Raw genomic sequence first — 72,089 nt, 5'->3', positions numbered from 1 at the left:
AAGACAGTTTCAACCTGGCTGGATGAAAGAATCACCTTTGGGGCTTTAAAAACATTCCCTGATATATTACCCAGCCCCGGCTAATTAAGCCAGAATCTCTGAGTGTGGAGCCTTGGCACTACTGTTTTTTAAAAGTTTCCAGATGATTCCATATGCAGCCTAAGTTGAAAACCACTGACCTGTGGTGTGGGTTACAGCACTGAATTCCACTCACATTGTAAAGCAAAACACCACTAACCATTTAGCCACAGAGCCAGATGGAGCTACAATAATGCTAATTAAGCATTTGTGCAGAAGCCGGCCAGGAAGCTCCTGACCAAGAGCAGATAGAACCACTGGGTCCACCCAGGCATGTCAAGATGGCAGTTTGTTAGACTTCCTGGTCTTGGGCATTTTATTCTGGCTTTGGAGGGAACCTCCACATAGAACCTGGAAGACAGCTGTCCTTGCCTGTAATCTTCCTTACATCTAAGGAGACAGTACCCAAGCCTGGCTGGCCCCTGGGAAGCTCTGTTCTGTATATATTGACAGTAGAAAAGAACTGAGGAATTGAGTATTGCTTTTCACATAAATGCTTCCTTTCAGGAAACACAAAGGAGTTAAAAACAGTTTTCCACTAATCCTCATGCCAGGGTATATGTTGAATTTCAATAACTACCATGATTATTTTCATACATTTCCTTTCCCACTGGGGCCTTTCAGTTACTTAATGCCAGCGTGCTGAGAACCTTCCTTGATGGCTCTCAGTGTATCCCAAGTCAGGTCCTGATTTCTCTCAGTACCTCCAGCTCTGCTATAATTTCAAGGACCTTCCACCTGACTTGGAGGGTGTTAGTGAGTCTGTTTCTTCTTCCTGCGTTAGGCCTGGGGTGGTTGTGGGCCTGGGCACAGCTCTATGAGCTGTGGTCTTTCTCATTATTATTTCTTGTCCTCTTAGAACTGGGTTTAAAGTGCAGTTTGCTTAGCTGGAGTCTACACATGTTCCTTAACCCTTCCTAGAGACCTTTTGCTAAGCTGGGATCCAGCTTTGGCCCAGGACCTCCTAGAATTCTGTTTGGGGTCCCCAGGTACTGTGTGCACTCTACAACTCAGACCACAAGACATACGGGTCTGCATTGAGCTTGAAGTCCCCTCCCTTTGCACATTACAGTTTAGACTTCTGGCTTCTCCCATTAGGGGCTCCCATCTTATGTGGCCATCTTGGTTCCTTGCTCTCTTGGTTTTCTCTCCTTTTCCTTTGGCTTGGCATTAAGGTATCAGTGTATCTCACTGCTTCCATCCCTACCCAAGATATCACAGTAGTAGCACATCCTCAAGTGTAACTATGGGGAAGATGCCATCATGACCATCATGTTCAATAACAATAGTACTATTATTTTTTGCTGATGAAGGAACAGATTTGGAGATGAACCAGACAGTGGCCCCAAGAAGGCCCCAATTTTCTCACTTTTGGATTAGAACCTAAGGCTTCTTCAGTTCTACATTGTAACATTGCAAGATGACCACAAAACAATCTGAAAAACCAAACTGAAATCCAGAAATGATGTTCAACTGAAGTGACATTTGCGTCTGGCATTGTGATTGTATATGTATGTATATGCACACATCCTGAAAATGTAACAGGGGTGTTAGTGAAGTGATCACAAAGACCAGAAATAAATAGCATTGCTTTCACTGAAGGTAAATGACTAACTACTAATTGTCCTATGAGGTTCTAGGGCTACCAGTCATGGTGGCTCCTTCAGGGATAACAGAACACTTACTACTCTCTGGAAGCAGATTCAGGAGGAAGATCAGAGGATTTTAGATGTTGTTGCTGTCTGTAAAAAAATTTATAATTTGCACCTTGCTATGCCCAACTTGCTCCTAGGCACCCTCACTCTGGTGATTGAAGTCAGTATGCCTTCTGTCCAGACAAGTAGCTTCTTGGGCTATTAATTATGTAATTAAAAGTCTAAACCTTCTCATTTTAAGTGATAATAAAATGTTTAAAGGTATGTTGCTTGTAAACCTATTTGTTTTTTTTGTCTCTCCATTTATTGCCATTCATTGCCTTTTATCATGAGCTGGCTGGCTGGCCAAGCCAAGCTAATTATTGCCCTTTTCTTTTTGGAATACTAGGTGACACCAAGACTATTAATGAGTCTATAAATTGGGGCTCCAGGAGATTCTGGCTGCTTTTCCTCTTGCCCCTTCTCTTGTTAGGCATGTTCTGCTTTGACCAACTTTGAGAGGATGAGACAGTGAAGTTGGCTGTTGGTATAGCTGAGAGCACTGCTTGATAAAGAAACTAGCCATGAGTGGGCAGGGGCCCCAGGGTCCAGGAGAGTGAGAGGGTCGGGGAGACCATCATGATGGGAAAAGGGAAAGAGCAGAAATCCAAACAGAATTGTCATCCTGTGTTCATTAGAAAAATGTCTACTATCTGGTCAAGACCCATGGCTTACCCTAGCATCGAATCAGTGTTGACTCTTACATGAGCACACTCACCTGAGTCAGAATGAAACCCAGCAGTTACCTGATGTCTGTGGATAGAGTAAATGCTAACGGGTTAGAGCAGATGGTTATGTATCTCTTCTTCCTATGTTACTGTTGAATTTGATCCACTCCTAAGGTGAAATAAAATATAGCAAAACTTTTTATCCTGGACTCTTACTGTTTTTAAACTTCATAAGATAAAGACTTACAGTCGTTTTGGAAGAATAACATATTGCCTATCACATAATGGCACTTAATAAACTATAGAACAAAAGAATTAATGCTTTCTTGATAAATTCTATGTGCCCTAAAAGTTACATAGGATATTTATTTATTTTGTTTTTAAATTTATTTTTAAAATAAAGTATATTTTTTCCATTGTAAAAGTAATACAATAAATAGAAAAGAGCAAAAAGAAAAAAATAATCATCCCTGGTTCCAAAGACCACTTCTGTTAATATATTGTGTATTTTTTGGCACACTTTTCTATCCAGAGTTTTAAGAGTTGTTGGTTTTTTTTTTTTCTCCCCCGGGGAGATGAGGTAAAATGTAAGATACAATACGCACAGTTATTTAAAAATTGTTATTCAATTAAAATCAATTTGGTTTGAAGGTTTCTGCCATCCTTTGGAGTCACTGGGGTTTCTTGGGCACATTATAAATATCTGCTCTAAGAACTTAGGACATCAGAGCAGGAACATTGCTGATGAAGAGGCTGAGGTATAGAAGGATGCAATAATTTCCTCCGAGTCACCCAGTTAGCTGGGTTTAGAACCACATCTAGGACTCGCAGCCCAGGTGTTTCTTCTGTGTCTTTCAAATAAGTATCCTCATAGCATAGTCATAGTGGAGGAGGTATGCAGAGAAAATTAGGGATGGCCTGGAATTTCTGCAAAATATCTTGATGTGAAATGAGCCAATCCCTTAGAAAGAGAAAAATAAATAGCCTAATGGATGTTTAGCCTAATGGACACTGTTTGTGTCCCCCTCCAAAATCATACGCTGAAATACCCTAACCCCTAAGGTGCTGGTATTAGAAAGTTGAACCTTTGGATTGTAGATGCACAGGTCATGAGGGCTCTGCCCTCTTGAATGGGACTAGTGCCCTTATAAAAGAGGTCCAGAAAGACTCCTCACCACTTCTACCACATGAGGACACAGTGAGAAGGCACCATCTATGAATCAGAAAGCGGGCTCTCACCATACACTGAATCTGCCTGCACCTTGATCTTGGACTTTCCAGCCTCCAGAACTGTGAGAAATAAACATCTGTTGTTTATAAGCCATCCAGTCTATGTTATTTTGTTACAGCAGCCCAAACGGACTAAGACACTAAGTGACCTCAAGTAACAACACAATGTGTGTTTGAGAGTTACAGTCTGGTTCTAAATCCTGGGTCCACCAATTACTGGCCCTGTGGCCTTGGGCAGATTCCTTTAATAATTTCTTTATTCATCAAATATTTATTGAGCACCAACTACATGCCAGGTACTCTCTGTACTGGGAAAATAGCAGTGAACAAAGCAAAGTCCATTCCCACAGGAAACGTGTGTGCTAAAAGGGTGAGATAGGCAATACAAGTAAATACATGTTGTGTCAAGTGGAAACATGTGGCAGGGAGAAAAATAAAGCAAGATGAGGGGGAAAGAGTGTGTTGGGGTGGGGTTGCCATTTTACAGCAGGAAAACCCCACAGATAAGGTGACATTTGAGTGGAGACCCAGAGAAAGTTCTTAATCTTTCCTAGCCTCTGTTTCCTCATCTCCAAACAAGATAATGATAGCACTTCCCTGACAAGTAGCACTGAGAATTCAATGAGACAATGTACTAAAGCAAAATTCTCCAGTGGTGCATTATCATTTGTTTCTTCTTCTGTCAAATGTAAGAATTAAATAGATTTGTAAGAACCTTTGCAGCAACAACACTCCTGTGATCTGGAGTCTTTGACTTATATAATGACACATGCTCTTAATGGAATCCTGGACCTAATTCTCAATCCCTGTTTATACTTAGTCCTATCTGCCAAAGCTGCCAACCCATCTGCCATCAGGTGGAGATTTTAATGCACACTGGGAACAACTAAGCCATAGTTGTTGGAAGGATGAGAACTTAAGGTTTAATTCCCTATGCAGCACAACTTTTCATTGCAACCTTTAAACCAAGATTCTATCTAGAGGGGGGAAGAAAACAAGATACTTTTTGCTCAGATTCATAAGGATGTTTCTGTGGATCCAAGACACTCCCTTGCTTGAAGGGATAATATTAAAACTCATTAAATGTTGAGTAGACAAAATGCACAATGAAGCTATTATGAGGAAACTCAAGAAACAGCTAAGGGCTCCGCCCAGATGACATTTCTAAAGTTAATGGATCTTAAAAAACAGAGCACCCACATTTCCACCATCCTGCAAGGTTCTGGTGTCTTTGTATTTTTCTCCAGAAATGACTTGTATTTGAAAATTGAATAAAGTGCTTAAATCTGCATGCAAATATTCATGTACCAGGAAATGTGTTTTCAAAAGAGTGGTAATGGGAAATTGATGTCTACAGTAAGCATTTGGAGAATTCCTCTCATGACTTCTGATCGTGTTTCTTTCTTTCGACTAAGATCTGTCTACTGTAACCCCTGTGTTTTGGAATCTCCCTCAGCAACATGGGTCTTGACTTCACTCACCAGGCAACGACAGCCGGGAGTGGTTTGACTTCCCCATTGACATACTGATACATCTGTTTTGTTTTGTGTTTTAGATGGTTTGATTCAAAACGAGAAGCAGCGCTCTCTGACGCCGTGTCAGACAGGCCGGACGCTCGCTCGCGCCAGGCCCTGACACTCTGAAGAGGACGCCAGCTTGAAGAACGTTCTCGAGAGCCAAGGTGTGTCTGGCTGCTTTGGCGGAACTCCTTTTATTTTCTAGCTGATTCCATATCTACAAATGGATTTGTATTTATGGAAGAAGGTGACCTCCCCATTTTAAAGACATTTCCCATTTTAAAGGTACATGTTGGCCAGTGTCCCTTTTTCGCTCCTGGAAAAGGCGCGTTCATGGCGGTCTGAAGAATTCGTTGGAGCGAAGGGGCGGAGCCCAGTGGGCAGTGTGCGCAGGCGCGCCGGGGCTCTCTTACCGCCCGCCTCGGATTGCTTCGAGCTGCTGGTTTTCCTTATCGTCTTTTCTTGGGCGTCTTTACCACGAGCCTCTCTAGAACACCACGGGGTCTTTAGTAGCTAAAAATGATTTGAGTCTAAAGGTTATTTAGGCTGTCTATGTAAAAATTCCTACCAGGAGACCATAAGACCCTTCCCTTCCTACTCAGTGCACACCTTGGCGTGACATTCTAGCCCTGGTCATGGACTTCGCAAACACATCCTGGATGTATGGATCACGATAATGCCAGGCTGCTTTTCCAGCTTCACCACCTTAGCCATTAATTACATAAAAAGGCATGTGGCTAAGGACTGAGGTCACCAGTAATGTGATTGTGAGGCCCACTGTGCCTGGAAAATTTTCATGAATTAACATATGACTTGTTAGTAACTATTGGTTGAGAAATTATATAATATAAAAAAAAAATGTTATTGTGAACTCAGTTACATGGTCTCTGTTTAAATGCAATTAAATGTAACTGTTTATTAATTTTTAGTTATATAATTAATATGTGTTTACACTTTCATTGAATAAACTACTTATAACCCATAATGCTGTAGCTCCCTTCTCATCTCTTGACCTGAGCCCCAATTCCAGGCCTTCCTTATAGTGTTAGTGCCATAGTATGCATCCATCCATACCTTTTCTCTGCTCTCATATGCATATAAATGCACCTATAAAAATATTTGGGACTACCTCTTATGTGTAGTCTGTTTTTAACATAAACTACATCATACATTATATATTATACTGTAACTCAACACTATGTTTTGGAGGTCATTTCATGTTAGTCCATGCAGAGCCTCACTTTCTCATTTTAACCCCTGTGTAATACACCATACTTTATCTAGCCATTCTCTTACTGCATTTACTTCCATAAATGAAAGGTGACTTTAAATACTACCCACTGGCCCAGGGAAGCTTTAAGGAACTGCATGAACACTCTGGATTCTGATGGAAAAAATACCTCTCCTGATAAACTGAAACTCTACAAGTAAGCCATGCATGGGTGTCAAATTCAAATTGACCCTACCTACATGTTGAGGAATCCCAGGCTGAGCAATTAGCATAGAAACTGACTGCGGACTGATGAAAACCCTGGGGCTTCCTTTACAAGCAAACTCAAAATCACTCTCTAAATACATCCTACAACTTACAATATACAAAATACACACTCATCTCATATGCCATAGAACAAAATGATAGAACAAGTTAGGAAAATTTATACTCCAGTAACTTAATGAAGCAATATGGAATTTAGGGTGCTATAAAATAGTATGTTTAAATAAGATAAATAAAACAAGGGGAAATCATAATGAGAAAGAATAGGCTCATTTGAAAAATAGCACATAAAATTTTAGAAAGGAAAACTACAGCTATTGAAAATAATTGTGCCTTTAAAATAAACACACATAATGAAAGGTAAGGGTTTATCATTTTAAGATCTAATTATTAGTGATTAAATAGTGAAAGTAAAGCAATGGTGCGTATTAGACCATAACAATATGCTATAAATGCATCGACATGTCATAATTTCCCATTCATCTAATTTTAAGAACAACCTCTCTTTACCCACAATAACCTAAGCTACATAAATAATAACCTCAAGGCATGCAAAATATAAATCAAATCCAAGATCTTCAGAAGTCTCTGGACTGAAGTCTTCAAGCTTTTCAGTCTTCTTTGACTTCTGTCTTAGGACATAAATTTGTGGGAATTAAACTACCATATCATGTAAGTATAAAATAGTTCTGAAGGTGAAAGGGAAGTGCCTATAAAAGCTGAGCTCTAAACCTGAGGAACATCTTGCATCCCATCAGAGCGATAAAGAAAATCTTGTTTTGCTTCTGGCATTTGGCATCACTAGCCTAAGGAGCTGGAGGCTGCTTCTCTTCAGCAATAAAGTTGTCCAATATGTTTAGACTGCAAAGAACTTCTAATTGATGGGGGTGCTAATGAAGCAGTTGTTTATATGCCACACTGTGGGGACACCTGGGCACAGGAGGAAGCCCAAAGAATTTGTGCTTTGTAAGTAGGTGAGGTGTCCCTTTTTTGTTGCCTTTGCTGCTGTTAGGAACTGCACCCTCTTCCTTCCTGATGCACTGCTGAGAGTTTGGATGTTTTGTGCACAATTGTCAAGTGTTTTCTTGTTCTTTTCAAGTGAGACTATCCCAAGAATACTCATATTTTTGTTTCTACAACATTTATAATGCTAAAGTCTGAACTGAACAATAAATTGTAATTTGTTAAGTATGAGAGAATATTTATTAAGATATCAATTCTTGTCTGAACTTCCCAATCTATCTTCTTCGCTTAGAAATTTTTTTTTGTTAATATTCTTCATCAATGAGAATAACAACAAATGCTAAGTGATTTATTAAAATAAAACAATAAAGGTCTAAATTCATGACCATAGGAAAGATAGCTTTCCTAGAGATCATGGGGAAAGAGTTTCCAACTTGATTTATTGGAAGGCTTTAGAATGAATCAACTTAAAACCATTTGAAAACCAGCTAAAGGCAAAAGAAGGAAGATATGAAATTTAGAATTGAGTAATCCTGAATAAAGAAAAAATATCCTCTTAAGTTCATAGAAGAACTGAAAGTAAGGCATGGCACCACCTCATCTGGGAATATTAGAAATCATGTTTAAATCGTGACCTGTTTCTAGACTATAAGCTTGAGCAGGATCCTGGAACTGAATTTGGAGCTTGCCAGTGAAGGCTGGGGACGGAGGAGTGGCTGCCTGGTTGGAAACACTTAATTATAAATAATTTCTTCTGAGCCTCTTTTGTTTTGGTGGAAAGTGAAACGTGCCCTGGTGATATGTACACGATGCCAAAACATCTGAATAACAATCAAAAGGCAGCCCCAGTCTGCACACACGTGACTTACAACCATCCCACGGGCAGGAGCGGTGTCTGCAATGGCAGCCTCTTTGCAGTCAGGGTCAGGGATGGCAGTCAGGGAGCCGAGGGCTGCTCTCCCTCCCATGGATGTTCCCTGGGACTTCCCTCTGTCCTCCAGTTTGCTGCTGTTGGCTTCGTTTCTGCTAAGAACTGCACCCTCTTTATGCTTTTCTCTTTTGTGCTCATTTCTCAACCTCCTCCAGTCTCATTTCCTCCTTTGTAAAAGCCCGATGCTTGGTCCGTGGTAAGAACTTGGGGAATGTTCGTTTCTTTCTTAATGTACCATAGTTCTCGTCCAGATAGTGGTGGAAATAATACCACAGGGGAGGAAAAGAGGACAAGAAGCTGATCTGCCCGTCGTTTTTCTCCCTTTCACTGCCCATGGGGTCCTCCAGGGAGGAGTCTCTCCTCTCCACCTTAGGGTCTCCCTCTTCCTTCTTCCTCTGCAGGAGCTGCAATGTTCATAGGAGAACATACCATTGGTGTGGAATGTTCCTGTGAGATGCAGACCTCTATGTGGTAAAGACTGGCCTCCCCGTCTCCTGCCTCCCTTGTCTTTTGCTATAGAATATTACAACTCTGGGAGGACTCTGGAGGGGGCTTAACTTTCTTTTCTCAGTTTCCTAGCAACACGAACTTTTAGAAAACCTCAGAAAGGATTTTGAACTTGCTTTAGGAAAATGAAAGGTTAAGAGAACTGGGGAGTGGGCCGGGGTAGGCGGCAAAGCTTGAGGGGTGTCAAAGGTGGTGGTGGCAGAAAGTTGAAGCAGGCGGACTCACCCTGAGGTGCTCAGAGAAGTGTCTGGAAGATGATTCCCACTAAGGAGGCCCTGAGCAGGAGGTGCCTTTTCTGACCCTGATTGTTTGAGTTTTCCAAGCTTGCCCTCTGAATCCTTACTCCTGCTGCTGGGTAGCTGGGGTGAAAGGTAAGAAAGGAAGTCACCGATGCCACCACAGTATTCTGAATTCATTTTCTCCCTGTGTCATTTTCATGCTGTTGCATGGCACTCCCAGCACGGTATAGGATGCTCCAGGCTCCTTGTTGGCTACCTACCACTTTGGGCTTGTTTCTTTGGAAGAATGTTTTCTGAGAGCTCAAAACAACCAGTATGAAAACAGACATTGGGAATACCACCTGGTCAGAAGTTAAGTCCTACTGATAATACAGTCCATTACTCAGATTTTTCTAAACGGCCAAATGATCTGATGTTAACAAATACTACCTATTGGGATAAAAGGTTTCTGATGTTTGGGAGGACACAGTGTCATCAGAGTTCACAACACAACTAAGCCAGACTATTTATTGTAACACCTAAAATCATAAGAAACAAGCAATCTCTTGTTCATAGGAGGTAAGACTTTATTTGATTGTAGATACACCTGGCTGTTTTGAGAAATAACAGCTGCCTTAGATTTCTTTAGTAGTTTATACCATTGGTAAGTCATTCTTGATGTTCTTAGTCTTAGTGTTTTTGATTTAATTGGCTGCACTTTAAGTGTCTCAGCTTAAAAAATAAAGAACTACATTAAATGAGTGCGATCAGACACAAATGGCTCAAGGTTGCATTAAAAATGGAAAATATCCATATATTATTCTATTTAATGTACTGCACTCAGACTGTCAAAGCCTGGAAAAGAATAGTAATTATGTAGTCATTTAAAAATGTGTTTTCAAAGAATATTTAATGCCTTGAGAATATGCTGCCATTATAATGAGTGGAAAAAAGCAGATCACAAAACTGTGTTTGGGAATGATCCCAATTTTGTAAGATCACTCACTCTCTCTATATAAAATTACATATCCACACACACACACAAACTTAATAACAATTAAAAGACCTGAAAATAATAAAGAAAAATAAAAAGATTAACAACTATCATTCCAGTGGTAGGATTTGGTGTGATTTTAATTTTCTTTTTTTCTTTTTCTATGTTTTCCATAATAAGCAATTGTTAATTTACCTTCATTGAATCTTTTTTTTAAGAAAAAATATCATAGAAGAAAAATGAAATGAATGTAACCTAACTTTAAGATCAAAATCCCACTGCAAAAGAAAAATTTCTTTCAAGTAAGGAAAGACATAGGCTCCTGAGCAGGCAGGAAAAAAGAAAAAGGGGAATTGTAACTGGGTCAAGTACATGTACAACATTCTCTCCAAAGCACGGGCATTTTTCTTTCTACAACTGCATCCAACCTCTCCAGAGCTGATTTCTTTGAATCTCTGGAAGGCAAGTTCCTGAACTAATCGCAAGAAGAATCACGTTTGCTCTTGGCGAGGCAGCCCAGCTGGCACTGTGTTTGTGAGGAGTGTTTGTCTCAGGGCTGCTGACTGTACCCGCTGCTTTCTGTGCCACATTTGGACAGCCCTCCTGGTCTGGGTTTGTGTGGCACTGCCGTGGGCTGGCTGGGTTTCCCCTGGTGCACCGGTAGGCTTGCTGGGAAACCCAAGCTTGACTCTGTCGTGATCCACAGCTGTCACATGATACAGCTCCTGCCTCTCTCCGGCCTGAACTGGCTTCTCCAGTTGACAATTGATCCACATGAACCAGTGGTCAGGTTCCCCCTTTTTTGTTCTCAGATACTCTCTCCTTCAACTTAATCAGAACCTCAGCTTTCATCCTGAGATCTGGGACACCGGCCGCACGGTGACACTGCTCTGAGGTTGCCCCAGATGCTAACTCCCTAAAAGAAATGTTCATGTCTTCTGTCTGGGCATGCCGGCCACACCCAGTGAGGTCGGCCTCTTATGCAAAGGCTGCGTTTGCAAACAAGAGTGTGAGATTGAGACAAGGACAACTGCAAGTTTGGGTTTACAGGACTGTGTTATGCTCTTTTGGCTTGTTGCGGAGCCAAAAATAAAAAAATCAGGGCTTGCGAAGCAGCTGGTGAGGTAGCTGTAATTATTTTGGTGAAATAATTTCTCTGAAAATAAGAATCTCTATCATACATTCTGTGCTCTAGGCATGAAAGTAACAAATCTTTGTTCCAAAAAGATTCTCAAAAGAGATAATGCATATAAGTGCTTAGCCCGCATACTAAGCACTTAGCAAATGTTAACTCCTTGTGGTTATCTAAGGGACTAGGGCTGGCAGCTGGCAGCACGGAGTTGGTTTCCTCTGCGGTAGGGAACAATTCTCACTATACTAGCTGTGCTTTGTTTCCAGACTAGAAATCTGTCTCAACTCCAGAGTTTTCCTGCCATTCACACTTTGAGCTCCTTACAAAGAACGTCTTCTCTTGGAGCAATTGGGCAGAGGGAAGGGTAGGTGGAGAGTAGTGGTATATAATGATCTTTCATCCTACTATTTCTGCCTTTTTAAAAAAAATTTCATGGAATGACTCAACCATACAACTACTTGGAGAAAATTTCTCTTAATTAAGAGATGGGCTTGACTCAGGTCTCTCTCCTGGATGGCCAATGACCTGGTGCGATGGGCTTTGTTCCAAAAACAATACTGTTTCCCACTCAGTTGGTTCCTTATTCAGTTTTTTTTTTTTAAATACTGAGACTTGGAGGCTATCCAGTGCAGGCAGGATCTGAGCACTGAAAGGATTGGAGGGTGCCTATCTCTCTTGGAAAGAAGAGAGTTCCATCCCGGGCTGGATAGGGAGGATTAGCATGATTATGTTGGTAAATTCCTCCATTCATGGGCTGTTATCTAGCAGTGGAAAAGCAAAATCAGAAAACCATACATCACTGGCCAAGCTGCTTCTCTGAGCCTCTCTCCCAAAGGTGGGATGAACCTGCTTGGGGAGGTTCTCCCAAGCCCAACAGATGTGGAAAAATGAGCAGACTGCTTCTCCTAGAGCTCTCTCACTATATCCTGTTCTTTCTTTCAATCCATCCCTTTTTCCTCATTTCCTCTCACAATGGCATCTTCCAACTAACAGAATTAGGGGTTCCTTCCTCCTGTCCTCTCCTCTTCCCTCTGTTCCACCGTCCTATACATTTTCTTGTTTTGTCTTTTGGTTTGAAGGAACACACTTTTCATTCATTCATTCATTCATTCATTCATTCATGCATTGCCTTATTTTTGCTTGTTTGAGCATTAAGTCTATGATACCACCTTTTTCTAATTACATAGAGCAAAAATATTCTATCCTTTAAACTCTTTTCGTTCCATATCTCAGATGCCCACTCACTGCTGGAAAAGGCAGGTACACAACAGCTACCATTCCACAATGGATGGTTTCTGTGGGGAAGGTCCTCCCAGCAGACTCTCCACAATTCTCTGAGATTGATTGTGGAGGCACCCTCCAGGAGGAGATTCCACTATTATTGTGATTGCCTATATATTGTTGTTTTCACCAAAAAGCTGACTTTTGTCAATAATTCAGTATTTATGTGGTCACTTAACAAATATTTAAAAACATTCATCCTTTCAGATCACACATGTCTTACAGTCAACAAATCTTAGATAGGTGCCCAAGAGTCTTATCCTAAATATTATTAAAATACAGTTGTGTTGTCTTAATATGGTTGGTTGACTGATTGCTGGGAATTTCTATCATAGAATCATGATGATTTTGAAAATTATTTTTTACAGCAATAACATTTGAAATTTGGGTTGGGTCTTTGAAATCTAACTATTCATTTCAAAGCCTTAATTCTGGCCCAGTGCTGGGTTAATAGCTGGCTTTACATTCATCTAGTGGTAGGAGACAGAAAAAAAACTTTCCCTGCTAATTACAGAACAATGTGGTATAATTAGTACCATAACAGACAGACCTACCTGTAAAGAGAATGGGAGCTGTTTTCTTGACCTAATGGTAACCTTAGAGACAATTCTCTAGTCTATCACAAATCTGTCTCACAAAGAGAAAGTTGGGGCTTCAGAATTAGGAAGCCCTAAATGTCTCCATTAGTGTGAAAGGCCCTAAAAATCTACCTCATGATTTTTGTCCCCCACACATGAACTTGGCAAATAATATTCTGGGTTTTTGGTTGGTTTGTTTTTGGTGTGTGTTTCTGTTTTGGTATCCAAATGAAAGAAAACTGTGAAAATTACTACATTGTTTTCTTTAATCATTCATTTTATATAGTTCTTTGGTCCATCTGAAATACCTTGGTCACTGGGCCTATCATTCCAGCTTGTTTTAACTTGGTGGGTTGTTCCCCGGTTTGTGCTGATGATCACACACGCTTTTCTAACACATCATTTCCCAGCCACTGGGACCAGCCCTGCAGAGCCATGGATTTAGCGTAAGAGGGCAGATATCTGATTTTACTTTCTGAAACCTCCCTCCTTGCAGGAAAAGTAGTGCATCTTAGGAAAGGATCTGGCCATATTTTGACCCATGGCATGTTTAAAATCTAGGTACCTAAAACAAAACAACAGCAACAAAAGAAAGAACAAAACAAAAAGAGAGAATGAACACAAGAAAGAAATATTCCTCCACACCTTCCACTTCTAAGTCTCTAGCAGTGCTGGAAACAGGCAAAGAAAGCTCCTTGGAGCTGCGTACCCCTGCCGAGAGGCTCCGGTCAGTTTCTGAGCAGGAGGCTATAGGAACAAGGGGACATGAGAAAGACAAGCAGGGACAGAGGCTTCCTTCAGGGGTAAAGTTTAAGCAGTTACCAATTATTAAACCTCTCTCCTGGCAAGCTCTAATCTGGGGCTTACAGGAAATAATTTAATGGTTTAGAGCAGAGCCCTTGGCCATACTATTTCTAAAACATAGATCAACAAAATGTAGCCTGGGCATAATGGGGAACTGCATGATTTTGTCTTGAACTCCTGGCCTCAAGCAATCCTCTCACCTCAGCCACCCAGAGTGCTAGGATTACAGGTGTGAGCCACTGCGCCTGGCCAAATTTTGTTAATCCCAGTGTTAATGTTTAATGTGTAGCTTGGGAAAGGAGCAAAAATGTCATAAATGTTGGTAATCTACTTCCCCAAGGAGCCCATTTCTTTAAGCTTGATAGAGATTAGTTATCTTTGCCTCCCTACTCTCAGAAGGAAGTAGGTGAGTGGCTACTTTGCTAAGTATTTTCTCATAAGCTCCCAGCTTTATTTTAGACAGCCAAGCCAATCACGAACTACTTGGAGATCACCTCACAGAGAAAGGGGAGAGAACGAAATTTCATAGTGTTTAACCCCTAAGGTAGGATTATGGAATGGGCGCAGGAGGTAGGGCTCCCTGGTGGGTGGGGCTTTAACACAAAGCTTTTGGAATTCGACAGACCCAGCTTTCAATACCTGCTGCTTTCTAGCTGGGCGAACTTAAAGTTACTTAGCTTTTGAAACCACTGATTTTTTTAAATCTATAGAATGGCAGGTAGAGGGTGCTTGGTAAGTGTTTGCTATGAGTGAATGCTTTCCTCATTGGGTGGTTAAGAGAATTAAAGGAATGAATTCACATGTAGCACTTAGGACAGTGCTTAGCTCACACAGTATGCTCGTGAAGGAGTAATTATTTTTCCTATTTATAGCTGATGGTTTTGCACAAATCACTTAATCTGCCTTAATCGCTCTTTCCTTTATCTGAATCCTGTATTTCATAGAATTTTCTTTTGGTGAGAATTAATGGAAATTTTGTGAAAGTGCCTGGCTCACAGTAGGCCCTTGACAGAAAACAAAAATGATAAATGAGATCTGCCCCTGGTTATCTGGGGTACTCAGAGATTCTAAACGTGGAGTTTTGGATCACTGGCTCTATGTGCAACCCTTAAGTTGTCACTATGTAAAAGTAGAGAGGCAATGTAGAGTATGAAACACTTTGAGATGCAATGCAAGGATGTGACCAAGAAAAGGAAGATGAAATGTGTTTGTGAGAATAAATGAGGACGCTCAGAGTGAGCAGATCGGGAAGGAGGCCTTGCAGGCTATGGTTTAGTGACTTGGCAGGGGCTGGCAGAAGCAGCCCTCGGTCTCAAGACAGCAAGGAAACAGGACCTCAAAGGCAAGGAATGTCACTTGTTCTTTTGGTAGTTTGTGCAGTTTTAGTAGGAACACAAGCTGTGCACATAGTAGGCAACAAATAAATGCTTGTGTAGGGTATTATTTGCATACGCAGTGGTTATTCGCTTGTTTTCCTTGGCAATAGAAACTTGGTTTCGATCAAGCAACAAAAGGCCCAGCCCCAGAAAAGCAAGCTTGTCAATCCCATTCTTCTCAGTGATTGGTCTAAAAGTGAGCATGTGACCCTGTTCTGACCAATGAGACAAAAGAAGACATTTGATAGCCAGTTTGGGGAAATACTTTTCTTCTGAAAAGATAAATATCTAGTAGGTGAAAGCTCCCCTTCCGCTCTCTTTTTAGTTTTGTCTCATTCCCTTACTTTACCATTTTGAATGCTGTTATCTGAAGAACGTGGAATTGAGGCAGCCCTTTCGTGACTGTGAGGCAGGATGTTGCCAACACTCTGAGAAATGCAAAGCAGAGGATGGGAGGGGCCCATGTCCTTGAGAGTACCTCTGAGCTATGAGCCAACCCTGGGCCGACAGACTTCTTGTTAAGTAAAGAGCATGTACAGTTTTTATGGTTTAAGTCATCATTAATCAAGTTTTCTGTTAATTACAAGTTAACCCTGGTGAAAGTAATAGTGGATAGCACTTAGAGTTCTTACTATGTGCTAGGAAGTTTCCAAGTGCTTCACGTGTATTGGTTCATTTAACTCTCAAAACAACACTAAGAGTAGCTGTTATTATTACCATCATCATCTCTATTTTACATGTGACTCTATTGCATGTAGACCGATTGCATATAGCAAATAAAGAACTTGAAACTCATGAACAATGTGTTTTGCACGTCCTTCTGTGGAATGGCTTACTTCTGGGAGTGTTTTCTGTACACAGTTAATCTATGATGCCTGAATTTTTGCTTACAGCTGACATAGAAAATGGTAGAGAAGGAGGCATGTCAGAGAAAAGACCAGGGACTCTGGATGAGGCTGCAACTCAGTGAAATATCCAGGAATTCATTAAAGGGTTTGCTTTTACTGTTAATGAATATGCAGTAGATATTCAAAATTTGTATTTTGCTAAATTGATAAGACCTTGTTAATGTAATTATTACTTATATTGTCATATTAAGAAGATTCATTGTAACCAATTAAACAATATTTTGTACTTATGAATGCTATTTTGAACAGAAAAATAGTTTGCAGGAACTTATTTTGTTATTAAAATGGGATTAAAATTGAATAGCTGACCATACCATATTCTGAATTCTCTACTTCTATAATTGCACAGGATTAAAGAACAGATGGATGTAATATGAAAGGTTTAAAGCAGAAAAATTTTCATATGTTTAATTTTAAGTGGAAAATTTGTGCAGGAGAGATGGTGCCTGACAAGGGGATGATTGGTGTGGAAACCACATTTGTAACAGTCACGGCAGAAAGGATTGGAGGGGCTTTGACTGTCTCTGCATATTTGGGCATAGAGGGAAGAGAAGAGGGCTGTTTGTTTCTCTAGGGGAATACCTGAGTTAGCATTACAGGGTAGTGGATAAGAGTCTGGGCTCTAGAGTGGGACATTTTCTTAGGCATGTCCCTGAGTCTTTTTTAGGCCTTGCCCTCGTTGTCTTTGTTAGGTTCCTTCAGATAAAGACCCAGAGACCAGGTTTCAAAGTGCAAATGCTGGGAGCTATCCTGGGAAATACGGGTAGGAGAGTGGGGAAGTGAGCAGGTGAAGTGAAGCAGCCCATATGGGGTGAGTTGAGCATGTTACAGCTGTAGGCGGCCGGAGCTTAACCCCACCTGGAGCCAGCAGAGACCACACACCTCAGAGCCAGTCCACTTGAGGGGCGACCTTCTCCGTCTTTGGCTGTGGGACACTTCTGTGGGATGTTAATTCTCTAGCACTGCCAGCCAAACATACTGCAGCAAAGTGGACTCTGATACCAGAGGATGGTCTCTGGCCAAGGGAGGCAGGTGCGGACATTGAGGAGTCCTGCCTGTTTGCACTGAAATGGGGAGGCCCTTGGGGGAGAAGGCCAGGACACCAGCAGCATCCGCTACACTTCTCATCTAGAAAACGGAGATGATAGTATTTACCACAGAGGGTACTCACGAAAATCAAATGGTACGTGCAAAGCTTTTAATACAGTACTTGGCATAAAATAAGCACTGAGTAATGTTATTATTGTCCTTATTATTTACTTATTTATATTATCATTAAAATCAGATTAATTTATGGTTGGCAAATATGCTAAGCAATGAGCTGTCTGGTGACATCTTTGGCTCATGTCAGAGGAGGTGCAGGGGCAGAAGCCGCCCATATGCCTGCGAACTGTAACAGCATTCCTGCCCTGTGTGGAGGGCTGGGCCGGGGCCTCCTAGATGCTTGGCTAGTCTGAGTTTCCATGGTTACTCAAATAACATGCCTGCAGCACACATGCCTTTGCCCTGAGCTGCGTGCCTTCTGCTCACCTGGTTGCCCTGCAGCTGAGGTGGACAGGGCCCAGTGCTGCTGCCAGGGACCCACCTCCAGCGCCTGCTGCAACATCGCTCAGCTTCCTTCTTCACGTTTTTTTCCAAAGAAGGACAGACCGCTTGTACAGGGGAGTTAAAGCTCCCTGCGGGGTCTTATAGATAATGATGATCTAGCCCTTATCCTCTGAGAGCTGGTGGGGGCTGAGTAGTGATGGTAAAGAAAAGTAATTAAAATATGCATGTTAAATCAGAGATATGTTGGAGGTACTCTGAGTGGAACTGGGGGAACATTGAGAGAGGAGAAGACATCTCAGCCAAAAGCTGGAGGATGAGTAGAAGTCAAAGAGGCAGAGAGGTTTTCCATTCCTAGAGGCCAGCAGGTGAGCAGGTGTGGTGGCGAAGGAACAGCGGTGAGTGATCTAGCGAGGAGGCTGGGCTTAGCTGACATGGGGGAGGAAGGAGAAGCCTGGTGTGTCATGCTAGTGCACGTAGACTTGCCCTGCAGGCAGTGGAGTGTGGGGGACTTTTAAGCAGAAGAGGGACAGACCCAGATCTGGACTTCACTAAGTGTGCTCTGGTGCTATGGGAAGGGTGGGCTGGAGTGAGGAGATGCCAGAGGCAGGCAGACGGGTTAGGAGGCCATTCCAGTAGAGCAGGAGAGAAACAACAGCCTGAGTTAGTGCAGCTGAGCAAGCGGGGCCTACAGTGATTTGCATAATCAATGCTTTTAAACGACATGAATAAGGAGGTGGGAGATGGTAGGGAAACAGCAGCTCTTCTCTTGTTAGGGGCTGAGCAAAGAATTTTGAGAAAACTACCTCCTTAGTCCATTCCTCATATCGCTTATAGATGAAGTCTCTTTTTCCTCCCTTGAAATGGGCCCCAGATGGCCAGTTCTGCATCCCCTTTTTAAATCCACTAGATTCATTGCTAAAAGGCTTGGTTCAGGCAAACCAATATCAGCATCTCCTTCTTTTTTTTTTTTTTTTGAGACAGAGTCTCACTTTGTTGTCCAGGCTAGAGTGAGTGCCGTGGCGTCAGCCTAGCTCACAGCAACCTCAAACTCCTGGGCTCGAGTGATCCTTCTGCCTCAGCCTCCCGAGTAGCTGGGACTACAGGCATGTGTCACTATGCCCGGCTAATTTTATATATATATATATATATATATATATCAGTTGGCCAATTAATTTCTTTCTGTTTATAGTAGAGACGGGGTCTCGCTCTTGCTCAGGCTGGTTTTGAACTCCTGACCTTGAGCAATCCGCCCGCCTCGGCCTCCCAAGAGCTAGGATTACAGGCGTGAGCCACAGCGCCCGGCCTAGCATCTCCTTCATAAGGTCTTTGGACTGCGTATTAGATTCCGTGGCAGTTTTTTGTTTCTTGATGGTACATCAAGAGTTCTTTCTTAAATGGTACATTTAAGAGTTCTTTCTTAAATGGAGTTCTTTCTTAAATGGTACATAAAAAGATGCCTTGGAAAAACATGCATTGGAACGTGAGGGAACTAATGTGGATTCATGCCAGCCATTTGCAGGAGTGATGAATGATTTCAAGAAAGATGCTTGCTGAGTTCATCTGTCTACTTGGAGATTGGGTAAAATATTAGGTGCAATATAAATATAGCCCTTTAGGGAAAGTCAGAGAAGAGAGTACCTCCATTATACATGAGCCAAAAACTGATAAGTAACAAACCCCTGCAATCATGCAAAGAATGAAAGACAGGGCAAGGGAGAGTTATTTTCATCACGTGACCTACAGCACCCTGGAAACCCGTCCTTAATAGTTCATGATTAGAAGAGTGCAGAGACAGCAGCCCTTGGAAACAACATCTCTGTGATACATTCCAGAACAGTAACATTTTACTTTAGCCTTAATGAATAATGAATTATTATACAGTGAAGGAAAATTGTCTCAGAAAACAACTGATTTTTGCTCAATAACAATAACTTTATTCTCGGATCTTTACCATCCCCAGCTTTCTTGGACTGTGCTATTTTATCTCCAGATGTGCACAACATCTTGCAAATTAGACTACAAGAAACAAAACAAAGGTTTGACACCTGTATACAATTTTGTAATACCTCTTACTTATATTTGTAATACAGAGTATTTTAATTGCTTTCATGTATTTTAATAATTATGCATTTGATGTAGAATATTATGTTCTGTAGCATTGCTGGGTGCTTCAACCTCCATCAGCTCTTGTTCTGTAGTAGGTCGTAACATCTTGCACCTGGAGTCATTTTTAAGACTGGGGTACTTAGCGCAATTGGGGTAATGGCAAGCAAAGTTGGGTAGTAAACATGGTACACTTTCCTGCAGTGTGTTTATGGTTGAAATTGACAAATACAGAAAATATTATGAACCAAATTCAAAATGTGCATGCATTTCCAAGGCAATATGAAATCAGGAAGAAATTTTGTGTCTAGAGCTGGTTGCTCCAAAATACTTCTTGGACCTCTCTGCCTCTGTGCCCTTTACCTCCCCTACTTAGGTTTGCTTTCACTCTACGGTTCTTCTAGGAGCTTTGGAGGAAGTTATTAAAGCATAGCCTTGGAAGGATGTTGGAATGGAGTCAGGCTCTACTACTTAGTAACCATGTTATCACAAGCAGGGATGATCTGTTGTGAGCTGGATTTGTCTATTTGTAGAATGAAGATTTTCTTACCTATCTCGCACATTGACTAAGATTGAAATGTAACTAGATTGCTAATATTAAACTCCACTTTAGTCTCCTGTCCAGTAAAATAAATATAAAAATTTAAAATATATACCTTTTTAAAAAAATCATTTAAAATCAGGATTCTTGAAGATAGGTCCTCAATTTTTCTGTGGGCTATTCCATAGTTTATTGTAACCTTGGTTTATTTCATAGTGATGTCTTAAATTCTTTTGACACAAATGCTGTTTGCCTATTAGATGAATTGGAATCTTTTTTTCCATCCACAAAGAAATACACTGTCTCAACACTCACACCTCCCATCATTCAGGTTTCTGTTGAAACATCACCTCATCAGAGAGGTCCTTCCTGACCAGCACCAGATCTGCCCCCTGCACCCCATCCAAATCCTGTACTCTTACCCTATCCTTTCTTTTTCTTCTCATATTTCCTACCACTCCCTTCTGCTATACTATGTATTTGTTTATTGTCTCTCACAAAAAAAAGCTCCTCAAGGAGGGGAAATCATCTTATTTCCCCCCTCACTGCTTTATGTAACCCCCATGTTGTTTGATTTATATTAAACAAGTTGGAAGTTTATATTATAAAATGGGAAATCTTTTTTGATTTAAATGTTGTCTCAAAAAATGTTTTTTCAAATAATTTGCAGGCCAAGCAAAATTCTTCTTTGAGTTGCTTTGTGACCTCTGGGGTACACTCTTTTCAGTCCCCAAAAGGTGAAGGATAGAGTGTGACACATACACACACTTAAAATGTCCCTGCTGACACTTATGCCCTACTTCTAGCTTCTTGGGCTTCAGACTAGAATTTATAGGTTATGACAGGGACCTGGGCCTGAGAGCTCTAAACTCCTGATTCAAAATTAGCCTAGTTCAAAACCACCTTCCTGGGTTGGCCTCAACTTACTGTGCTCCCTTCTGCAACTCCTCCCAACTTGTGCTAATTTGGTTTTGCTCTTGTATGTTTATTAGTCCCAGGGCACTTCCCACGAATACACACCCTTCTTTGAGCCCTGACAAAGTCTTGCTCAAGCTCCTAATGTGGCTTTGGTATCTTTCTCACAAGCATGTAAGAGACCTGAGGATTACTGATGGCTGTGAATTCCTGATCTTCCTACCCTAACAATGCCTAGGGCAGGACGTTGCCTGAATATCCTGTGCAAGAAATGTTTGTTGAACTTGAGCTCTACAAGGGTAGGGATCTGGTCTGTCTAGTTCCTAGAACAGTGTCTAACAGTGGTATTCAGCTGGCACTCAATTTGTGGAATGAATGAATGAATGACTGCTTTTTTTACTACACATTTTCTGTGTCTTCTGTCAACTGCACCACCTTGACAGTCACTGAATTTCCACCACCCACTGCCTCTTCCACACGGTTCCACCCCCTCCAGGGTGATGTGGAGGAAGCTGTTAACGCAGGAGACCAGAGCCATGCCCTTGAAATCCTTCCACTAGCAGATGCTCAGCTTGAGGGATGGTTTTCCATTAGAGTGATTTCTTAAAATTGGTATTTATTAGCTAGTATATGCAAGGCTCATGTGTTAGGAGCTAAGTCTTCAGAGCTGAAAACGGTGATTTATTAACATCCATTCTTATCACATGAAAGCGCAGGTGATGGTGACCAGCAGTTTCCAAACTCTGTTGGTCCGGAGGTGGCTTAATCAGGATAGCCAAACCCTCGAGTTCCCTACCATCTGCTCCAGCAAGTCACATGTGACAAGCAAGTGACTGCAGAACAGTTTTACCCGGACATTTCCCTCTTCCCCCTACAAAATTTCCCCCTTCACTGCCTATGCCCCCACAGCTACCCACAAGAATCTACTTAACAGTGAATTTCCAGTATCAATTGAATAAGGGGGTGGGGGAGCTTTCCCTTCAAGGAAAAAAATCTGCTTTGCACAGGTGCAATGACCTGCCTCCATGAAGAAAGGCTCCCTGAATGCCTACAACAGAACCCAGTTTTGCACAATAACCCCAGTTGCAATGTGAGGCTCCGGGTAACCTGATCTGTTTTCACACAGCCTAGTGTTAGGGTGCTGCTGCCACTCACTCTAAAGGTTACTATCTCTCTTCTATTGGAATTACAAAAGCTAGCTGCAAAACCCGAAACCTTGCTGGGAAATTGCCTGCCTACACAAAGAACACAGAGACCCTATCGTTTCAGAGTTCAGTTCTTTCCGAGCTTCTTTATAAAGGCGTTTTTGTCTGCTTCCAGTGCTTCAACCATGGAGCAACTGCAGATCCAGGTTAGCTGATGGCGTGGCGTGTTTCAGTGGAGCAGGTCTCTTTGGAGGTTTGCATTTAGGTGCTCTACAATTTGGCTTGCAAAAGTTAAATAAAACCACAGCTGGTGATACAGCATAGATGGTGGGAAGAGGGAAGAGAGAGATTCCTACTAAATGATGTCCCTTGTTTTTTTAGATCCATCAGCTTTCCTTGAAGGAGGTGTTACACTGTGTTCACTCTCCCGCTGTTTGCTTTCACCACCCTCGCGCTTAAGATTTGAATACTATAATCACAATGCGGAGGGTGCTGGGAGGTATTTATTTTTATCCCAACTGCCAGCATCATCACCGTGTGTGTGAGCCAAATTTACACTCTGCCTATACGCAGCATGTGGCCCCGCTGCTGGGCCAGCTGCTCTCCCTAAGGCTGAGACATGGCAAGTTTCATGTTTTGCCTTATCAAAAATGTGATAGCCAAATGTGTGAGCGAAACCTACGCTCGCCGTAGCTTTCTCAGCAAATATTGAAACATGTTCCAAATGTGTGATTAGTTGTTCAATGGGAGCCAAGAATGAAGACGCTGTGTGTGTGTGTGTGTGTGGGGGGGTGTTGTGTGTTTGTGTGGGGATGTGTGTGCATGATCTGTCACAGACAGGCCTAATTCTCTAAACTGACTCTCATTCTCCCCTTTCTCCTTACTAACAACCTGGATTTCTCAGGGCAGCAATGTGCTGAGCTCAAAGATCGCCTCTCCCTAGAGATAGGGTGTGGCCTGCCAGCCGGCTTGGCTGACGAGCCTTAGAATGTTCTGTGGGACTTCCAGGAAGTTTTCTTAAAAGGGAGAGAGGACACTTTTGCCCTTAGTTCTGCCCTTTTTCCTGCTGGCTGGAAAGCTGATAGGAAGCTGGTGCCCCACTCAGCCACTTGGACTCTGAGGTGTGTCTGAGGATGGGCCCCATGTGTTGAGAAGAAACTCGGAAGGCACCTCAGTCCTGGGAGACTTCGCTGTGTCATCATCGCACCAGTCCTGACCTGCCTACCTAAATTTTTTTCTTTTTTTATGTGACAGAACATGCCTTCGTGTGTTTGAGTCACTATTTTTGGGTTCTCTGTCACGATGAGCCAAATACAATTTCTGACTTATATATCAAGTTGAAATTTGACATTAATTGTGGCTGGATTCTATGGGTTAATACATACAGACTGCTGTGAATGGTGTCTGGCACTGAGTAGATGTGCACACAGGCTAGCTGTTAATAGCCCTTTGGGGAATTATTAATCTTACCAATCATCTCTGAGTTTATACTTTAATGTAGAAATATCCATTTTAATTTTGCTTTGGCTAGGATTAAAAGGTCTCTATAAAAATGTGGATTGAGCTGGTAGCCCTATTTGATGTTTGGCCCATGAAATTCGAATATGTATTAGTTTGTTTTTTCATTTATGGATGCAGGAAATATTTATTCATCCGCTATGTGTGAGGCACAGCTTTAGATATTGGTGAAGATCCTAAGGGGAGGTTACACAAACAAAGACAAGAGGAGGCGACTTCAAACTCACAGACAAGGAAAGGAGATAATTAAAAATAACAGTAACAGCCAATGTTTACCAAGCACTAACTATACCAGATGCAGTATTTTCGTATATATTATCTCAATATTGATAACAATCCCTTGAAATACATGGGCTCTATTATTTTCCTCATTATAATGGTAAGTACAGGGATGTACAAAGAGATTAAACAACTTGTGCAAAGTTAGAGTAAACTGTGAAATTGGAATTTGCAAAAGGTATTTGTGTGCTCTTAATCTCTGCAATATCATATCGCAATTCAGCTATTTATGTGCAAGGCCCTGCACCGTGTCATAGGGCAGGAGTTCTCAAAGTGTGGTCCTGGGATCTGCAGCTGCAGCAGCATCTGGGAAATACTAGAAGTGCAAATCATGGGCCTCCTCCCTCCCCCAATGAATGAATCAGGAACCCTGGGGGTGGGGGTGGGAAACCTGGGGTTTAACACCCCTCCCCCTTAAGGCCCTTTTCTCCTGGAGGATGAGATGAGAGGAGCAGATGGTAGGTCTGGTCGAGGATGGCAGGTAAAGACTCCTGTCTGTGGGCTGAAACTGGAATTTGGAAGAGGGCGAAGCTGATTGTCCTCCACTAACTCCTCAGTTATCCTGCTGTTTATAGCACTGGACTGTGAGTTAAGAAAACTGGGTCTCAACTCCAACTGTGCTCTAAATAACTAAGTAACTTCCAGAAAGTCAGGAGAGCCCGGAAAGTCTCAAGCACTGCCCTGGGTGTTGATACACATTATTTAATTTCGACATGATGGAGGGAGATGTAGGAAAAGAAACTGCGGGCCCTGAAGGGAGTCTAGGAGGAAATGGGCCCTAAAACTGGAGCCAGGGTATGAGAGATGTGGGGGTGGCCTGGATGTATCTAGAGGGGGACCTCTTCTGGGGCAAGGGCGGATGGACATGGGCAGGAACCGCTTGGTCGTGCGGCCGCAGACGCGTAGAGCGTGCCTTTGCGTACCCACAATGCACTGCTCATAAAGGAGAGTGCGTCCTAGAGGACGTGGCCGCTGAGGTAAGACTGTGGAGTAGCCACAGAGGCGTTCACTTTCGACGCTGTGTTGTGTGCAGCAGCGTAGGGGGCAACCGGAAAGGTCACTTAGTTCTTTCTTTATAGTTTAGATTTTACCTGTGATAATTTGTTTGTTTGTTTTTGAGACAGAGTTTCACTCTGTTGCAGGGGCTAGAGTGCCGTGGCGTCAGCCTATGTCACAGCAACACCAAACTCCTGGGCTCAAGCGATCCTTCTGCCTCAGCCTCCCGAGTAGCTGAGACTACAGGCATGTGCCACCATGCCCAGCTAATTTTTTCTATATATTTTTAGTTGTCCATTTAATTAATTTCTATTTTTAGTGGAGACGGCGTCTCGCTCTTGCTCAGGCTGGTCTCTAACTCCTGAGCTCAAGCAATCTTCCCGCCTCAGCCTCCCAGAGTGCTAGGATTACAAGCGTGAACCACCGCGCCAGGGCCTGTGATAATTTTTTTACCTACTATTTGTCTAACGTGATGGCAGCCTGGGGACCAGTGGGTGACCGGTGGGGGTGCAGGATGGCTCACCCAGGGGTTAAACTGCAGCTCTCAGGACGGCTTCTCACTTGTGTCCTGATAAAGACAAGTTCACTTCATATTTATGAGAGCGCATCATAATAGAAGCAAAAGCAAAAAACAAACGTTGGATGAACCTTCTCGCTGTTGTGTGGCACGGCAGTCTTAACTTGCTTTTCGTGATTTCTTTCACGTCTGGCTCCCAGAAGCCAAAGAACACATTTCATTACCACCACTGCCGGGAGGGTGCTTGACTTCAGTGGGAAGTTACCTATGAAGAAAGGTGGGCTCAATCCACAGAATCAGAACGCCTTAGACCTTGGCTGTCGAAACACAAAACACCGTTTGTTAGTTGTGTTTTAGACCTAGACTTGTTTAAGAAATTGTTTTTAACTCCTCTCTGGGGAGCTTGAGTGATGGGGAAATCACTATTTCAACAGTTTGTCCTCCCTCATCCCTATCCCAGGGACAAGGCTGCTCAGCTTGGCCAAGAATAAATGGAACTTGAGTTTCAAAACCTTCCAACCCAGTAAAGTTTCAAATTTTTAGCCTTTGAAGACTGAGATGATGTAAATGTAGCAAACCACATTGAACATTTACCAGCAATTGTTTGAAGAATTCTCTTGTGTTTTGGGGCAAGAAACTCTTCACAGTCATGATTTTAAGAAGCTTCTTTTGTATTCTTCTAAGTAACCGGCTGGGCAACCTCTGAAATGCTCTTATCTGCCTAGACATTCTTTGATCCACCCACCTTGAGTAGAACAGGAAAAGGTTTTGTTTGGTTTTGTTTTTTGGCATTGTCACACCTTAAAAGGAAACTTTTTAGGTTGTATATTAGACTGGACAAATTTAAAACATCTAAAAACACTTCAAAACATGTTGTTTATAATTCAGTGTGGAAATGAACAAAAACTGAATTCAACTTTGAGTTGAAAAGAAAGCTTAACAAAAATTATCTTGTGCAGGAAACTCCTTTCTGGCAATTTGGTGTTTTTCTTGTCCTCTCCAATCTCCTCACTCTTCTTCTGCTGTCATTTGAAATCAAAATCTATTGAAATCAACTAAATGTATTAAAGTCCAGTTCTGGTAACTGTTAAAATTCTTTTGTCATGTTAGGACTTCAAAAAAAAAAGTTAGGTTATTTTGATATTGTAGTTTTTTTGGGGGGGGTAGGGAAATTAGGAAGTGATCTCTAGAACAAAAGAAGGAACTTCACAAGAGATTGTGAAAATTAATTTCCAGTTGTGTTGTAGTTATAAGAGAAAGCAAAATGTACCTCCTAAATGACTTATCATATACATCCAATCAGTTTCTTTGGAATGGAAAATTAGCAAGGGAATCTGAACTTTTAGTCAATTTATTATCATTTCCCCAACATGTGGCTATCTAGTGATACATTCTTAAATAGAGGAGCTGTTAGAATTTTGGGAGCTGAATTAAAATATGATCAAACTTTTAAAAATACATAAGAATGAAGAGATTGAAACTGAATGCTTACTAGGACTTCTGTAACATAATCTGAATTGAAACAAGGTGGGAAAAATAAGTTACAGTAGTGAGGACTCATATTGTCTCCCTTTGAAATGGGAACATGAGCCCTTGGTACAAGCTTTGTATCATTGGACAAATTAAAGGACATCCCACCTCAATTACTCTTTGATGGTCCAAAACCCAAGTCCAACTCTCTGTAATGCTTGGCAGTAACTTCTGACCCAAGATAAAGGTTAGCAGAATAGACCATTTCTAGGTTGTGATGTTAGGTATACCAACATGACATGCTTATGTTATTTTTAAATGTAGCTCTAAGAAAATATTTTACCTCTGCATTGTAACTTCTGTTACTATTTTTAATATAAAGGAAGCCATGACCTAGATCAGTATATGGTTTGCTATCCATCCTGAATTAGTATCTTGGTTATACTACATTTCAGTTTTGTGACCATAGGCAAGTTAAATTCTCTAAGACATAGTTTCTTATCTGTAAAGTAGGTGTAATAACCTCTAATGGGGTTTTTATGAAGATTTAGTGAGAAAATATGTAAATCATCTGCTTAGTAGAGGTCATTTTCCTATTGTCCTTTTCCATTATTCATAGTGTTTTAAATCTCTAACATTAAGAATTCTCACACTTTACCATTCAAAGTATTTTTTCAGATTTCTTGGGGTGTTCTGTTTCTCCTGATTGCTAATACCCTTCTTCCATGTGTTTTCTTTTTCATCCCTTCCTCTTTGATCTGATACTCAATCCTAATACTTATTTAAACCTTCCACCTTGTTTTTTCTCTACCTGTCTTGACTATTTTCATTTATTTCTTCTCCACAACCAAATAACTTCTTTGATCTTTAGTACTTTTTCCACTAAGAACAATTAGGGTATGTATATTACCTGCAAAAACGTTGTGGCATTACAAATAATTTTCAAGGAAAACATTCCACTGATACATTGTCTTTCAGTTTCTGATGATATGCTTACATTTTAAAAAATGCATTTTTTAAATAGCCAAGATGAAGAGGTCCATGGAATAGTGTGTGGTACAATGGAAGAAGTACAGAAAGAGAGAAGTTGGTTCCTGTTCAGCTCTGGTGTTCCTTGATGGGTCTGTTTATTTCTCAAGGCCTCACTCAGTCTCTTCATCTGTAAAATGAGACAATTGTAGAGATTATTCCTGAGGTCCCTTTCAGCTTTAAAAAGAATCTATGAATTGGTACCTCTATAAAAATGGGAATGGTCTTCCAACACTGGCTAACCCAATAGTGCAGCTGACCGTATGGCATTACTGAATTTTTTCACTCAGTTCCTTTGCATGAGTGCACAGAAGGAGGAGAAGTTAACACTGAAGCATGGATGACAGGATGGGAGGACCCACTGCTTGATGGACTGTCACCCTCCTGGCCACCTTCTACCACTTATCCAGTTGATCTTTAGCTACATCAATGCTTGCAAATGATTCCCTCCAGCCTCTCTTTCTTGGCCCCTTGTATGAAAAATCTATAACTGAGTTTATGAAATGGCTGGACAGGGTTAAAGGTCCCAGGTTTGGCCATGGAAGAGAACAGATCTGTTGGTCTGTGCTGGCAACAGATCACAAATACCTCCCTGCTGCCATGAGAAGTGACAGCAGCACTTCACCACGAGTGCTGGCCCAATCTAGTGGGGGTACCGGCTTCACAGTGGGAAGGGGGAGGCAGCAGGGGAAGATGAGAGACAAACATGTTTTGAAAAATGTCCCCATTTATCCACTTCGGGAGTTGGTTTTCAGAGTATGGCAAAATGCTTCCCTTCCCCGAAGTGACAGTGAACTGAAGAGCCAGGACAGAGGTTTCTGTGTTAAAATGTTAATGTGAAGTGCTACTGTATTTTGAGTGCTTAAGGAAAAGCTAATGGGAACTTTCCAGGGAAGATGGTGGGTGTTGTTAACATGAAAATATGTATGAGAATTCCTAAATGGAGGCTTTATACAGCGCAGCTGGAGAATGGTATGACCCTGACTGGTCGGGGGTGAGTGGGTAGGGCAGGGTATGGGCTGGGTGGGGGAGAAAGGCTAGTGAAGAAAGCCTGCCTCTGGGCTCCTGGCTGGGGAACCACCTGTTTGAAGGGTCTAGAATGAAGGCCGGTGGGGAAGCTAAGCAAAACAGGAAATGCTGGATGGAGATTCTCAAATGGCTGGAGAGCTAGATAGGAGGAAAGCCACCTCCCAGATCAAGGACAGGAGCCTGGAGCTGGACATGGGAAATATTAATAGTAGGGTCAGTTTAAAAAAGAAAAAAGAGGTCCCATTTGATGGATAAGAAAACTGAGGCTTAGAGTGTTTTATTTGTTTGCCCCAAATTATGAATCAGGGCCAGGGTTCAACCCAGGCAGTTTATCACCAGAGCTCAATTGTGTTCCCACCAGCACCACACTGCTTCTCCCCCTCACCTGCCTCTGTGTTCAGTCTTTGCCCTGGTTCTTTGTCTGACACTCTGACTACCCTGGGATGAACCTCCTATATGCTCTTTTCCAGTCCAGCCATTGAATACCTTCAACACCGTCTGCCTGCTTCATCTTTCATTGATGAATCCCCAGGCTCTGTCTGCTCTCCAGGTTTCGGCCATCTCATGTGTACTGGTCCTGCTGCTGATAGAGAACCCTGCTGGTGCCCCCTGAGGTCTCCTATAGAGCCACAACTGTATCAAGGTTCTCTCTGGCTGCCCTACAATGAAGTGGAGTTATGTGGGCGTGGTCATACAGATAGCCTGGAAGCAGAGTTTAGCTAGATAAGATGTGCACTCGAGGTTTGATGTTGGCTGGAGTGTGGGCTCAGGCCCTCAGTGATGCTGAGTAGAAGTGAGTCCTGCAGGTTTGATTTCTAGGTGAGCTAAGGAAGGACTTTTTTCCTTTAGTGGTAAATTGGGGTCACTTCTTATGGGAATTCTTGGTGTGGCTTGAAGGATTCTGCAGCAATTCATTATGAACGTGGTCGACTGGTGGGTGTGGGCCCTGACGCTGTACTCTGACTTCCTGTTTGGGCTAGAACAGAGGTTCTCAGCTCTCACTATCCATCACAATCACCTGGCAAGTTCTTAAGAACAGCTGAACCCTATACAGATTCAGAGATGCATCTTCAGATGGCCTAGGTGGTATCCAGACATCCATAGTTTTACAAAAAATGTTCCATGTGGTTCCAATCCACAGCTAATGTTGCACTCATATGCTGGGAAGTTCCTGGGCTGAGGGTATCAACAGTGAGCAGGAGCAAAGCAGGGTAGCCTAATATGTTGTTCTCTTTCATGAGATGGTCAGTCAGGTGTGGCTACAAAAGGAGACAAGGGAGAGGCTCAGGAACACACAATGTACTGTACTCACAGGTCCTGGAGACAGGAGGGACAGCAGGCCACACAGGGCATGGGGAAGACATGAGGTGCTCAGGAGGCAGAAGACAAGAGAGAAAGAAAAGTTTAGCCAGAGCCTTTACTGGGGTTTCTGAGGAAAAGGCAAGGCAGGGCAGGGTAAAGGGTTTAGGATTGGCTAGTTGGAATAATTTTGGCAGGCTCACTCCTATAGGGGTGGTCTCTAGTGGCCTGGTACCTAGTCTTGGGACTATAAAGGAAGAGGATGGTGCCTCCTGGGCTGTACAGGTCAGATGTAGGAGGGATGGCTCTGGATTGGGCAGTTTGCATATTACAGGCAGAGCTCTATGCTATCTCTAAGAACTGGCTAGCCCCCAGGAGAGGCCAGTCTCTCCCCAGCCAGAAAATAAAATACACACACACACATGCACACACACACACACACACACACACATACACACTCTACCTAAGAAGGAAATAAGTCTTTAATGTAGCTTTGCACTGTGAACTTCAGATATCAAGGAATGTAAATCTGATCAAAGAAGACAACCAGATAGAAGCACACCATGTACTTGAGAGGCTCTGTGGTCCCAGCGCTCAGGGAGGACACAGGAACTAGGAGGCTCTTCTCTGGGACTGGGAGCTGGTCAGCAGCAGGTAAAGGAGGGGAAGGCTTGGCTGGCAGGTTGAAAGCTCTGAATTCTATGCGAATGTGGCCCCCAAGTTGCCCGAAGCCTTGGACTCTGTCCAATGAACTGCCCAAATGCGTTAAACTCTGGTAAATCAGAACTGCAAAGGCAGAAGTGCTGAGGTAAGAGAAGTGTGGTACAGCCTATGAGAAGGCCATGGAAAAGCATGGGGCTTCATTTGAAGTCTAGTGGTCTTTGGACCACCAGATGTTGTGATGATGGTTTGATGCAAAAGGAAACCAAATATGTTTTAAACAGGATTTAAGAAACACAAGGTTAAGGGTATTTGGGTAAAAACATGTGCGTGCTGTTTACTTGGTTTTGCTATTTTTTAAGCTTTTTCAGTTCCTGTTTCTTAGTTTTTCTTTTTAAGCCTGTGGGCTCTGAGGGTCAAACTTAGGTTAAGTGATGTGTTTTTTTTATCAAAGTTTTGAGATAAACTGGACTTTCATGGTTAAATAGTAAAGCCCTTATCACAAGGGTTTTTAGTGTCAGGCAAGGAATCTTCGCACATAGAGAGCTCTTTGGCTATGAAAGCAGGAGTGTGTGTGCTCTTCATCTTGTTGAGCCTCATCTGTAAATTCAGGGGGTTATAATGGCAACCTATAACTACAGAATAAGGGCTAACAATTATTGAGTGCTTACTGTATGCCAGACACTAGACTAAATTCTTAGCATAAATTATTTCATTAGTTCCTCATTATGAAAGACTGTAGATGTCAATACTAGTTTATGATCATTGCCTCTGTTTTAGAGATTAGAAACTCAGGCTTAGGGAGGTTAAGTAACTTTCTCAAGGCCACATAGCTGGTGAGGGCTGGAGATGGCATTCTGGTCTCAGACCCCACACTTACAATCTCTCTGCTTATATTAACTCCCTAAAGAACTTTGTCACCACTTCAACAGTAGCTACAAAGAAAATAAAATACCTGGTAATATACTTAACTGAGGAGGTGAACAATCTCTACAAGGAGAACTACTAAACACTGATGAAAGATATCATAGATGACACAAACAAATGAAAAACCATCCCATGCTCATGGATTAGAAGAATCAACATTGTTAAAATGTCCATATTACTCAAGGGGATTTACAGATTCAATGCAATTCCCATCAAAATTCTAACATCATTTTTCTTGGAGCTAGAAAAAAATAATCCTAAACTTCATATGGAACCAAAAAAGACTCCTGAGAGCCAAAGCAGTCCTAAGCATAAAGAATAAATCTGGAGGATCACGTTACCTGACTTCAAATTATACTACAATGCTATAGTAACCAAAACAGCATGGCTATGGTATAAATGTAGACACACAATCAATGGAACAGAAAAGAGAACCCAGAAATAAAACTATATAGCTACACTCAACTTACTTTTGACAAAGCAGACAAAAACATACACTGGGGAAAGGATGCTTTATTTGATAAATAGTGCTAGGAAAACTGGATAGCCACATGCAAAAGAATGAAACTGGATCCCTGTCTCTCACCACATACAAAAATTAACTCAAGGTAGATGAAAGAACTGAAACCATAAAAATTCTAAAAGAAATGTAGGAAAAACTCTTCTAGGCATTGACCTAGGCAAAGAATTTATGAGCAAGACACTAAAAGCAAATACAGCAACAATAAAAATAAATAAATGGGACTTAATTAAACTATAAACTTTCTGCACAGCAAAGGAAATAATCAAAAGAGTAAATAGACAACCTACAGAATGGGAGAAAATATTTCCAAACAATACATTCAACAAAGGGCTAATATCCAGAATCTACAAAGAAACAAATCAGCAAGAAAAAAATGAACAACCCCATGAAAAAGTGGGCAAAAGACAAGAATAGAGTCTTTTCCAAAGAAAATATACAAATGGCCAACAAAGATATGACAAAATGTTTAACATCACTAATTATCAGGGAAATGCAAATTAAAACCACAGTGAGATATCACCTTACCCCTGTCAGAGTTGCCATTATTAAAAAGTCAAAAAACAATAGATGTTGGCATGGTTGCAGTGAAAGGGTCTGCTTATACACTGTTGGTGGGAATGTAAACCTGTACAACCAACATGGAAAGCAGTATGGAGATTCCTCAAAGAACTAAAAGTAGACCTACCATTCAATCCCACAACTGAGTATCTACCCAAGGGAAAAGAAGTCATTTTACAAAAAAGACACCTGCACCAGACTGTTAATCACAGCACAACTCACAATTACAAAGATATGGACTCAACCTAAGTGCCCATCAATTGATGAATGTATAGAGAAAATGTGGTATCTATATAACATGGAGTACTACTCAGCCCTAAAAAGGAATGAAATAATCTTTTAAAGCAACTTGGATGGAACTGGAGACCATTATCCTAAGTGAAGTATCTCAGGAGTGGAAAAACAGATATCACATGTTCTCACTTATAAGTGGAGCTAAACAAGGGATATATATGATCATAAATAAAAAACACTTTTACCCACTACATTTTTTGAAATAAAAAGAAGAACTTTGTCACCACTTCATAAGATAAGTTTTGCAAGGCCAGCCCTCTACTGGGCCTATTTCCTCCTAGGCCAATTGCCTTTTCATCTGTGCTGTGAGATGAATGTCTATACCTGGTCATGACTGTTTGGCCAACACAGTAAGTTTATTCCAATGGTGGATAACTGAATAAGATGGATTTTAAGTTAGATTTTCTTGAAAACAGAAATGTAAGAGTAAGAGAAGGAATGCTATAGAATTTAACCAATTTATTTTAATTAAAAGCAATGGGCTAGAGCACCTATGTTTGTAGCAACATCATTTACATTAGACAAGAGGTGGAAGCAACTCAAAATGTCTATGGATTGATGAATGAATAAACAAAATGTGGTATCTACCTACATTGGAATATTATTCAGCCTTAAAAAGGAAGGAAATTCTAGCACAAGTTATTACATGGATGAACCTTGAGAACATTATGCCAAATGAAATAAGCCAGTTACAAAAAGACAAATACTGTATGAGTTCACTTACATGAGGAACCTAGAGTACTTAGTTGTAGAAACAAAGTAGAATGGTGATTGCCAAGAGCTAGGGGAAGGGAGAAATGGGGAGTTGTTTAATAGGTATAGAGTTTCAGTTTTACAAGATGGAAAAATTTTGGAGATTCATTGCACAACAATGTGAATATACCTAACACTATTGAACTATACAGTTAAAATAGTTAAGATGGTAAATTTTATGTTATGTATATTTTGCCACAGTTAAAAGACAAATAAAAGAATAAGTAGCATTCCTGATTATTAGTGCCCTGAAAATTGATCTTAAGCCAAAATAACACTACCCGGAAAGTCACAGACCTCTAAAGAAAATGTTTTCAGTCTTTATGTGAGAAATGGTGAACACGAATTTTGTTATTTTTCTTGGATGTTAACTTACCACTCTGACTTTATCCATCCATAGGGGTTAAAGGGCATGATAATTGTACCTATGACATAGGGGATGTATAATACATTTTGGGCATTGCACATAATGAAAAATAAAATATTTGGAGAAATGCAAAATTAAAAACAGCAATCTGACAGTTCTTAAATAGAAATACATAGCTTCTCTAAATTAATGAATTGGCATATTGCTTTTTCACCTAATGGTGAAACAGTAGTCCACAAGAACCCCAATACTGCTGACTGCATGGTGTATTTCCGAGGGACTATAACTTTTTCATTCCTGTTCACACAAGCAGGGTGGCAGTCTTACTGATACCTGCAAAAGGCATTTTACCATATTGATTGATTGTCAGCAATCAGTTCTTCCTGGGAGAGGTGGCACAGAACGGGGATGCGGAGGCTATCCCAGTTCTTACTCACTGGGGGCATGGTGCATGACTCGACAATTCTCTGAGCAATTCACTTTTTTTTTTTTTCAATCTGTGAAAAGATAGGGTTGGACTAGACACGAACCTTGTCTCTCTTCTCATCCTGTCCCCATCCAGCCCTTCTTTAAACATACGAAGAATGCCTATAGGGTCATATTATCAGAAAGACGTTGGCCTTAGAAAATTTTACTTGGATGAAGTGAAACTGCCAATTGTGCTTCAAGACTTCTCTGGACTGGATATAGACACATCCGAATGATAATATGAGGACCAGAACTGTCTTTCTGGATAATTTAATATGGAATTATGCCTCTGTACAGACAAGTGAGCAGAACAAGCCTTCCCAGATGAACAGCCACTTCCTTGCAAATCATGGTGGACATACAGATCCAGCTACTCACACCCTGGAACCTTTAGATAAATTGTCCTACATTTGCATTTCTACATTCTATACTGGAAGCAGCTCATTCTGGAACATATGCCTTGATGAACTTTGTTCAGGGCTAACTGAGTGGAAGATTGTTGAAAATTTGTATGTGATGTAAAAGTCTCTGAATAATAGGTTAGGAAGAAGCCACAGAAACTATTTAGTTCGTAGAGCCGAAAAGGCAGGATGTCTCAGTTTGGTTCCTTAAAACCAAGCCTGAGTGAAGATCTCAGGTGCAAGTAGTATATTTGGGAGTTGAACCAAAGAAGCAGGAGTGAAGGAAGGGGAGAGTGTGGCAGAAAGGAGAAAAAGCCAATTATTAGGGTATGTTATCAAGGCTGATGGTGTGGACAATGAGCTCAGTTACACTGTTGTTCTGAGAAGCACATGGACTGTCCCAAGGATTGTCTGTTGGTCTGCTGGAGGCTGGGGCCTTTCTCAGTCACTTCTCATGCCTCGTTGGTTGAGAACTTCCAAGCTGGTTTGAACATGAGGTTTGTGGGCTCCTGCAACCTTAGGAGGTCCTAAGGAAGAAAGCAGAAAATTGACTGAGATTTATAAACTGTCTGCTAAAACTGTGGCTGAGATCAGAGGTGGGCTGAGGGGGTGTAACATGGGCACAGAATGTGTCCCCTATATAGGATTGACTGGGAAATCACTAATCATCCTTTCTACTACTGTGACTCATAAAGGGAAAGATAGTGTGGAATATGGCCCATGGCCTCTACCAGACAGCCTAGGTTAGAACCCTCATTTCACCAAGTTTATTAGGCACATGTTCTTGAATATGATACTTTTCTTAGTCTATTTGGGCTGCTATAACAAAACACCTTAGACTAGATAATTTATAAACAACAGAAATTTATTGTTCACCGTTCTTGAGGCTGGAAAGTCCAAGATCAAGCCTCCCGCAGATTTGGTGTCTGGTGAGGGCTCACTCTTCTACTCCAATGATGGTGCTTTCTTATTGTGTCTTCACGTGGCAGAGGGGGCCAAGGTGTTCCCTGGAGCCTCTTATAGGGGCACTAATCCATTTGTGAGGGTGGAGCCTACATGACTTAATCACTCTCCCAAAGTCCCCACCTCTTAATACCATCACACTGAATATTAGGTTCTGAGATATGAATTTTAGGGGGACACAAAGATTCAGAACATAGCAATATTTAACCTCTCCACACTTTGGTTTTCTCATCTGTGAAATGGTGCTTCTACTGAAAGCTTCATGGAAATATGTGGGGACTGTATGTGTGCACTGTAACATCCAGAAAGAGCACTTAGCATCATGGTAGTAATACAACAGGTTTGACTTTCCCAGGGCCTACGAATAACTTAGTATGAGTCAATCAGAAAAGCTGCTGTGTAGGCTTTTTAGTCAAAATCCTAAATCAGCCCAGACCAATATGTCAGTGCTGGAAGGGATTAGTGGCCTTGATTGATGACAAGAAAGTAAGACTTTTCATCTCATCTGGGATGGACTTGGTAGATTCCATAGAAGATGAACCAGATGACTTGTGTGTGTGAGTATATGTGTGTGTGTGAGTGTGTGTATGTATATATATTTTTTTTACTAAATTTCCATTCTCACCTTTTCTGGGAACCTGCCACTTTTCCCTGTTGATGACATTCCTTTAAGAAACCCCATGAGCCATGTGACATGAGGGGCTGCCATGAAGGTATGGCCATAAGCTCCTTCAGTTTCACCTCCAGAATCATGCTTGTTCTGGAGAGGGGCCTGTTACCTTGAGGAACTGCACCTGTCCTTTTCTCCTAAGTTTTATGTTTTTTTTAAATTATGTAATAACCATTTTCCTGCACTTTGGTGGTAGGGGAACTGAATCTAGAGGGGCCGGTTGGAAAAGGGCAAGGCTAATGTCTCTGTGGCCATAATCATCTCTTTATGGAAACATCACTATGTGGCCCCAGGAAGCCAGAAATTGATGTGCAAAGTCCAAATTTAATTTTGGACTAGAGTCCAGCCATTTTTCCTATATGAGGTGTTTTCACAATGGAAAATAAATATAAGGCATTCTGTTAATTAAGGAGCATTTTTGCACTATCCAGCTTCTCTTGGTTATAGTGGCTTGCTTAGGATCTGGGACTCCAAGGAGGAAGAGAAGAGTATGGGCTTTGCACAACCCGGCAAGATGCTGTTGTGTGTTTCCCTGGTGAGCTGCTCCGAAACTTGGCTTATATTCTGTCATTCTGGTTTAAGATTGGGAGTTCAATAAACAGAATCACAAAATAAAAGCCAAAGGGGATGGAGAAGGCAGTGAGATTACTACGTGTGTGGATTGAAATACTTGGGTTTGTTTTGTTAATTTTGATCAATGGATTTGTACATTTTAACTTATGATCATTGCATATATAATAATTATGAAATTCCTCTAATGTTGGTTATCATGTGTGAAACCCTCTAATCCCAACTCCAATCACCTTCCCTTTCCTCTAAAACAACTAATTTAATGTCACAATTTTTGATAAGATAAAACAGGTTATTCTTAGGCATCTGCTATCTATCACATTATAGCAGAACCAACAGTACTATTGGACTCTCTGTATCCTAGCACTTAGAGCCCCCGTTTTGCACTAAATGGACACTCACTGACCTGCAGGTGTTTTTAGTTTCTGTCCATTGTTTTTCTAAACAAAGCAGAGAAGGAGAAGACACTGAAGCAAGAGAAGCAGGGGAAGCTGCAGCCCCCATGGTGGTGGTGCCTTGATGCTGTAAGGACTTTTATTTCTGGTACGATCCAGAGCTATGAACGGGAAAGCACACAGCATAGCAGGTCAGCAGGTCTGAGTATCCACTGTGAGCTGAGCGTGTATAAGAAAGTACAAGAAAGGTCTCTGTCTTCCCTGACCTTAGGATCTGGTTGAAGAAACAGACCACGCACTCCCAGGGAACAGTTAAGCCCTAAGCGGAGCTCTGTGCACTGGATGAGAATGAGCAACCCTCACAGCTAGCGGCCTAGGAGTCCACGCTCAGGGAAGTCTCAGTGTGCGCTGCTGGGCTTGAGTAGGCCATGAAGGACGGGTAGTGCACAGCAAGGCACAGACAAGAGCACCAGAGAGCAAAGACCCTGATAATGATTTTTGGTCTGGAATTTCAACTAGAGGAGTTCATCCCATTGAAGGTGCAAATCAAATCCTGTGCTTGGAGTCGCTTTGAAGAGAAAGGTAAATAATCACCCCTCTTGTTTTGTTTTATCTGGTACTGGTCTCATGCCCACATGACACATAGGGGATTTGGGCTTTTTCAGATGTTTTTGGTTACATTAGCCTTCTACAGATAAGGCGGGAGATTGGAAATAATGTTGTTCTTTTGACAGAAATATTTTTCCCCATAGCCAGCTCTTATTGAAATGGCACTTCTTTCTTGTTTATTTATTCATGGCTGGAGAACTCCTACATACGTGTGGGCTTCTATGAGCACGATAACAAGTTTATTTGGGGAGAAGTTGTTGGTGGGACTAAAGAACTCCATTCCTGTATTTGGATTTTCATCCATAGTGTTTTTCTTTTGCTGCTTGCATTTTTATACACTCTCTTCTTCTGGACTTTAACTCTGTTTGGCGTTGTGGGCTACCTTGGTTTTTGAGTTCCCTTTGCAATTCTATTTTTAGACTTATCTTGGAATTTCTCACTTATGGAACATAGCTTCACTTTTCTACCTTTACCTCATCAAGTGTGAAATTTCTGATCCTGGAATGAAGATTTTTTTGATGGATTTTTGTAATCAAGCCATCATGCCTCAGGCCATGGTGTGAATACTGGGAGGCAGCTTAAATTCCATTACCCTGAACACCTGGGGAATGACACCGATTCTTTTATTGTCCTGCACATTTATAAACTGTAATGCGTATTGCTCTGACAGGTAGGACACACGCTGTGGTTGGGGATCCTTGCAGGGGCCTCTGTAGGGATTTCTGTTGTAAAGTGAAGCTCTGCTCTGCAATTTCTTGCTTGTGTAACTGCGACAAACAAACACAATTACCAGCACTTCTGGCTTTTTGCTGTTACACTTTCATTTACTTCTCTAGGTTTTGTCTTTTGGATTTTCTTTTTCTTTTTCTATTTCTTTTAGATGCTCAAAATCCAAGAATGCTAGTAACTTGGAGAAATCTAGTAAATAGATACCTGTATCAACTTTGAAAATCATGTTATTATTCACATATATATGTGATGCCTTCCCCAAATGTCTCATGTGGAATTCCTTAATGCTCAATTTCACCTTCTGAACAAAGTTTTGGCCACATGTTTTCCTAGCAACTGATTTTTTTTTTAAAAAAGAAGGATATAATAAAAATATTTTAAAATCCATATTATAAAAGAATATATGCTGGGCAGCTCAAGGAGTAGGAGTTCAGCAAGAGATCCTTCCAGTGGCCAAAGTTCAAGTCTATAGCTTCCCCTACAACTTTCTATTGTTTATTGGAAAGGTGATTGAAAAGTGCTTGCAGAAGTACCGAGTTTAATATGAGTTGTTAGTATTTTAGTATTAAACATCTGTAAAATGCAAAGTATATAGGTTTTAGGGTGTAGGTTATATATTACATATTGTCTGCATAGAACTGACAAGTCAGGTACACATGGAATCTAGGCAAGGTGCAAGTGGGATATGTATCTATGTATGGACACTGTACAGTGTATGTATCTGTCCTGTGTGGCCCCACTGAGAGACACTGGGGCTGGCCAAGAGAGAGAGGTTGTTTGCACACTGTACTGAAGAGCCTAATGGGACAATGACAAACCTGTGACCCCCTAAGAAGTCTCTAATACTCCTGTCCAAGTTGAAAAATCCTTACCTTGAAAGGAGAGAAAGGAAAAGCTCAGAGCCTAGGCTGGGAACAGTGCTTGGGGAACCAGCAGAGTGGAATATTGGGAAGGATATTGTTTCCAGAACTTCCCTCTGCCTGGCCTCCCCAGGTTCCCCCATTCTGAAAAGAGGAGAAGCTCTGTGACCAAGTGCCATACCCAGGAGCCACATACCAGGGCAAAGAAGAAATGGGCAATTGACTTAATCTCCCTAGCCTCTCATTTAACATGGAAAAGCTGGATTGAAGTAGTGATTTCTCAAACTTTTCTTTTTCAGAAGTGGTTCTTTTTTGTTTGTTTGTTTATTTTTGTTTATTTTTGCAATTGTGAAATCAAAGAACATTCACATGGAAAGATTTTAAAGGATGAGAAACAAAACATTGCCAGCACCCAGATGCTTCCCTTGCTTCCCATCCTGAGTCTAGATTGCAACCTTTTCTCAATTCCCACCCCCACCTCCAAAGAAAATATCCTTCAGACTTTTCTAACAATTATTTCCTTGCTTTTATGCCTGGTTTTATTACATATATGTGCATCTTAAACAATATAGATCAGTATTATCTGTTTTTCAACTTTATATAAATGAAATAATTCTATGTTTTATTTCATATCTTGCTTTCTTCTTCCAATGTTGTGTTTGCAAGATCCATCCATGTTGTGGCACAAACCTCTGGTTTATTAATTTTCCATGTGTATATTTTTCTATTGTAGGAATTCACCACAGTGTATTGATCCATTATATAATGGGTGGACATTTGGGTTGCTTCTGGTTTGGAGCCATTATGGATGGACAACAGTGATGTGAACATTCATATACGTGTATTCTGGGGCACATATGTACAAATTACTCCAGGGCACAGATCTAGGAGTGAAATTGCTGGTTGCAGGGTTTGCAAACCTCAAACTGCTTTCCAAAGTGGTAATAGTGGCTCTTTTCCTTCCTAAACCAAAACCTGATGCATAAGGCCAAGAAATAAAAGAGATGACAGCACAGCTGCTCTGTTCAGGGCAGGGGTGATGTTCTCAGGGCTTGGTTTTCTCCATACTGTGCTGTTGGTGCTTTCTTATGGACCTTAGACATCTTGTTCTCCAACATTTCTGTATTGCTTCCGGTTTCACTGTGTTGCTTTGGAGGACAATGGATTTGCCATTCTGAGGGCAAGAAGAAATCTTGACCTTATGACCCACAAAAAGCATAATCCTGAGTAGTCAGGATTATTTTAATGTGGAAACCCAAGATACTATTTTTAAAATAGATATTTCCTTATACCCTCTCTTAGGAAATTCTATTTATAGAAAGAACTAGAAGATTAGAAAAATTCACAAGAAATTCCCTCTTTGGCCTATCTGTCCTTTTTATGATCTTAAATTAGCTTGACTTGGGTCTTGGTTGGAAACAAAAAATTGTATCCAACAGTTATGTAATAGAATAGCTGAAAGCAATTGGATTAAAATATTTTTGAGCAGTTTAAGCCCAGAGAGGATGAATCAAAATATTGAGTACTCTTTGAGTTGTAAGGAGAATATTTGTATAGCATCTGGTGTGCTTAGACATTGATTGTCTTGTGGTTATGAAACCATGGTAGTGCAAAGTTCAGAGGGAATTCATGCGCATAGGAGTTATCCCTATGTGCATCCCTAAAGTGACAAAACATCAAAATGGAGACTTTCTCAAATGCTGTCCTTTGCCAAAAGCATAAGACTAAAGCAGGATTGATGCTGGAACAGTCTGGGCAGTAGACAGGCCAATGCATGTAATGCATATCATTAAAAATAGTTAGCACAAAGAAATGGTTGTTATTGTGCTTCGTCCAAGTTGGACTTAGTAGCTAATTAAGTATAAGCTCCTTCTTCTTTTTTTTTCCATGGCCATATGCAGTTTTTGAATTCTTACAACCCAAATTGTTTTAAAGAAGAAGTTAGATACAGCATGCATTGAGTTTGGTAGAGAAAGTTTAAAGGTCTGCATTTTCCCACCAAAGCTATTTAATATCAGCTGCAGAGTGGGTGTGTGTGTGTGTGGAAGGGTTGTGACCTCCCTTATTTTTACAACCATTGCCATGATTTCATAATACTGGCAGCAGTCACCCAGAGTGAAGAAGTAGACTTTATTACAGTAATTATATGCCAGAATGTGGGTATTAAAACAGAAAAACTTTTCTACTGATAATAAATGTCAAGGGAAAAATGACTTTACCCAACAAATAGCCCTTCATCAGTGTTTTTAATATATTAATGACCTCAGTGAAGACTGAGATGTGTCCATAGGGTAGAGGTTCAGACTCTGCATGGCTTTTTTGCCTTACTTTAAGGTGGTAGGTAGGGCAGTGGCACGGTAGAGGCATGTCTTAGCAAGTTAGGTTTATTTTTCCTCATGGTGTAAAGTCAGATATACATTCACTTGAGTAGATATAGCTATTGTTTTTGCAGATGGATTAATTATGACCATAACTGAATCAGGCTATTGTTTCTGGATCACTTCATTGCTTTTCTCTCATGTGTTTTGGTGAGTTTCTGAGAACTAGGAGAAGTAATATGGTATGGAAATTTATTATGAAATATAGTAGTTTTCTCATCTTATTATTTGCTCAAATAGGAACAATAAAACACCTGACTAAGCACCAGAAGGTGTAACTTTTTGAAAATAGCCATATTCTGGAAAATAAGCTTGTGGCTACTAAATGATACTCATCAAGCATTAATTGTGGGGTTTATCAATACATCTCTAAAATAATAAATGTGGTCCAAGTGTTGAAAGTCTACACCAGGGAACATTTGTTTCACTCTAAAAGTGAATTTAGTGAAAGGATAATTAATTTCAAAATATTATAAAATTATAGTCCTTTTTACCTTTGATTTCAGTGGACTTTGAAGTGGGCAGTTGGACCTTTCTCTGAAGTGCCCTGTTCATTAGCTTGTATAGATAAATAGAATAAATGCAGGAAGTCAGTAGCAAAAACCAGAGCAAGATTTGGGTTCCCAGCCTCCATCATATAAGAGTCTAGAGGTCATACCTTTCTTGAATTTTTGGCCAGTTGCTCAAGCTGTATAAACTATTTTAAGGTGATCTCAAACATTTCTCTGAATACTGACATTTAATCCTGCATAGCTGACGGTTAAGAAATGCTTGGGGGGGCCGGGCAAGGTGGCTCATGCCTATAATTTTAACACTCTGGGATTGAGAGGAGATCGAGACCATCCTAAGTAAGACCCTGTCTCTACAAAAAATAGAAAAATTAGCCAGGCATGGTGGTGCATGCTTGTAGTCCCAGCCACTCTGGAGGCTGAGGCAGGAGGATTGCCTGGGCCCAGGAGTTGGAGGTTACAGTGAGCTATGATGATGCCACTGCACTCTAGCCTGAGCAACAGAGCAAGACCCTGTCTCAAATAAATAAAAAAATATTTTTCAATAAAGAAATGTTTGGGGATGATGAAGGTGATTTTCATTATGGGACCTGCTCCAGCCCTCTGCTTGGTCACATGGAAGGACTTGGGGTCAGAATCTCCAGAAGTGAGTTGATTGTTGATTATCAACTGGGCAGCATCTTAGGGGAGCTGTGGGCTGGGAGGCAACAATTGCTCATGACAATTGACTCATGACAACCTTAGGTGATTGCCACTGCTGCTCAGTTTCATTGCTCAAAGTCCAGACCAGTCCCCAGAACATGACACTGATTCCCCTTCTGTGTTTTCTCTGTTCTCTGCAGTGGGTTTGTCTTAACAATGAGCCATTCATGGGCACCCAGGGAGCTACTCAGGACCAGGGAGATGGCTGCAGGCCCTGCAGGCAGTTGGCTGTGCTCCAGTCCAGATATTCTTGGGAATGCGAAATTATTTGAATCAAAGAGAAATAAATCTTTTGCAAATGTTAATACAAATGACTGTGGGAAGGGCTTGGTGCTAAAAGAGAAGCTGAGAATTCTTAGTGCCTACTGAGTTATTTTTTGGCAGGGAATAGTACCAGGTTGCTATGGGAATGATGAAGACAAAATAATAGTCATATTTTAATGGCTGTTCTTACTGTGCCTTACTGTGTCATCTTCAACTGCACTAGGTTGAAAAGACTTGTTATTTGAATGGTTTGCCTGCTCATGTTTCATGTTTTCTTTCTTTTTATCTTGTATTTGAGCTTGCAAACATGTCTCTAAATCTGTTCATGAATCTAACTGCACCATATTTTCTTTGAGCCTAAAGGAATCAGCATATTTGAAATTTATACTGTTGACTATATTCTTTCTGTGTCAAAAGTTTAAATTAGAAAAGGTATACCCTCGGGGGTCTGAAATTCCATGTACTTTTATGATTGGATGGAGAGAGTACCTGTGCAGTGTGGGGCAAAGGCCAGGTGACATGGGACAAATCTTCCCTCTGTGAAGGAGGGAACGTGTGCCACTGGAGGGAGGTTAGTATACTTCTCTGGGTGAGATTTTTGCATTTGTAAAATGGGGCTTTTGTAAAATGGGGCAGTTGTAAAATGGAACATCACTATTGTGTGTTCCTCAGGTAAAGTGTTGTGAGCTCCTCAGGTAAAGTACATAAAGTCCTAGCACAGTGATCACAAATACCTGGCAATTGTGATGCCAGTTCCTCATTCTATGTCCATGGTGAATATCACAACTCAATTCTTTTCCTTTAAGCTAAGAGGCAACCTCAGAATCCTTCTTCACTTAATCCCAATACTCCAGGTAGCTACTACCCATCAGCCTTAATATGTGATATTTGCCAAAATACAATCCTTGGGACATGATAGATGCTGAATAAGTGATAGTTCTTAATTATTACTATTCTTGATATTATTGTTATAACAGGATGCTGTAGATATGATAGCAGGAGACACAGGTGGCTTTTTTTGCTTTTCCCTTTATATTTCAACTTGCCTCCAGAATCAGCAGGATTGGGCACAGCTGACCATTCTCCTGACTTGGGAAGACTGGTCTCTGAGCTTTGTCTGCCCTCTGGGCCTTCCTCCACCTCTTTGCTACCTCCTCCTCCCCTTGATGGCACATCCAAACATTGAAGGGTCCCTGGACCCTTTTCTTTTTTTATCTACCCTCACCAAGTGATCTCTCACAGCATTCAATATCATCCATATGCTAATGACACCAACATTTCTGTTCTAGGCTGTGTATCCAACTGCATTCTTGAGACACATCTCTAACAGGAGGTGTTACTACATTCTGTTAAATGGAGATCTAATAGATATCTCCAGCACATAACGTTTAGTGTTGAACTTCTGATTCATAGTCCCCTCCCCGGAAACCCAAATCTACTCCTCCCATGGCCCACCTCATTCTAGCAAATGGCCATTGCACCAGAGTGGCAGCAATGTGAAACCTTGAAGTTCTCCTTGATTCTTCTCCTTTCCTCCCATTCGGCATCTTATCCACCAAGAAATCCTGTGGGTTCTACCTCTAAGAACCTTACTACTTCTTACCACCTCTGCTGCTACCATCATTGGTCCAAGCCATCGTAATGCCTTGGAGTATGGTAATGGCCAGTAATAGCTACAGTTGTTTCTCAACACACAGGCAAGGAGGTTCTTTTCAATGGAAATCACGTTATGTCCCTCCTTGTCCACACGTTCCAGGGCCTTTCCACCTTACTTTGAGTCTGAGCCAAAGCTCCCACAATGTCCTACAAGGCCCCTCACACTTGCACCTCAAGGCAACATCTGCTCCCCTGCCCCGCCTTCAGTCACTCTGCTCATGGCCCTGGCCTCTGGCCATTCCAAGAATAGACTGCTGTTGCTTCAGGCCTTTGCTCTTGCCCTCCCTCTGCTTGAAAACAGCTTCCCCCAGATATACACAAAGCTTGCTTCCTCCTTTCTTTTGTGCCTGTTTGTCCGTGAGTCCCTGTTATATGTAGCACATAGTAACTGCCCTTCCCTACTTCTGCCGGGCCCCCACTTGCCTACTGCCCTCTTTCTTCTCCACAGCACATATCAACATCTGAAATGTTATGGCTTTACTTGTTTGTTGATCGTCTGCCTCTCTCACTAGATGTGAGATCCAAGAGGGCAGGAACTTTGTTGCTTGTCATGTCTTCATGTCTCCATCACCTAGAAATTTTCAGGCACATAGCAAGCACTCAATTTTTGTCGAACTATTAAATGACTGGCTCAGTACATTTACTGCTAAGAGCAGGAACTCTAACAAAGCTTCTATAATTATAAGCAAAACTATCTTTGTTTATTAAAGTCTTTCAGTACCTCAATTTGTTTACTTTGGTACATAGAGACAGAACTTAACTGTCTCTATGTACCAAAATACTGAACACTCCTAGTTGATCTCCTTGAGGCTGACCGACTTTGGGTGGTTATAAAATACAGACAAGTATTTAAAATTGCTTGGATGCTACCTGGCCGTGCTTTCACTTGGCTGGGCCCAACTGGTGGTTCCTGAATTTCTACAAGGGGGGGCCAATCTGGTTGGAAAGGAGATGTGAGTCTTTAAGCCACATTGAAGTGGTTATTTACATAAGAACACGTGAAGAATATTAACTGCCATATCAGAGAATGACAGGGTGGTGAAGGCTGCTGATAGGATTGGGGTAGGGAAGAGAGATACCAAAGTTTTCTCTCTGAAGCATAAACATACGTGGGATTTAGTCCTACTAAGTAACTGTGTGGCCTCAAAGGAGTCATTTGGTTTCTTTCAACCTTAGTTTCCTCATTGGTGAAGTGAGGAAGCTTAGAATATATTATTTATAAAGTCAATTCCAATCCTATTTTCTAGTGGTGTTATGAAAGATCTCAGATTTGAAGTCTCAGATGTAACTTTCATTAAATTGGAAATTTCTCTGAGGTCCAGTTTCTTTCTCTGCAAAATGAAAAGCTTTGGCTAAAATAGACTCTAAGGGATTTTTTCCCCAAGTCTAATATTCTTTGTTTTTATTGTGTTTTTGGATTTTTTTTCCTACACAAGTGGCTCTGGAGAAATTAAACTTCTTACTTTATTTTTTTAAATTTTTGGTTGCTTTTTTTTGTTTTTTTGGAGTTGTGGTCACACACAGGGATAGGATGTGAGGATATATGTCACATACTTTTGTAGATGTAGTGTGTGTTATTTTCTGTTGGAGACCACCAACTCTGCGGAGATAGATCATTGAGGTTTGTTGTATGGAGCAGAGATATATCCTGGAGGTTTGTTTTATGCTCTAAACTTGACAGTGAGAACACAGGAAATGGTCCACTGAGAAACTGGTGATGAAACAATGCTGAAATTCATCTTTAACCTCAGTTCCAGTCAATTCATGTTGGAAACCACAATATTTTTAAACTGTGCGTTTCTACTTCTCTTACTTCTCATTCCTGTGGCTTGTTTTAGGGTAAATGTTCAGTCAGCTGAACTACTCAAAAGGCCTGGTCACACCTGTGACTTACTTTTGTGCCTCAGTTTCCACAGGTACAAAGAAATGGGGGAAATAGAAATTTTGCTACCTCTTTTCAGTGTTTTGTTTGAAATTTTCTGATAGAAGCTGTACAGATTTAATGCAGTTCTCATCAAAATACCAACATCATTTTTTGCAGATCTAGAAAAAATAATTCAGTTAAATGTTCAGTCAAATGTTGACATTCAGTTAAATGTTTCATTTGGAACCACAGAAGAACCTGAATAACCAAAGCAACTTTAAGCAAAAAGAGCAAATCTGGAGGAATCACTTTACCAGGCTTCATACTATAAGGCTTTAGTAACCAAAACAGCATGGGACTGGCAAAAAAAAAAAAATAGAGACATAGACCAATGAAATAAAAAGGGACTAAATATTAACTTTTAATAAGTGTGTGTGTGGGGGGGGGTTGTGAGGTGTTGGGGTGGGAGAAGGGCTCTTGAAAGATTCTCATTAAATCTGCAATCCTTTCTAACAGCCTTTGGTAGATGGGAACTCTTTGAGAAAGATGCATAGAACTTGTCCTCTTCCCTTGGAAGACATGGGCAGTGATAAGGTAATTAGTCACCACAGAGCACTAGTGACTTATCTACTCATATCAATACTTAATCCCATTTCCACTGACTCATTTAACGGGAAAAAGGTCATGTATCAAGAAAGAGGGAGAGAGTGGAGGAAAGAAAGGAGTGGGTGGGATAGTGTATTTATTATTACCGTGTATTTTTTCCCAACATTTTATTCTGAAGATTTCCAAAAGTATAGAAAAGTTGGAGGAATTTTACAGTGAACACCCATATACTCACTACTTAGATTCTACAATTAACATTTTGCTATAATTGCTTTATTGCATCTCTCAATCCATCTAAGGGTAGCCTTCTATGAATTTTGACAAAGGTTTTCACTTGTGTGACCCAAACCTAACCAGATATAAAATATAGCCTTCATCACAGAAAGTTCCTTCTTGCCCTTTCCCAGTAACTCCTACCTCACTGCCAGAGGCAACCACTGTCCTAATTTCTTTTCTTTTTGCTATAGATTAATTTTGCCTATTTTAGAATTTTGTATTAATAAACTCATATGGTGTGAGCTCTTTTGCACATATGGCTTCTTTCACTTGACATAGTATTTTTGAAATTCATTCATTTATTTTTTAAACCAAACTAATCTCTGTCAGTCTTCAGAGATTCTCAGGCCAACATCTTTTAAAAGTGGCAGGAAAAATAAACTTTTTTTTTTTTTAAAGAGAGAAAGAGTGGAAAAGAAGCCTAGTGACAGGTACTTTGGCCTCTTAATTTTCCTGATAAAGAAACTGAGGACCAGTCATTGCTCAGGGTCCTGCAGACTGGGCTGAAACTGGTCTCCTGACTAGAGGCTTGGAAGGTTTAGAAAGGCAGCTGAGTGGGGTGGTTGTTTGAGCTGAAGCCATGTGAGACCAGAGAGTTTCGAAAGAGCTTTGCTTTAGAGGATGTGAAACTACACTAACCTCATGTGACAAGAAATCCTTGGAGGCCTTGATGCGGAGCCAGGGAAGGAGGTTTGACACAGCTTCTGGTTACAGCTCCACCTCTGAACCCACTGGCCCAGGGTGACTTATGGTGAGCTTTCTGATTTGCAATGAAACTAGACATGAGGCAGGGAAAACTTTTCTACAGCAACGCACAAGGCAGAGCAATGCAAAAGGGGAAAAAAAAAAGCCAAGAAAGGCACCTTCAGCCACATGGCCCTCCCATGGCAGGGGACCTGGAGCCGAAAATAAAATAAAACACCCAGGGAGTGGGGGATGCTTTGGTTATAGAGAAAGCCTTTGTCTCCTGAGTGCACGTTCCAATTCAGCCCTGGATGACAATGACCTGGTGGTTCCTGCCTGCCAGCTGTTGGCTGGCCTTTGTGAAAGAAAGTCCCCGATCTCTGGGCCAATGCTTAGCGGGCAGGTATCCATATCATGAAGCCAGTTGGCACTGCTGGCACCTTTGTTGATAGAGTGAGCACAGTGACTGGAACTGAGGCTGCTGGTCCATTCTTGCTACCAGCTGGCAGGTGCAAACCCACGGGCAGGTGCTCTGGGGAGACAGGGTTTGTGTTGCCATGGTAACCAATCCAAAAAAAGAGGTTTCTTCTTCAAGGTCAGTTTGACCTCTTTTCTGCCAGAGGAAATTGAGGAAGAAATGAATTCACAGCAGCTCTGACTCGTAAATGCATGCCTCATCTGCTTTGAATTGTTACTTTTAATTGGATCTAATATTAGTGTCACCCAGTGGGCAAATCTAGGAGTTGGTGGGTCTCTTGGGGAATGTCTTTGTGGACAAAGATCAGGTCACCAGAAAAGTCCCTGAAGAGACGTTCCGGTGTCAACCAAGCAGAGCTGAACAAAGAATTCCAAAGGTGCTTTTGAAAAGGCAGACAGTCAGGTTGGACGGGTTCTTTGGGCTATTCCGGGATATGAGATTAATGCTGACTGTTTGAGGTGTGTCACCCTAGATGTCCTTTGGCCATACTGTCCTGGGCACAGGGGTGAAGGGACCCTTGTCAGCTTGCTGGGTGCCTTGCAAATTTGCCACAATGAACTCATTGTAAAGAAGCAAGCTTTCCTTATTATCACTGTCCTTTCTCTGTAAACCTTCCACTCATGCCTTTACCTTGGGCAAATAAATTTTCTGGCTTTTATTTAAAAGTTCAACTTCTTGATATAAATATTTCTGCATCTCACTCTGATGTAAGGATGTTCCAAATCAGGACATTGGGTTGTGTATCGGTAATTTTCCCACTTAGATTCTCATGTGTATTCACATAATGAGCCCTCTTTTTCATGCCTGAGATTTCTTTTGGGAGAAATAATAGCATTGTATTAATTAATTGATAGTATTGTATTCTTGCAAGACTTCTTGGACCCCTGGGAGAATTTTACTTTATTCTGTCCACTGGGATGCTATCAGAATTATTTAGATAGAATAGCATCCCAACAGTGGGAAATATTAATTATGCTGGATAAACCCTGAACAACTTGCCTGCAAGTATAACCATGGAAATAGGCCTCAGTTTCCCAATGTGTAAAATGAAAAGATTAGTTTAAATGATCTCTTTAAGTCCTTGCCAGCTAGTTTTCTAAGACATTGAATTTTACCATGAAAAAGAAAATCTCTAAATATATTCAACAATTAACAGACTGAACTTACAAAACTCTGCACTTGATCCTTGTATTCAGTAAATATTTATAATTCATCTACTAAACCTGGGCACTGGTGATATGGAGGCAAAAAAGGCATCATTTTCTATCCCAAAGGATATCACAGCCCAATGAAGGAGATGTAACTAGAAAAAAGAATACTCTCAAAATTGGCAGGAGTTTGAAGGCAAAATTCTGCTTGGGAAGAGAAACTATCTTTTGGCTTGGAAGAGCACCTTCACGGGCATGTTTAATGTAGAAACTTGAGTCCCTTTCCCCACTCCCCCTCAACCAGCAGAGCCAGGACTAAGGGGATTTGAGTAAGACACTTGCCTTGGGTGCAAAAATAAAGGGATGCCAAGAATTAGTATTTTAAAAATCAAAATTAATGAAAAAAACTCATGATGAACAAAGGATGACATATTTTAAATAAAGAGGGGATCTGATCCTGCATGTGTATGACCTTGTCTCACTTTCCTTACCCTAAACTTGGCCCTGGTTTCAATGAAACTTTATTTATAAAATTTGCCAACTTGGTTTTTTAAAACAATCGCATTAAAATATTAAAATACCTAAAGCTTTATACAAAGAAGAATATAACAGAATTTAGGGTTTTAGATGATTGTCATTAGAGGGAGAAGAGAAGGCCCTTGAAGGATTGGGATTTCTGGATGGCAGTGTTGAGCACAATCAAGAAAATCTTCAGAGTGGAGACTGGTTAATGAATATTTATGAAGGAGGCACCTAATAAGGGTTTGGAAGTTGTTGCTTCCTTTGTGCTGCAGTTTACCCCCTTACCCCAACTCTTCAGTTAGAAGTCTGACACATACAATAACTCTCAGATCACGATGATTTAAGGAAAAGGAAGGAAGAAGGGTGGTGTCTAGCCTGGGAGGAAGTAGGCTGGTGAGGGAGGAGGAAAGATGTGGAAACCAGGCAGGATGTAGGCAGGACTGCCTCAGGAGAGGCCTTATCCTTGAAACGCTTTGGAGAGAAGGTGGGCGGCCATAGGTGGGTGGGTCTGGACTTTCTAAAGTGCAAGGGATGCAGTCTTGAGCTCTAGTGTTTAGTAATACTAAAGGAAAGAGACCCTTCAGCAGCAGACACTTGGCAGCGTATAAATCAATAATGACAGTATGTTGTGCTGGATCTTGGTTTGCCCTTCAGGCCCACTTACTGCCCTTCTGCTTTCCACCCTTGGAGGCTGCCCTGGAAGGACCACATTGCAGGGCTCCCTATGCCCTGGCTTCTGGCTGGATTTGGCCCTCAATGAGCACCATCGGATAACTGGAAGGAGGGAGGAGTGGGGGTGTCCACTGGCTCCTTTCCAGAGGGTTTGGTGCAGGCTGGCTTCGTCTTTTTACTGAAGGCTGTAGCTCCTGCCAAGCATCCCTCTCATTCTCCATCTAGGCTCTTGGCACTGTCTCTTCCTTTTAGGGGTAGTGACAGAGCCCCCTCTTATTTGCCCTGGGATATATACTATCTTTTGTGATCTCCTTGCACCCTGCTTCTTTGTAGAGATTCTATGAAACTCTTTGCAAGATGAAGATGCAGTTTGTCTCTCACTGAGACCCTGACGCAGGTATGAGAAGGACTAGAAAAGACTGGAGGTGGAGGAAGCAATTGACTGCCTAGTGGGAAAGGAACATGGGAGGACACAGACCGCTCCATGTGTGAGGTTTGAGCTGAATCTTGTGGCATGAGACATTTCCCTGGAACTAAGGTAAGCCCCAGCCTGAAAAAAGACTTGCATCTTCCAGGCAGGTGTCCACCTAAGTAAATCTCAATGATCTGCATGGTTGTAAAAGACAGTAATTATTCAGTGGGCTCAAAAATGCACAAGAAAGCTCAAACAATAAAGTAGCCATCACCCCTACTCCTCTAATCCCTGCTGATGGTCTGGCACACTTTCCTCCAGATTTTTTATGGAGTCAAAGTCATACTTTATGTACAGCTTTGGATCCTGATTTCCTCCAACATTACATAATGAGCAATTTTCCCATCACTGAAAGAAGCTGCAAATATCCCCTTGGAGGCCACACCTTTTATAGGTAGCAGAATACCCTTAAAGCACTGAATGCTATTGCTTTCTATAGATGTACTATGACTTTTTAAAATACTCTTGTAATTTTGCACATTTAAGTCATTAAAAAATTTATTTTGCTTACTAAAATTTTTAAATTAAAAAAAAAAAAAGAACCCTGACTTCAGACATACCTGCATTTTAGGGATTGCTGAGTTATGGCAAATTTTGTTTGTTTGTTTGTTAATGTTAAAGAAGATTGCATTTTCCATGGGTAGGTAAGGAAGAGAGGAATTGGTACCAGGGACTCCATTCTGAGGGTAGGCTCACTAGCTTGACCAGAAAGGGACCCTTATGGAAGAAATTAGCGACAGTGATGCTGAATTAAATTTTGTGTTGTTCCATGACTCCTTTCCAAAATTTCCAAACCTTCAGTGTAAGTCTTAGGCAGCATGGCCTGATGTTGGCAGTGTCCTGTGGAACGAAGGGGCAAGAACAGCCTACATGCGAAGGAAGGAGGGCCATGAGGATGAGGGGCAGGGTGGATGAGGAGGAGTTGGGCACAGGGGTGGGGAGGAACAGTCTGGCACACAGCCAGGAGTAGCATGCTACAGCTGAGCCTCTGGAATGTTGAGATGGGCACCAGACTTTCTGCAGTTCCAATAATTATATTCAGATACTAAGGGAAAGGGTGACCCAGGTTATGTATCATTCCAACAGGAAATATTAAGGGAAAACAGATGAGGGGATGGAGGAGGAGATGTTATGAGGGAAGGATTTGGTGACTTACTGTGTGGGCAGGTGATGGGCATTAGACCAGGAGGAGGGAAGTAATGCTGTATAGGAAAAGTTACTGCAAAATGATTGAGAGGAGTACATGAGAATTTGATCAGGGTTTTTGGAAAGAGAAAGAAGCTAATTCCTTCTAGTAGTCTTCTTTTATAAGGCAGAGACATGGCAAGGTGAGCTATGATCCAACTTATTTGTAATAGGATCGTATAGGGAAGGAATTAATAATGTTGTGATGGGCCTTAACTTCAGAAATAATAGAGTTATTTGGCTTTCCTTCTTGTTATTCATCCCATGATTAAACTAGTTCAAAATCTGAACTTAGTTGTGACTTCTTTTAGTGACTTTTTTTTTTTTTTACCATTAGAAACCCTAAATAAGTGACTTATTTATTCTCATGTTATTCAAACCATTTTTCAGCTCTCACTCAACCTCTGTTAGAAAAGAAACTGGGAAATGGCTTAGGAAAAACATCTGATTGAGATGTGCTTGCAGTTTTCACATGACTTTGCCAAAAGGGGTTTCTGTATTCAAACTGGGAGGCTTCTACCTTGGGAGTTGTCTTCATTTAAAATTCATATCTGCTTTGCAAGAACTTGAATATAGAATTCAAGGTAGTTTCTGGAAATAACTTACAGAATAGTTCTATTTTTCTTGGGAAATAAAAACATTTCCCCAAACCTCTTTGAGCAGGATTTAGAGAACCCTAGGAAAATGTAAAGGTAAGGTTTTTTTTGTTTTGTTTTGTTTTTTTGAGACAGAGTCTCGCTTTGTTGCTCAGGCTAGAGTGAGTGCCATGGCGTCAGCCTAGCTCACAGCAACCTCAAACTCCTGGCTCAAGCAATCCTCCTGCCTCAGCCTCCCAAGTAGCTGGGACTATAGGCATTCGCCACCATGCCCGGCTAATTTTTTGTATATATATTAGTTGGCCAATTAATTTCTTTCTATTTATAGTAGAGACGGGGTCTCGTTCTTGCTCAGGCTGGTTTCGAACTCCTGACCTCGAGCAATCCGCTCGCCTCAGCCTCCCAGAGAGCTAGGATTATAGGCGTGAGCCACCGCGCCCGGCCAAATCTAAGGTTTTGATACAGCTTTTATTGTCATATCGATTTGATAGGTTTCGATTTGGGAATGTTTATTAGAAAGGAACACATAGGATTTTGGCAAGAAGGTTGTTTTAATAAAAGAGTCTTCTTTAACAGTCAGAGGCCTGTTACCAAATGCGCAAGGTAGGTTAAAAGGCTGTTGTTTCTGTACCCGTAGAATCTTATATGTACATAGTATGAAAAACAACACTGAACACCCCTGTCAAATATTAACTTAAGGAAAACATAAAAATGCTTTCTTATGTCCAACAGTAAGGTAAAGTGACTTTGGATTGGGAAGCAGGATGGAACTCTCTGGTGTCTGACATCTGTTTTTTTTCTTATTGACGTGGTTTTGAACATGACATTGTGGTATCTCTGACGCTGGGTCTCAGATATCTGAACTTCTCATATTTTCCTTCACTTTTATCAATAATTTGAATGCAACTATAGAAGACATATTTGGGTGTTTGTAGATTACATAAATTTGGGAAGTTTTATTAACTGAATCAATATTCCTAAAAGAGCTCCACATATTAGATTGATGGACTGAAGCTAAGGGGATAAAGTTAAGTAAGAGTCAAATATTAGATCTTAGGTTAAAAATTGACTGGAGCTGACTGGTGTAAGGGAAGTTCATGTGAGAAGTCTCATGAGTCTTATCACCGAGGAAGTTCAGCGGAGTCCAGAGCCACATGATAAGCATCAAGTCTTAGAGGGCATTCCTGGGAGTAGAATCCTCCGGTCAAAGGTGGCAACAGTTCTATATATTTTAACCCTAGTTGAGCCTCAGCTGAGTTCTGTATCTTTAAAAGGACCCAAGGCAAAACAGTTTGTCTGGAGATAGTTACCTAGGTGGTAAAAATGAGGCAACTGTATCATGTATGGAGCTGTTACAGGCATCACAGGAACCATGATTCAGCCCCAAATGGACAGGCCAGGAGGAGACAAGAATGATTCTGTATGGAAACATTTATCTGAAGGGTTGAAGGTTTCATGGATTTAGAGTGTATAGCACTAGGGCAAGACCAGGATCAATGTCTGCACATTTGAGGGAAACTGTATGGGGGTTGATGCAAGAAAGAATTCTCCAATAAATAAGATTTGTTTGAAAGTAGAATGGAATGACATAGGAGGAAAAGAGTCCCCTCATCCTGAAGAATGAGGCCAGATCCCAACATTCTGGCCAGGAGGCTGTGGAGGCAACAGAGGGTGAAGTTGTACCAGACTCCCCCGCAGATTCTGTTCATCGCAAAGGAGTCACTCACACTTGCCTCTGAGCCATCTCCTCTCCTCTTTATCCCAGCTGCTACTCAGGACAGGATTGACTGCATAGCACCCTGATGTTAATCACTTATAAGGACTGATGTCTGGAGCCCAGGGGTGTTGATACTTCAGCAGATTTCCACCAAATAGACATTCTCCTATTCATGCAGACTGTGCTTGCTTTAACCTACAAACAGAATATCACAAGAATGGGATTTTCAAGTGCAATAACAAGCTACTGGAGGAACAGATATGGGTAGGAGGTCAACTTGCATCTCTAAGTGAAAACATGTAAGCAAGTATTTATATTCTGTAGAAGTAGAAAGTCAGGGAGGATTTGGCTTCACCCATCTGTTCTGAATAGTTCACTGGTCTGTTGCCCCAGAGCAATGGCAGTTGTTGCCTACAGGCCCAGCAGAAATAGCATGCATTACTGTCTGCTGTTTCTTTGTGTTGTTGTGGGAATAAAAGATTAATAAGAACAGTAGCTGGGATGCTGGTGTTTGATGAGAATTTTTTTAGCCATCACTTTCCACTCTAGGTCACTTTATCTTGGAAAAGAAAGTAGGAAATGAAGGCAGAATATTTGGATGTGGCTGCAGTCAGAAACTCTCAGCTCTGGAGGAAGAAGATTATTCCTCTTTTCTCTTCTCTCTCTCCGCCAGCAGGGAGGGTAGAACAGGAGGGCATCCAAGCTGCAGGAAGGCAAGATACCAAATATTTTGGGGGTAAAGAGTTGCTACCCTAGGAGATGGGAGGAAGGCCTGGGAGGAAGGAAAAAAACTGAGGCGTATTTTTCTCTCTCATCTAGGAGGCCCCTGGGGATCCCTTTCTGAATCCAGCATCCTCCGGTCCGTGTCTTTGCAGGGATGTGCAGGGGCCCTGTGAAGTTCCTGAGGAATCCTGCAGCTGTTGGGGTCTTGGAGGAGATGGCCAGCGTGTCTCCCAGTCCTTGTTAGTACCACAAATAACCCATTGAGGGGAGCAGGAGAAGGGAGAGCTTCCAGAGCTGCCCCTGGGGGCTCTCAATGGGGGCACTGTTTAGGCTTGGGCGGAGGCCAGCCCTGACACCATGCTGGTTGTCAAGGCCTCATTCTTCCCAAGGAGGCGGCTGGAAAGGCAGCAGAGCAGCTGAGGCTCCAGAAAAGGTACTTCTCTTGTTCCTTACAAGGCCCAACTGACAAATGAGAGGAAGCCACTTCCTTTTTAATTATCTTCTGTTGTTCATTACATTTACATCCCAAGCGTTTTCCCCCTTCCCAGTCACTCTCGTTTTACTACTCAAGACCCGAAACTGATGGGTTTTTCCTTTCTCTCCCCAATCTCCACTGAAACTTCGAAATGATGTCAAAATTTTCTGCTTTGTACCCATGTCATTGGGCAGCCCATCAAAGAAGCACCCTGAGAATGGCTGCAGTTTTGCTGTTGCTCTTGAGTAGTTCAAAGACTCTTTCAAAAGGAAAAATGATGCTTTCGAGATAGCAAAATACTAGATAACCACTGCAGGAAACCTCTGTTGTTTTTCCTATCCATCATCCATACTCTTCTTTCTGGTAACACCACCTTGATTTTCCTCTGAGGGCCGCCTCCTTCCACACTCAGCCCATGGGCTTTGGTGGGGTTGGTCCACCCCATGGAGGCCCCCTGGCTTCAGGGCTGGACACAGTCCCTGTCAATAGACACCTGTATCTCCTATTCTTCTGGCCTTGGGTGAAGGGTAGACTGGGCCAAGTCAGAGTCAATCCTGAAAGATTTTGCTGGAAGCATTGAGAAAGAGACTCTATTTCTACTGAAATTGATGGATGAATACAGTATATGTTGGGAAAAGTAAAATAAAAAATAATCACTGTTGCTACCATATTGGGAGAGTCAGCAGGAGGATAGAGGCTACGGAGGAAAACTAAGCCAGAGTGAAAGCCTGCTGGCATAGGCTGTAGACTGGACCCAGATATGCCTGAAAGCAGCACCCTGACCCTTCGGTTATGCTGTTGCTGTATTCCTTTTTCTTCCTTTATCTCATCTGAGCATCCTTTCTGTTAGTTGCAATTGAAACTACCTTGTATCTTTGAGTCATACAAAGATATTAAACTTTTTTTCATTTTCTACTACCTGCTCAGGCTACCTTTATTCAATTATTTGCCAGTGTCTTGCTCCAAACAGTGCCAGAGCTAAGATGCACTAACACTGTCAGTGCATCTTACTGCACTGTAAGATTTCAGCCTTACAGCCTCGATGAAGCAGGACTTCATTTCAGCCTTGATGAAGCAGGACTCATCCACTTGGTTCCTCTCTGACTGGATGGAGCAACATGCTCTGCTAGGATCCCTACCTGCATCGTGCGTCTGCAATAAGAGGCTCAGCCTTGCTCACTCAGACAGGGAGCATCTATTCTGTGTCAACTGCGTGCCATGGAATGGCCCTACGCATCTCACAGTCAAACAGAGAGACACTGGTGTGAGAGCAAAGAAGTAGGCAGGCTCTGTGATGAGAGTCTACCTCTGCTTCCACAGGGCAGGGTGTGTGTGTGTGTGTGTGTGTGTGTGTGTGTGTGTGTGTCTCCATGGAAGGAGAGGCCAGTAATTGGCAGGAAGAAGAAAGGCCTCACAGAGTAGGTGATGCTTGAGCTGTATCTTCAAAGATGAGTAGAGGCTTTTCAGCTGAGAATAGTATGGGAAGGATGGACCAGTCCAGCCTAGGACAGAAATGTCAGTTGTGGACAACTGTCAAGTATAAAAATCTGTCAATTGTAGGATAGAGAAGCAGTTTAGCATCATGTATTTAGCATATGTCTGATTAGTGTGTTATACAATACAGAACACAGAAATCTGTGGCCACACCTGTCCCTTCCTCCTTCCTCCGTTTCTAAAACTCAGAAAACGTGTATAAAGTTCCCTTGCTGGTAAGCAAGGCTATATAGATGGTACGGTCAATTGGGTAGGTGGACCAGCATTCTATGTCCAGCCACCAGCCTGTGGGTACCAGTCCATTGTGGAAGCCATAGCAGTATCAGTGGCACCAGCATCTTCCCTACTTCTGTATCAAAGTTAGAACTGTCTGCCCTTGAAATGAATTATCCATTGGTGGCCCCCTGACTTCCTGTTCAGCCCTTCCCAGTAATTTTGCAAACACTCTGTCCCCACACCAAATCCTTTTCGGTTTGAAATGCCTAGAGTGGGTTCTGTTGTCCATATGAACCTTGATGAATATAGTGTATTAATTGTATATTTAAAACAATTTTTGTATTTTATGTTTTGACATCTTAAAATTTTTGCTGTTCAGAGAGGACTGACCCTCCCATTCTTAGAGATAGCAAAGGGCTCGCCTTTCGTATGCAGACCAACCAACAGAACAATGGTATTGTCTATCCCCCCAATAGTCCCCTTGAACTCATACACCAAGTCAGTGTTCCCCCACCCTAAATCATCCCAGGGCCAGATATCAGGCAAGGAGAGGCTGCCCCTAGAGCCCAAAACCTGCCGGAATTATCTGAACCAGTCGGTCCCAAACTGTTCGCTCTGCCCTGCTCTACTTTTCCTGCAGAAACCCCAGGAAAGGCTGTAGCCGAGGCTCTCCCCTCCTCGCTCCTGCTCCTGCCTCCCCACCTACCTAGTGTTCCCTGGTGGCCCCACGTGGTGTGGGGTGCCTCCCTCTCTCAGGAAATATAAGTAATAAAAGTCTTCTTTCAATGGCATTAGCCTCTCCTTGTCATCACTTGGTCACCTCCATAAATTAAAACGCCATGGGTATGGTCAGTGAGACATGCAGTCCCCACTGTGAGCTCTGTGAGGGTCGAGACCTTGCTTATTTTGTCCTCCATTGTGTCCCCAGTACCAAGCCTAAGCCCAAACGGCAGCAGTAGTTTCTCAGGAAACAGTTTTCGAGTAAGTACATGAAAAGTTGTAATATGGACATGTATGTACATAGGGGTGTGTGTGTGTGTGTGTGTGTGTGTGTGTATACACAGTTTAAAAACTTCAAAAGATGCCATAAGGCTGCATGTATCAAGAGCCACTTTACTGACAACAAGTGTGATGTTGTCATAGACTAGTGGTTACTGTGGGCTAGACTTGAAGGAGAAGTCTTGGAAATGAACTGGACTCTGATGGATAATGAGAAATTGGATAGGAAGAAAAAGGGGGGGTGGGACAGTGTAGGTGTCAGTCCTCAGTGCTGCTGTCACTGCACACTGATGAGTAATGCGTACTCACTCCTGAAATGAGGACTAAGTTCCCTTTGAAATGCATGTGGGCTTAAGAGTGCAGGGAAAAGGTCTTGGCATGATGTTCTTGTTTTGCCAAACCCTAATGTTGTGTTTGGAGCCCTCCTTGGCCCCCAGACCATGAGAATTCCCCTGTCCCCATCCCATACCCACATCAAGCATATTTCTAAGTCTTCTGGGAAGCCACACAGTCAGCAGTCAGAGCTCTGATCCTGCTTCAGAACAAGCAAGGCAAGATCTGAGTTCAATTAGCAGAAATTTCCATGGGGAGCATTTGTTCGGAAAGTTGGCCGACAGCTTCTGGTCCTCCTGAACGCCAGGAGTGGGTGAAAGTTTCAGTGGACAGAGCTCTCTTCATTGTACAGGGATTGCAAGAGACATGATGTGACCGAGGACATCTTTACCTGCCAGTCTCGAATAGATCAGTGTGACCAGGAGGCCACAAGGCTGATGATCTCTCCTTCACATGGGAACCAACCCAGCCAAAGCCAGTTTCCCATTTCTTTTTATCAGCTTAGCTGATAAAAAGAAAGTATTGGTGGCTCTTGAAAATTGAATATAAGGAACTCTTGGAATGCGTTAAATAAATGAACAAGATTTTACCACAATTTATAGCTCTGACATCAGAGTGACTAGAGATCATCAAATTAATCAACTAGAGAAGGAGCCTTGTTAGGTAAATGTAAGAAAGACAGCAAATGTCTGCAGAACTTTTGCAAGGCTGCAAAATCTGTTCTCACACCACATTCAGGGTTTAACAAGAGAGGGTGGGTGGTTGAGGCAAAAGCTCTGTGACTTCTGAATATCTTGTAAGAAGTGACCTGTCTACGCCTAAGAGAGCAGCGTTCCCCCAAGAGCTGGGCTGTTACTCTGCACCCTCAGACTTCACTGGATTCATGTGGGTCCTCTTTCTTTAAACAAAGTCAAGTCTGGTCACTGGGTGGTTTAAAATTAGGAGATTCCTAATTCTAGGAAAGGAATATGGAATGCACAGCTGTTGTATTTGATGTGCTCGGAGACCTTACTAGTTTGATGTCTAACCTAACCCTCCACTCTTTTGAGTGATTGACATAAATTTCTTAATCTCTCTAACCTTCAGTTTTCTCCTCTGTACAGTTCTGAAGGACTTATGGTGAGGGTTAAATGAGAAAATGCAGGTATATTGTTTAGCCCAGAGCCTGCCACAGAGTAGACCTTCAATAAGCATTAACCACACTTACTCTTATTACATATACAAGGGCATCAGTTCAAAGAGTTGTGGACAGTGGATTGCTGAGCCATGTTGGACTAGAGGCCATAAATCTTGAGACATTTCCTAGTCTCTGCCTTTGGCTTGTTGTGTAACTTTAGGCACTTGCATAAGTCTGGAAGTGGAGAGAGATAGGACTTGTCACTAAGTCAAATGGTAAGGGCTTGGAGGGGATGTGGTGACCGGAGCTCACAAGGTTTACGTAGGTGGTTTACCTGGATGAAAAGCCAATCAGTCTGAGGCTGCATAGGTCTTTAGTATCCATAATGAGGCAGGTGGTGGTTGAACTTACCTAAGAGTGCTAGATTTTGAGAAGAATAGCAAGAAACTAGAGGATGTTACAGGATAATGGGAGTTCTCTGGGCCACAGCTTCTGAGCTCCAGGAAAGGTAATAGAAAGATAGATTTGGGGTAGTGGGGCAGAGGATAACTGATTCAAACTTCCAGTAATTTGAGAGTTATTCTAGGGCAAAATCCAAGACCACTGGTTAGAAGTTATGAAGAGGCATTTTTGGCTCTATTGCTGGGTGTGATGGAGGTGGTAGAACCTTCTGGAAATTAGCTGTGGAATGGCCTACCTTGCAACGCAGAATCTCTAGAGCTTGATCAAGCTGTCTGGGCGGGTTCCCAGGGATGCTGAGGAGGGTTCCTGCACAGGAACAACTGAAAGTGACTCAGCACAGCCTTGTGGGTAGAAGTGATGGCCACGGAAGATTTTCCTGAGGAAAAAGTCCCTAAGAAAGAGTGGATGTTAGGCAGACAAGGGTGGGGGAGTAGGCAGGGAGGAGAGGCATAGGGAAGGAGAGAGCACGAAGGGTGCTGGGACAATGAGTAGTTTGCCAGGGCGCAGGCCCAGGGGAGGTGGGGAGTGAATGGAGAGGAAAGTAGAGAATGCTTTAAGAGCTTTTTGTTATTATCTTGAGGAGATAGGACTTTATTCTGAGTGGTATAAGGAGCCATAGAAGGGTTTTAAGCAAGGGAGTAACATGCAGATGGTGTTATAGAAAGGTCACTCTCACTGCATCAAGGGTCTCTGTAACGGAAGAAGAGAATCACCTTTCCTGATGCCCACTGTGAACTGGGCTCTGCAGGTAAGTGACAGCATCCCACACACACAGCCACCTTCTGGTTGCGTAATCATCTCTATTTTACAGATGGGGAAATTAAGGACCAGAGCAGTTAAGTGTCTTTGTCAACATTGCCTCGTTATTAAGTGACCAAGGAAGATTCAAAACCAAATGCGTCTGATTCAAAAATCTGTGCTTTGTTTTACTTGAATGAAAACAAAGCAAAACAAATAACCCTTTTGAAAATATACCCAAATCTTAAATCTTCAGAGGAATTTTACCTGTCCATTCTGCAAGACTGAGCTCACACCCAAGCATGCCTAGCCATGGACCATCCCCCCTTTCATGTCACCTACTACTGCTGTAAGACCCTCTTCCTCCTGGTTGAGATTGTTAGACAAGGGCCCATTCGACACATCTTCCCAGGAATTGGAAGTTGGGGTTCTGAGGCAGCCAGTTTGTCTTTCTATGCAGCCAGACACTTGGGTGCTAAGGGGCAGCTACATCCGCTGCACGAGTAGAGAAGCAGAGAAGGCAGCCGCAGAGAGAGAAGAATGCAGCAGGTGGATGAGCAGAGAGGAGAGACACAGAGATGGTCCCACCCAGTGCTTTCCAGGTCTTCTTATGGTCCATCTGGGTTTCCTGAGACCCTCTCATCCTGACAACGTATTTCCCCCTTTGGTTGAAGTTAGCTAGAGCTAGCTTCTGTTATTTTGGAAGAAGATAGAAAGAAATGGCTTCATAAGCATTTCAGGGGGTGGCCGACAGAAGAAGGCAGGCTGTGGGAGGATGTGGGCTGTACTCTCCAAGGGGCTGGGATGCCTTCTCATACTTCCCATGGAGTAGCCAAACTCATGAGCAGCTGAGTGAGCCTGAGTTGCTAGTTGAAACCAAGAGAAGGGGCATGGAGCCTGTGAATGCACTGGCATGGGGAGTCTTCGAGACATCGCATGGGGAGCCCGTGGGGCAGAGGCAGCAGATGGAGAGGAGTGATGGCAGGGAAGTCGTGGGGAGGGGATTGCCCAATCTCAAGCCTCAGAAGCGGGGTGCAGGCCAAGTTTAACAAATCCAAGGAAGTGGAAAGGCTCAAGGAGACATCTGATTTATAATTGAAATCAGAGGCCTAACTAAGATCGCAAAGTTATATTTATTTTATTTTATTTTTATAGAAGAAATGCATGGAGGTATTCTTATAAAATTCCAAGTTATACATATATAAATATAAATATATATATATGGAGTAAAAAGTGAAAACTCCCCTTCATCCCCAAATGTTTAAGCGTGAAATACCCTGGGAAACCTGGCCAAGCCCCGAAGAGCCCAGTTCAGGGTGAGAAATGTCCCAGGCTGCAGGTAGTAGGTAAGAGACAAGAGCACCGCACTGCCCTCCCTCCTGGGGGGGGGGGGATCAATGCCTGGGTCAGAAAACTTTGCATAGAACAAGAACTCATTAGGTATCACTTGTTATCACATAAAACTTTTTTTTTTTCTTGAGAGGAAGGTACAAAGAGTTCCCATATACCTCCTGCCCCACACATGCATAGCTTCTCCCATTGCCAACATTCCCCACCAGAGTGGTACATTTGTTACAGCTGAAGAACCTACATGGACACATTAATACCCCCAAACTGGAGTTTACATTAAGGTTCACTCTTGGTGTTGTACATGTTATGGGTTTGGACAAACATATAGATGCTTCTCAACTTAGATGGGGCTATGACTGGATAAACCCATTGTCAGTTGAAAATATTGTAAGTCAAAAATGCATTTACTACACCTAACCTACTGAACATCCCAGTTTAGCACAGCCTACCTTACATATACTCAGAACTTTTACATTAGCCTACAATTGGGTGATATCATTTACTACACATTCTGTTTTATAATAAAATGTTAAATATCTCACATACCCCATATCACTAGCTTGAGAAAAGATTAAAATTCAAAGTACATCAAAATTGCAATGGCTTTACACCATTATAAAGTAAAAAAATTATAAGTTGAATTATAAGTTGAGGACCGTCTGTGTAATGAAACGTGTATCTGCCATTGTAGTATCAGTCAAGGTAGTTTCAATACCCTAAAAATCCTCTGTCCTCTGCCCCTTCATCCCTCTGCCCTTCCCTGATAATAACAGACGTTTTACTGTCTCCTTAGTTTTGACTTTTCCAGAATGTCACATAGTTGGAATCTCATTCTGGGGCTTCCTGGACTCTTTCCCAAGGTAGGTACAGTAGAGAGAGCTGGGCCAGTTCCTGTGAAAGCAGTGGGCGTCCTCTGAGTCCACCAACCTTCTCTGCTGATCTAGTCTCAGTGTCCACCCCGGAGTGGGGTGAAGTTAGTGGTCACTTACTCTAAATCCCCTATGTCATCGCCCTGCAACCCAGCCCCTTTCAACTCTTTTTGAATGCATTATTGAGAAAGGGGCCTTCAATAGATAAAATTTTGCCTTTGTCAACTATTTTGATATACACCTTTTTCATTTATTGAAGGTTTCTCTCAATTTGAAGGATTGGTTTCTTGGGACTGGTTAGGTGAACCTTGTGTTTGTCTTGGGGATAAACATTTTGGGGCACCAGAAAGATATGACTGGAGTTTACTTTGTTTATTTATTGATTTAAAAATGAATGTTTTTAAAGAATACACCTGGCAAAAAATTAGGACAAACAAAAAAAGGTTTAGATTAAGAAATAAAAGTCGCCCTCTTTTCTCACCTCCAATTCTACCTTTACAAATTTCTTTAGTATCCTCTCAGAATTTTAAAAATCACGTTGATTTTTAAATAGCTTGGATATGTATATTCTCTTTTTGTTTTGTTTTTTCTTTCAGTTGCAAATAAAGTCGCATTGATTGATGATCTTTATACATGTATCTCTGTGTACTTTTGTATCTGCGGAATATATTCTCATCGTGGAATTTCTGGGTCAAAATGTATGTCCATTTTTAAACTTTGCTATATGCTGCCAAATATACTTCTATAAAACTGTACCCAATGAGACTCCCACAGAAAGTATGTGATTGCCTCTTTCTCCCCATCCTCACCAACATTAAGAGATTACCAAGGCTTTAGTATTTTCTAATTTGATAGGGAAAAGCAGTGACTTGTTTTTTCATCCTTTATATTTTGAGTGAGGTTGTGTACCTATGATGTATATTTTTTAATGAACAGATAGTTAATTTCCTTTACCTTTTTTTCCTATTGATTTATAAGGCCTCTTTGGTTACTAAGAAACTGGACCTTTGTTTAGTTTCTAGATAAAGGTCTAGTTTCTTAGTTTCTACATATGTTGCAAGTGCTTTTCTTCAGTTTTTAATTGGTCTTCTGACTTTGTTTATGATGCATATCATAGTTGCCATACAGAAGTTAATTTAATTTAATTAAAAAAATTTTTTTGTATACATTATTCGATCTTTTCCTTTATGATGGCCAGAGTGTGATGTCCCATGCTGTTAGGAAGAATGTAAAGGTCTTCAAAGAGAGAGAAAGACAGCTCAGCTGCCAGCTGATTACAGTGGTGACATTGGTCTCCTGTGATTTCTCTGTGCTCCTAGAAGAGCAGTACAAAGAAACTTTTATTTTCTATATTGGGATGAGGTGAGGATGTTAAAGCAGGGGGTGGTGAAGAGTGAGAGGAGGGAACATCCCAAATGCAGCCTAGCAAGGGGATAGGAGAATAGAGGCAAAGCTGGAAGTGAAGGAGGCAGATGGCTTTCATGCCCCCAGTTTGAATTTGAGGCATGGGAATGGGCATGGGTGGGTGTGGTAAGGAGGTAACTGCAGGTCTGGGGTTACCACATTCTCAGGTTGCCCTGTTTCTGGTAAGTTGACCCCCCTCCTCTTTCCCTCCATCCCTCTCCCCTTTGCTCTGCAGCTCAGCCCCAGCCTGTACAATGGAAAACATCACGTCTCATAGAAGACACTCCACACTTGACTGGAGCGAGTGTCCCACTGAGGACCAGTGACCATGGGGTGCATGTGGATGGAGACTGATGGTTCTTGGGGATGGTGGTTGAACTGCAATGCTCCTTCCATGCCGCATAGTGTGGCTGGGTGACCTTTCTCACCGAAATGCCCAGAAAAGGAAGGAGACATTTGCAGGTGTAGGTGCTGTGAGAATGAACCATTTGGAGCCATCACAAAATCGTGCATTTGACCTTTGTCTTTTCCTATTCAGAGGTTGGCTTCCCAGTTTGGGCATCACTCAGGCCCTTTGCTTCTTGTTTTTTCCTAGATATCTGATCCTTGGGTGTCTTGAAGCTCAGGCTCACTTATACTAGAGCAGTGGTCCCCAAGCTTTTTGGCACCAGGTATGCGTTTCATGGAAGACAATTTTTCCACAGATGGTGAGGGAAGGTGCGGAGCTTAGGCTGTGAGGTGGGCGATAGGGAGCAGTGAAGCTTCACTCACTGCCCGCCCCCCTCATCTCCTGCTGTGTGCACCCCCATTCCTAAGTTTCATGCAAGACAATTTTTCCAGGAGGCAGGGCGAGGCGGAGTGTGAGTGGGGAGGTGGAGCTCTGCAGTTCCGTCCCTAACGGGTCGTGGACCGGTATCGGGTTGGGGACTACAGTATTAGAGGAAAAAGAGAAGCTACATTACAAACCAAGCAAGTTAGCCACTTGTTAACCACTATGCTTTGGGATAACAATAAATTAAAGCTAATGTCTCAATCCAAGGTTTGAGATTGTTTTAGTTAGGGATTTCCAGAAAAACAAAACTAAAAGGATGTATAGAAAGAGATTTATTACAGGAATTGGCTCTCATGATCATGGAGGCTGAGGAGTCCCACAATCTGCCATATGCAAACTGGAGAATCAGGAAAGTTGGCAGTGTAGTTCCAGTCCATGCCCCAAAGCCTGACAAACCAGGGATAGGGACACTCGTATAAGTCCCACTCTGAGTCCAAAGCCCAGAGAACCAGGAGGGCTGGTCTCTGAAGACAGAAAGGGATGTCCCAGCTTAAACAGAGAGCCTGACTTCTCCCTGCCTCTGCCTTTGTGTTCTATTCACCCCTCAATGGATTCGATGATGATGACCCACATTGGTAAGGGTGGATCTCCTTTACGCATCCTACCAATTCAAATGCTAATCTATTCCAGAAACACCCTCACTGACGTGTCCAGAAATAATGTTTTACCAGCTATCTGGGCATCCTTTAGCCCAGTCAAGTTGACACATGAAATTAACCATCACAGGAGTTGTGTGTAAATTTGGGGTCAAGCTAACAATGGAGAATAGATGTTCTCAAATATGCGAGGTGGGGAAAGGGTGGAGCATGGGCAGTGGGTGATAGTGGGTGGCAAAATGAAGGGAGGAGCCTGGGAGGTGGAAGCATTTCCACCCCACCCCCTGCCGCTGCCCTTCCATAGCAGGCTTGCCGCAATCAGGCCTGCTATGGAAACAGGTGTGTCCTCAGGAAAGAAGAAGCACACCTTATCCATGCTGGACATAGGAGTTAAATAAACAGTGATAGGGGAGAAGTGAGTGAGAAAAAATCTCACCCTGTTGAAGAGGGTGGGAGGGCTCAGCGAGTCCCAGGGTTTATTGTGAAGGCAGAACTTCTTCAGGCTGATTAAATGGAATTAAATGGATCTTACAACCTCCTGTTGCTCTCATCTCTCCAAACCCTTGTGTTACCTCTTCAGAGCCTCCTGGAACCCTGAGGAATTTATTAATGAGGTCCAATTACAGAAAATTTCAGAGTTTTAATCAACTTTGGATGCAGGGCTGAAGGGTCCATCTCAGGCCCTGCTCTGAGAAACTGTACAGTAAACAAGAGCTAAGATGAACTGCATACTTATTTCCCTACTGTTCTCACCCTTTTCAACCATCCGTGGCATCCACTTGCTCCCCCTGCACCTTGCCGCCATGCCCAGCCTTCACACAGAGCGGTGTACTGCAGTCGCCCCTTATTGTACACATACAGAACAAGCAGGGGGTGCAGGCCAGTAGCCCTGGCTGGCTTCTGTCCAAGCTCTGTCCACCTTCATGTGTGGCTGTCATCTAGGTGTTCCAGAGAGACCTTTCCTGGCCATTTCCACCCCTGTCTACCGCAGCAAACAGTCTGTATTTCCTCCTCCAGGTTATTTTGGAAGACAGATTAGAGGCTTGAAAAGACACTTGGAATAACTCTTTAAACAGGTTTTCCAAACACTGATGGAAGGAAACAAAGGCGGTGGGTGGGAGAGTCAGATTTGAATAATGTTCTGTTTATCAGCCTCGTTGCCTCAGGCCCCACGCAGCTTGGGTTCTCCTGGCCTGTGGAAACTACAAACTTCCGCAGCCTGTACGGCCCCTCCACCAGCTGCTGTGGGAATGCCACATCTGGCATTCCTGCAGCCACTTCCTCTCCAGGGAGAAGCCTGGGCCGCACCCTGTGCAGTTTCACAAAATGATGCCGGGCTCCTGGGAGCTTGGCTGGGAGCTGCTAACATCCTCCTGGGTCCTGTGGGGCTTGGAGGCTCTGCTCAGCTGATGAAACATTCCTCATCTGGGAAGACATTTAAAGGGACCGTGGCATAGCATGGCCAGGTTTTCCATAGTTGAAAATTCCATTTACCAAGGTGGGCGGCACAATTATTTTTTGGTTTTGTTTTTTTAAGTGAAGCTAAGTAGGCTGGAAGATGGGCCGTCAGAGGTGGGAGCTTTAACCCTGCCTCTTAGAGGAAGCCTTCCCCTTCCACTCTGGCTAACAGGGACTTCTTAAATTAGCCAAGATTCTTTTGGTTGCAAGTGACTGAAAAGCCACTTTATCTATAGATTGAACAAATGAGGGTGTTTGTTGGTTCCTTAAATCAGGGAGGGAATACAGCTTGGTGTCAGGCATAATTGGATCCTGTGATGTGTTAAGTCTGGTTCTTGAGAGCTGATTGTTCAACTTTCAGGAATCTTGTGAGCTAGTTATTAAACACAGCCATTATTAAAAATTAAATTATATAAACTCATGAGTAAAAATTATATTAAACATAAAGGTAATAAATTCTAAAACCTCATTGCTTCCTAATTATTTTACTGCATTTTGCTATTGTCTACATTGTTGAGATTATTTGTGTCTCTGGTATTTGTATGGTGGAAACACTATACGATGGTGTGCTATTATGTGTCTCATCTCAACTCCACGTTCATTGATGTCATGTTAGAAACTTGAAATTGGGCAGGGTGGAAGCATTTATACTATAGAAATGAACAAATGTTACAAATCAGGGCTTGCTTGATCTATTGTTTTGTTGATTGTCTAGACTTAAGAAAGTGATGGAGAAAATGTTGACAATGCAAATTGAACTTAAAAGTCTGTTATGTCTGCAGTGGTTACATTGTGAATAGCATCAAAAATTGAGAAAATCTTTCAGTTTTAAAACTATTATCAGATTTGGCAAAGAAGTCAGTCCTGTCATTGAAAAATGAATCAAGTTTCAACATAGGTCTTTGATGACTTTCACTTTTACATAAAGAAAATTACCAACCAACATTCATGCCAGAAGTACATTCAGAGAACTGGTTGTTAAGCATTTACCAGCACACCAATAAGGGGAACCACACTCTTTGATGTCCCAGGGCTTTATCATCTCATGTTTCTGGTTATTTCTCTGTGTTGGCTTTATTTCCTCAGACCAGTGTTTTCCAAGAGGATAGCACTATATGTTCTGGCAGCTCCAAAGTTCATGTCCCCAAGTTTCACTTCACAAAAGGGTCAGAAAGAAGGAACTCTCTTCCCTTATTTCCAATTTGAAGACTTCAAGGAAGGACTCTGGTGGGTTTGATTTACATCCCATGACCAGGAATGAAGAGCTCTATGATTGGCCCAATAGAAGCACTTAGTGTGTGAGTGTGTGTGTGTGTGTGTGTGTGTGTGTATTGGGGGTATATTGATGACCAGATCCTCAAAAGAAAGGGATTAGGATTGGTGTTGCCAAAAAAAATTAAAAATAAATAAATAAAAGGAATTGGATGTAGATGAAATAATAGATGTCTTTCTTTTTACCATAAGAATTTAGGCAAGTTACTTTATCCTTCTGAACTTCAGTAAAATGGAGATAATTTAATCTATTTCATAGGGTTAGTGTGAGGATTAAAACAATGTGCATGAAGCATTTTGTACATAGCAAATACTCAAATTATAGTTGCTACAGAATTATTTGGGGTCGTGCCACTTTTCCTAGACTGTAAGCTCTGAAAGGGTAGGTGTTCTGCCAATATTTTATACCACTTTTAGCATCCCACGAAGCATTTTTTTATATAACAGGCACATGAATGAATATTTTTAGAAAATGTTCATAAATATTTATAGCAATAGCATCTCCACTTGGGCTCTAATGTAAATCAACTATAGTTATTCTGTACTTACTATTTTACTTAATAGATAATGGAAACTACTCTCTGGGCCTCACATGTCATCAAAAAATTCCACTGGATTGTGTGTTTCTTTGAGTAAAAAATAAATATGCATGGGAAACTCTGAATTTGCCTTCCTGTCTACAGACAAAAAAAAAAAAAAAAGAAGGAAAAGAATTCTCTGTGATGTTTGATCTAGGACAGATTTGCAAATAACCACTTACCTGGAACATATCATTAGCTTATGTCTGGCTGGTGGAAACTTTATTGTTTTTATTGCCTGTGTTTTACTTGGAGGAGACAATCATTAGTGGTTGGCCATTGCTGTATATTTATGTGCAAAAAGGGGGCTGAGACAGCCTCTGCACCAAGGATCCAGGTCCTGAGGACTGGAGTAAGCTGTTACCTCTAGTTACTTTTGCCCAAGTCCCTAAGGCTCTGGACGAGGCAGAGCCCTGCCCTGAGCCCTAGGGCTTGCTTTGCCTGTCTGCTTCCATTTTCTGGAAGCAAAAATACCTTTCTCTGCTTCTAGACTCCTCCTCTATCTTCTCTCTTAAGTCAGGGTAGTTCCCACACCCAATTTGCAGAAGTCACTTTGTGTAATTTTTCCTCTGAATTACCCCAGACAGCTACAATCAGTTTCACTGACTCCCACCCCAACCCTAGCCTCTGTCACTTCTATTTTTGGGCAGTGGCATTCAGTCAAGTTGTTTGGTTTTGTTTTCAGTTTGTGCTCATCTTCTCCACTGAATGGAGAGCAACTCATGGCAGGGCCAGAGCAGACCTGGCCACAGCCTCTCGGTGGGCCCACAGGGCCCTGCCCACCCAGGAGGCATTCATTGTCAAGGGCCCCATCTGGATCCAGGGGCCAGATCCTTCTACCAAGCACAGCTCGCTGGGCAGCAGACAATGGCAAGGACAACTGAAGAATGTCACCGGCACCAGGCTTTCTCAGAGACTCTCGTGGTCCTGCCGT

General features: G+C 41.9%; 1 long non-coding RNA gene across 1 annotated transcript; it reads left to right on the top strand.

The window, feature by feature from the left end:
• The first annotated feature begins 25,348 nt into the window (after positions 1-25,348).
• Positions 25,349-58,512, top strand: LOC105877278 (uncharacterized). Its single transcript, XR_001156865.3, has 3 exons — positions 25,349-25,400; positions 52,603-52,807; positions 57,059-58,512. It is a non-coding gene; the product is annotated as an uncharacterized LOC105877278 (long non-coding RNA).
• Positions 58,513-72,089: the final 13,577 nt, after the last annotated feature.

Source organism: Microcebus murinus, chromosome 11 (assembly GCF_040939455.1).
Source record: "Microcebus murinus isolate Inina chromosome 11, M.murinus_Inina_mat1.0, whole genome shotgun sequence".
Taxonomy (NCBI): Eukaryota; Metazoa; Chordata; class Mammalia; order Primates; family Cheirogaleidae; genus Microcebus; species Microcebus murinus.
The sequence above is the reverse complement of the archived record's forward strand: the minus strand, read 5'-3'. Positions and strand labels throughout refer to the sequence as shown.